The following is a 72,089-nucleotide window of genomic DNA, read 5'->3' on the forward strand; positions in this document are numbered from 1 at the left end:
AAAATAAAACATGATTTAAGACATTTGAATGCTACAGGAAACTATCAAACCAAAAGAATGAGAAGGAAACAAAGTATTTATAAACAAGTGAAAAATAATTAGCAAAATTGCAGAAGAAATTCCTTATCTATCAATGATTACCTTGAATATAAGTGGACTGAATTCTTCAAACATGAAAAAGATATAAAGTGATGGAAGGAATTTAAAAATATGACTTGTGTGATGCCTGCAAGCAATTCACTTCACTTTTAAGGGCACATGTACACCCAAGGGAAGGAATGAAAAACTATATTCCATGGAAATGCAAACTAAACAACAGCAGGGATAGCAATGCTTATTTAACATAAAAAGACTTTAAATTTAAAAGAATGTAAAAATAAAAGACAAAAAAATGACATTACATAGAGATAAAATGGGCAATTTTTCAAGAAGATATCATAATTATAAGCATCTGGCAGCAGAGAGAGAGAGAGAGAGAGAGAGAGAGAGAGAGAGAGAGAATGTGTGTGTGTGTGTGTGTATGTGTGTATATATATATATATATATATATATATATATATATATATATAGAGAGAGAGAGAGAGAGAGAGAGAGAGAGAGAGAGAGAGAGAGAGCAGGGAATCTGAACACACCACTTTCAATACCTGTCTGGATGACCTATCGCTGGACTGAAACAACTCCTCAGACCAAATGGACCTAACAAATGTGTACAGAAAACTCAATCCAACAGCAAAAGAATGCTCAGTCTCCTCACATGCGCTCAGGACATTCTCCAGGATACATCTATGGTCAGTTAGAAGAGAAGTATTAGCAAACTGAAGAAGATTGCAATCACATCAAGTTCCTTTCCTGAATCATATGGAAGTAGACATTGGTAAAAGGAGGGATTTCAGAAAATTCATATATACATGAAAATTAAACAGAATGCTACAGAACAACTAAAAGATCAATGGAAAATGAAAATGGCAATTTAAAGAACAATCTTGAAACAAAAGAAAATGGAAACAACATATCAAAACACATGGGATGTAGTAAAAGCAGTTCTGAGAGGAAAGTTTATAGCAATAAATGCCTATATTGCAACAAGCAACTTAGTACTATGTAATGGTTACTTAGTAATCACCAATAAGCAACTTAGTACTATATAATGGTTACTTAGTAATCAACAACAAGCAACTTAGTACTATATGATGGTTACTTAGTAATCAACAACAAGCAACTTAGTACTATGTAATGGTTACTTAGTAATCAACAACAAGCAACTTAGTACTATGTAATGGTTACTTAGTAATCAACAACAAGCAACTTAGTACTGTGCTTTCAGGATATATAAAGCAGTATAAACAAAACCCAATGATAGCAGAAGAAAAGAAATAGTGAAGATAAGGACATAACTAAATGATCAGCAAAATTTAGAGTTACTTATTTGAAAAGACGAACAAAACTGACAAAGCATTAGCCAGATTAACCAAGAGAAAAAGAGAAAAACTTCAAATAAAATCAGAAACAAAAAATGGAGACATTGTAACAGATAACAAGGAAATACAAAGAATTCCAATGGGCTGTTATGAATAATTAAGAGCTGAAAAGTTGGACAACCTAAAGGAAAAGGACACATTTTTAAATGCATACAATCTACCAAAACAGAATCACAAAGAGAGAGAAAAATTGGAACAAACTAATAAAGAGTGAAGAAATTAAATTAGTTATAAAAATATCTCTCATCAGAGCATCTGATGGTTTCATTATGAATTATTGAAAAGATTTAAAGAATAATTAGTAACAATTCTCCACAAATTTTTCCATAAACTTAAAAGAGGAAGAAATAATTCCAAACTCATTTTATGGCTAATATTACACTGTTATCAAAACGAATCAAGGATATCACAAACTATAGGTCAACATTATCAGTGGACATAGATGCAAGTATCCTCAAAAAGTAGTAGCAATTCAAATCCAACAAAACTTTAAATGCATCATTCATCATTACCAAGTGGGATTTATTCTTGGTATGTAAGTGGTTCAACATTTCAAATCATAAATGTGATACATATCATTAAAAGTGTCAAGAGTAAAAGTTATATGATCATCTCATTAGATGCAGTAAAAAACTTAAGTCAAGATAGAAGGTGAATGTACTGCAATATAATAAAGGCCACATATGATAAGCCCACAGGTAATATTATACTTAATAGGGGAAAATTGGAATACTTTCTTCTTTGGAACAAGATGATGCTCATCTCACCACTTCTATTAAATAGCACTGAAAGTCCTTACCAGAGCAATAAGGCAAGAGAAAGTAACAAACAGGATTCAGATAGAAATAAAGTAAGAACAAATTCCTACTTACATGTGAAATTGAAAACTATTGAATTTACTGGAGCAGAGAGTAGAATGCATAGTGATTATAAAGGCTGGGATAAAGAGGGATGGTGAGATGATGGTCAATGGGTATAAAGACTTGGTTAGATAGAAGGAAACTAATTATGTAAGATCCATTGTGCGAAACGGTAGATATAGCTAATAATTGGATCTGTACATTTCAATATTGTAAGAGAATAAATTTTAAATGTACTCATTGAAAAAAAATACAAAGTATTTGAGGTAACGAGTAAGTAAATTAACCTGATTCAATCAATCTACAATGTTTCAAAAACTATTAGCTGAGTGTGGTTGCACATGCCTGTAATCTCAGCGTCTTGGGAGGCTGAGGTAGGAGAATCTTGAGTTCAAAGCCAGCCTCAACAATTTAGTGAGGCCCTAACCAACTTAGCAAGATCTTACCTCAAAAAGGGTGGGGGATGTGGCTCAATGATTGAGCACCCCTGGGGTTCAATCCCCAATAGCTTGTGTGCATGAGAGAGAGAGAGAGAGAGAGAGAGAGAGAGAAACACATTTAGATATTTCACAGTGAAACAGCATAATATAAAAGCACATCAGAAAGAAACATCAGTTTACAAATATATCTTTGACAGATGACTTCTCATTGGCAATATATGATACCACAAGACTAGAGGTGAATATCTCCATTCCATCAACCTTGAATTCTATACCCAACTAAAATACTTCTCAATATGGAAAAAATTGTTTGTTTTTTTTTTTTTCAAAATTGAGAAATACAAAGACAGAGTCTACTATTTACAGATCTTTTTTAAAAATTTCCTAAGGATGCACTTCCCAGAAAGTAAAATTAATACGTGGAGAGGTAGGATGGAAAAAAAATGACAATAAAACTGATAATAGAATTGGCTGTAAATAAGAGCATCCTTTCGCCCTTAGTTTTCAAAGACAAAATTAAAACACTCTTCAATAACAATGATAAGAGAGCAGAGGGGTGGGTGAGAAAGAGAGGGAAAGAGCACAAAAGGAGTAAGTGGTTGATGTTCAGTGTGTCATCAGTCAGTATGATCCAAAGGCTTCTTTGTCTATTACGCAAGGAGACACCAAGTCACCCTCAATCTTACTGGAAACATTGAAGGTTAATATTCAGAGGTAAAGTTAAAAAAATGAATATGGAAAACATGATCAAACAACAGACCAGGGTTAAAGGTTAAAAAAATGCAAATAAAAGAATTGTAGGGCTGGGGCTGCAGTTCAGTGGCAGAGTGCTTCCACCACATAAAAAAAATAAAATAGAGGCATACTGTCCTTCTACAACTATCAAAAAAAATTTAAAAAAAATTTTAAAAAAGAATTGTGATAAAACTAATTCCAAATATATGAGTAATATTGATCAATAAATGTTTATGGTTTAAACCTTTTAGTATAGAATTAACATTAGCAAAGTGCATTTTTTAAAAGAAAGCTATCTTCTGCTTATATGTGAAACAAAATCACACAGAAGTACTGAAAGGAAAAGAACAGATATAGATATAATGAATTCCAAATGTTGATCCATCAACATTTAATGTGAGACAAAAAAAAAAAAAGAATCTATAGCAAAAGTAATTATAATGATTAAAGAGAGTAACTGTCTCATTTTAGTAATTAAAGAAACAAATTGTCCAGGTGAGCACATATGTGCTTTTAGAGTTTGGAATAACTGGCCTTGAAGATCAGAGGGTAGGGCTGTAATCCTCCCCACCAACCCATACATGCCCTACACCAAGACATTTTATGAGATTTAATAATTTCCTTCTGAAATCTCTACTTTTTTGATGTACAATTTCTATGAAATGAAGGAAGAAGTAATTCCCTTTCCAATTTTATGTTTTTTAGTATTGTTATAATTTGACTCTTCTCACTTAGTTGCACACACCATAGAGGAACTGATTAAAAGCCTGTCTAATGGAAATGAAAAATGAACAAAATGAAAAATATTTCCTGAGGCAAAAGAGAAGAATTCAAGTTAGAAGATAAGGCAACTTACTGCACAAGGCTCGTGGTATGCAGAAGCAGAACTGCCGTAGCTGAGACCCTTTGTTCCCTCGCTTGAACGGTTGAGAGTCCAACTGGAATGAAGGCGGGCAGCTAGTGTCCGTATCTGTTTTCCAGGACCACTGAAATTGAGGGAATGTTAGATAATTCTCTAGTGTCTTTGATGGAAAAGGATATCAAGTATAGATTTAAGTGTTTTCATTTTATAATCTTCAATGTTGATGTGAACTTACTAGAAAAGAGTCTGAAAAATCTTAACTAGAAAATTAGAAAAAATCTTTACCCATTGCAAGAAAAATGTGAACTCAAGTTCTTCTTAGGACTTCAGAGAATTCTGGTCTCGAAGCCAAAGAGACAGAGTTGAAAAATATTATAACAAAAAAAAAATTGTCACATGGATCTGACTTAGAAAGTATCTTCAAGTTTCAGTGCCTGTCAAATGCAATCAAGAACACTGCAAAAAATGTGCAGAAGACATTTATTAATTGTTGATATTTTAAATGGACACTTTCTCATCATAGCTCAAAAGTTACAGTATAGATCTCTTTGGACCACAGGAGCTTATGATCTTTTGCCAAGTTAGGAAGGAAGGGTTTGTCTTGGGTGTTTTGGTGCTGCTCTAATAAAATACCCAAGGTTGAGTAATTTATAAATTACAGAGGTTTATTTCTGTATGTTCTAGAGTCTGAGAAATCCTAGGCCAAAGAGATCACGGCTGGTGAGGTGCTTTTTGCTGCCTCATCTGGTGGTGGAAGGCAGAAAGGCAAGAATTATAATTCAACAATTATTTTTTTAAAAAGTGGGAGAGCAAGAGATTAAGCACACAACTTCCTAGTCGTTCCATAATCAGCACTGATTAATTCATGAGGGTGGAGTTATACATCGGGTTCCACCTCCCAACCTCAGTGCAGTGCTGCTAGGTTTCCAGGCCTTAGCAAGTTTCTGTGTATTCTACCCCTTCTGCCCCTGGGATTTACAAAGACTAACCGATGAAAATTAAACGTTCTCTAGTTCTGTTTGGAATTGTGGTTAAGTAAGAGGATAATAGTCAAGGAGGAGAATGATAAGGAGTTGACATTTACAATACTAGGTTTTACATAACTATTTAGAATCTTTCAAGGCCGATGAACATTTAGTTCTATTTGTGCTTCCTTCTCCTTCCCAAATTCCTTTCCAGATCCTTCCAGGAGAACCACAGCTACAGTTGATGTGTGCAGGTGAAGCAGCACTTGCAATGAAAGCCATCACCCCATGCAAACTCCATCCATGCATCCGTGAAGTCTGCAGGGACCACTGTCCTGAATGTGACTTCCTGAAGGCCAGGCAAGAATATTTACCATGACAACCCTCAGGACAGAGTAGAAAACCAAAGCCAAACTGGATTTCCTCTCTGCCATTTTATTTGAAATAGTCAGTTTCATATTCCTAGCAAGCCTAAAGTTATTTTTGACTGGGTCAGAAAATTGCCTTGCCACCCCACCAAAATATTTCTAAGATATAAAATCTTATTGCCTCCCACAGTAATTTTTTTTATTTATTGGTTCTTTTTAGTTATACCTGACAGCAGAATCCGTTTTGATTTAATTATGCAATCATGGGATATGTCTTACTCTAGTTAGAACCCCATTCCTGTGGAGGTACATGATGGAGAGATTCCCTGTGGTGTATTCATATATGTACATGGAAAAATTATGTCAGATTCATTCCAGTGTCTTTCTTTTTCCTATCTCCCCTCCCTTTTCTCTATTCCTCATTGTCTAATCCACTGAACTTCTAATAACCCATTTGGTTAACACAACTAATGCAGTTTATGGTAGTTTCTCTTTTGTGTGATAATTATAGAAATATATTTTGGAACTGCTCTTTTTTTTTTTTTTTTGAAAGAAGAGGAAGAAATTTACTCTTGCCTGGAAATAAATGAAGTGTGAAAATATCTGCTGTAAAATAAGTAAGTCTGATTCAAATGACTCCAATTTTAAGATGACTGTGAATTTAATATATATTTTTTAAAATCCTGAACTCAATGAAGAATTGTGTGGGATAGTTGAGGTGGGAAATGTATGTGGTAGTCAGCTTTTTCACTGCTTTTTATATCCCAAAAGCATGTCCCCAGGGACCCAACTCCTCCAGTCACACCCTACCCACCTTCAGGTACCACTCAGTTAATCTCATCAGGGGATTAATTTATTTATTGGATTAAAGCTTTCATAACCCAGTCATTTCTCCTCTAAACCTTCTTGCATTGTCTCACACAGGAGCTTTTGGGGAACACCTCACATCCAGATCATAACAGGCACATTTGTGTTTTGACCTTGTGGTAGTCAATTCCCAAACTTTGCCAGTTATTTTAATGTGTGTGTGTGTGTGTGTGTGTGTGTGTGTGTGTTTTAAGGCATCCTCTTCTAAAATATCTTTCGAACACTGAAATATCTATAAATAGGTTTGCAGCATTACACTAGGTGAGAGAGTCCAATAATCCATTGCATGAGCAATGCAGAATTTGGAATTTTGAATAAAAAGGAGTTTGAAAGGCATTTTGGTTTCAGTAGTGAAATTAAAAGCAAGAAGCAAATCACAGAAGAGAGACAAACAGATGTTTCTCTGATAGTTTGATTCCTTAGAAAATTGACTATAAATTTCATGAAGATAATTATTAACATTGGATTATATAATCAGCATGATTTGGCTGGTTATCTACAAAGTCATTAAAAAGTATAAAAAGAATCAAATGTATATTGTGTACCAGGCAGGAACGGCTGTCGGTCTTCACTGAAATCCCTTCTGCAAATCTTTTTGTAAAACTTAATTAGCAAAAGTTAAAATTAAGATGAGACTCCAGTGTGTTTAGATGAGACAATTTCTAGGAGAGGACACTTCATTAAAACATTTAATAATGCAGTAAACTCTTGGCTGTCAGGGAAATCTCTTAAAAAACTATTTTTGGCCAATTAATAAAATGATTCAATCTAAAATATTTATCCTGTCCAAGTAAAAATCCAAATAATGGTCCTACCATGGATACTCTGCCAGGTGCCTATAATAAGCTACCTTGTTACTTTCTAGTCTTTTTAATAATGCTTTCACACAAACGTATGTTTATTGAGAACCTACTAGGTTCCAGGCACCATCTAGATTCTGTGGGAACAGCAGTGAGTGAGATAAGGCTCAAGTTATAAGGAATATGGGCAATAAATAAGAAAAATAATTAATGGCACAGATATTTAGTGTATTCACAGAGTTGTGCAACCATCACCAGAATTGATTTTTGAGTATTTTTTTGTTACTCTGATTCACACACCATGGACATCACATGAAAGTAGAATTGTATAGTATGTGGTCTTCATAAATGATTCCTTTTATTAAGCATAGTGTTTTAAAGATTTCTCTGTATTATAGCATGTGTGTATACTTTTCCTCTTTATTGTTGAATAATAATACATGAAATGGATTTTGTTCATCCATTCTTCAGTTGCTGGATTGACATTTGGGTTTTTACACTTTTTTTCTATGATGAATAAAATTACTGAGAACTCTATGCACCTGTTTTTTTTTTCTTTTCATTTTCTTTGAGTATAGACCTACGACTGGAATTGCTGATTTTACATTGTTGCTCTATGTTTTATCTTATGTGGAATTGCCAGACTATTTTGCAAAGTTGCTGCCTCCGTTTACCTTCTCCGCAGCAGCGTATGAAGGTTCCAACTTTTCCCCATCCTTTTCAACACTCATTACTCTGTCATTTTTGTTGTAGGTATGCTGGTGGGTGTGAAGTGGTATCTTACTGTGATTTTGATTTGCATTTCCCTAATGACTAATGATGCTGTACATCTTTTATGTTCTTGTAGTGCACCTACATCTCCTTTTGGGAAATATCTATTCAAGATCCTTAGACTGTTTTTTAACTGGGTTATTTGTCCTTGTATTATGTAGCTGTAAGAATTCTTTATTCTATATGTATTCTAGATATAAATCTCTGATCAGATATATGTTTTGCAAGCATTTTCTCCTATTCCTTGTATATTCTATCTGCTTTCATGATAGTATCTTTTGAAACCCAAAGGTTTACAATTTTTTATGAAGTACAGTCTATCAATTTATTTATTCTTTGGTTTCTTCTAATTTTAGTCTCATATCTTAGAGTCCACGGTCAAATCAAAGATCACATGGTCTTAATAAAAAATATGTTAAAGTTAAATACGTCTTATGTTTAGGCTAGTTTCCTATTAAGCGTATATTTTAGACACCATAAAGGTTCATCTTTCCTGTGATATTTTCTACCTGTAATTTATGGTTCTGAGTGTGTACATTGGGTGTGTCAGCTTTAGCTATATTTCTGTACATTTACTGACTGAAATAAGAAAAAAAAATCCCTAGTCTCTTTCATTTTTTTAATGGAAGTGATTCTAAAGACCGGAAAGACATTTGACCCACAGCTCAGATGTCACACTCCACTGAAGCATGACCTGGATGGGAAGGCTGCTGGCTCTGCACTCTGTCCTAGCAGTCCGTTAATATCTCGGTTACAAACATTATCACACCTTGTTTTAGTCACATCCCTGCACGTGCATCTTTTTGTTTTATGGGTTGTTGACCCCAGTGCAATAAGTTTTGCCCACTCAGTGACCCCTGCGTCTTTATGGTTCCCATTGTGTGAAAGATGGTCAATAGACATGGAACGAATGGATGCATTCACCAGTCTGTAAATGCTTCCATACATACACAATTCATAATTTCCAAATTGCACACTATTTCTGAGTATCTTGACGAAACCTCAAGTCATTCTCTCTGTCCCCTCAGGAAGGAAATCATCCCCTTGTTCAGCATAAACCACACTGTGGACACTCCTGCCCGTTCACCACTTGGTTGCTGTCTCCGTTACCAGTCAACTAATGGGGTAAAGTGCTTTTGTTCAAGTAATCCTTATTTTACTTAATAATGACCCCAAACATAAGGATAGTGATGCTGGCAATTCAGATATTCAAAAGAGAACCAGAAATTGCTTTCTTTAGGTAAAAATGCAAAACTTTATCAAAGGTATACATGTATAGGAAAACACATAGTACAGGTAGGGGTGGCCTCTACTATTGATTTTAGATATCAAGGGGGATTCTTGGAACATATTCGCAGTAGATAAAGGGCAACTACTATACACACACACACACACACACACAAATTATATTCCTTTCTCCACGCTATTACAGATATTTCCCCAAAATATTCTGGCCCACGGGCTAAAGATAAAAAAACTGCTGCTCCCTCAAACATAAAAGGACCCCTGTTAGGGGCACATGTGGGTCTTTGTAGACAGCCCCCTATCTCCATAGTCAAGCCTCACCTCTGATGTCCAGTTGCTAGCCTTTGAAGAGTACCTCATCAGGACCTGAGAAAATGCATCTACCCAAGTATCTGCATGGGGAACGGGGCTAATAATAAAAATCCCACTGCTGTGAGATCTCTCCATCGCTTTGAGGGAACCAGGGAATTCTCCAGCAGCCATAGAGAAGGGTCACTTTAGCAATTGGTAACAATGATCGAGCAGAAAATTGTTGGCAGGGGACATCCAGACAGAAGGCAGCTTAAATTGATGGCTTCCGTGGAGGCCAAGGGAATTTGAAATAGAATTTGCTTGGGATTTTGCTTGGCCAAATCACCTTTAGGAAAGAACCCTGATACCCGAACAATGCCCATATTCCAGATCAGATTCAGAGAGCTAGAATCAGTAGTTCCTAAATAAATATATGTCATTCCGGAGCAATAAAATGACCAGCTTTTGGAATGCTTTCTTCAGTTAATTTGCCTCCATTTTTCTCTGTGAGGCATGATTTTCCAAGTCTCCAAGGAATTTATGACTTGGGGTTATCAGGGATTGATTAGCTTCAAACAATCTTACCTATGATTTCCCTGACTTGAACTTTATGTGTACAGATGTTTCTGACTTTTGATGAGGTTACATCCTGATCAATCCATTGTAGGCTGAAAATCTGGAAAATGGGCATGCATTCATACACTTAGCCCGGTGAATATCATCGCTTAGCAACACAGCACCTTGGCATCTCAGTAGTCCCCCCTTGTGATGGTTGACTGCTTGCTGCGGCTGCTTGCAGCCCAGCATGAGAGAATATCATGACAGCCCAGGAAAAGATCCATATTCAAAATTCGAGGTATGGTTCCTACTGAAAGTGGGTGCCTTTTACAGCATCATGAAGTTGAAAATTGTCAAACTGTCATAAGTTGGGACAGGTATATAACTGTAAATGACCTCTGTGGTCAGTCCTTTATTTGGCATGGACAGCAACTTAACAGTCCATGCCAAATAAGGGTGGGGTACTTTGATCTTGGTCCTGTACATATATCAGGATATTACAGAGACAATGTCACCAACATCTCTCACCACGGCCCCTCTCAACAGGCATCCTGTTCTCTTTGCCTCCTGCCTTCATAAACTAAGGCACTGCAGTGGCTCCCATCACCTGTGGGCTAAAAGCAGCATTCCTTGGTGAGCAGACCCTGGTTTGGCTCCACAGTCTCAAGTCCCACTCCTACACACACTCCTGCTCTCCTGAGCACTCCATCTACCAAGCTGCTTCCAGTTCTCCGAACAACTCAGTTGCTCTTTTACCCTCCAGTACACTGGTCCCTCTACCTTAGGAAACTTGGTTGCACTCCCTGGATCCTGAACCCTGCGTTTGGTTGAAGGTTGCCCTCTCTTCCCTCAGCACCGATGCCCTTCCTGAACACCAGTGTCTCTCCAGAAAGCCACAGCTTTCCACAGGTGCTTCCCCATGGCATGGTCAATCATAACCCCTGCTCTCCCCTTAGAGCACCCCACAGTATTGCAATAGCTTATTACTAGTACCTAGATTATTGCTTATCATTATTGCAAAGGCACAAAGCATATTTAATAATAGATGAGTTCCCAATAACCCCCCACTTCCACCAATATCTTGGTGCAAAAGAAAAACTTAAGTTGGATTTGTGTTAGAAATGCATGAACTTTAACTAGCCCCAATACCTGTTGCTCTTACACTTATAGATCCCTTCTATTCTAGCAGACTTACTTTGTACGTCTAGAAAGTAAGAGCAATAATTCTTTTCTTATAAGGAATCTGTGATTTCTAAAGGCTTAACCATGCTATGCAGTCCATAGTAGTAGAGTCTTTGGGAACAATGATTGGTAGAAATAAAATGACTTCTTATTTCAGGGATATATTGGATAAATGCTCACCTGGAATGCAGCTATTCCTTTGCCTGTACACAATCACCTCACACCTTTCCTCAGGCACCATGACAAGCTACAGACTTCTTACACCATCATTTCCTACACACTCTACCTGTACATGGACTGGTGAAGTCAGGGGAGAAGCATCGTGGATAACTCATATTCAAGCCCTCATGATGGACACTTCCAGGCGCAGTGGCCGGGAGAAGAGTCATTATGGTTTCTTTCTATGTGATACTGCATTATTAAATAAAGTAAAAATGTTTTCCAATTATGGCCCATGAAACAATGCATCAGAAAATAAGGAAGGGGGCAGAGGTGCGAGGTTTCTATGCTTGAGGAATGGTGCCTGCATGTCTCAGGTATTCTTCAACACCAGTTGAAAACAAGAATGGAAGGTAGTTTCTATAATCTCAGTATCATTTTCAAAATGGCATGTGCAATATTTGATTTTACTTATAAATGAATATTTTTGATTGATTGTGTATTCTCAACAAATATATGAAAAAAATCTTATCATCTCTAGCAGTCAGAGAAATGCAAATTAAAACTACTCTAAGATTCCATCTCACTCCAGTAAGAATGGCAACCATTATCAAAACAAACAACAAGTGCTGGCGAGGATGCGGCGGGGGGGGGGGGGCGGGAGGTACGCTCATACATTGCTGGTGGGACTGCAAATTGGTGCAGCCAATTTGGAAAGCAGTATGAAGATTCCTTGGAAAGCTGGGAATGGAACCACCATTTGACCCAGCTATTCCTCTTCTCAGACTACACCCAAAGGAGTTAAAAACAGCATACTACAGGGACACAGCCACATCAATATTTATAGCAGCACAATTCACAATAGCTAAACTGTGGAGCCAACTCAGATATCCTTCAGTGGATGAATGGATAAAAAAAATGTGGCATTTATATACAATGGAATATTACTCAGCATTAAAAAAGAATAAGATCATGGCATTTGCAGGGAAATGGATGGCATTGGAGAAGATTATGCTAAGTGAAGTTAGCCAATCCCCAAAAACCAAATGCTGAATGTCTTCTCTGATATAAGGGGGGTGACTCAAAATGGGGTTGGGAGGGAGAGCAAGGGAGGAAGATTACCTCTAGATAGGGAATAGGGGTGGGAGGGAAAGGGAGGGAGAAGTGGAATAGCATGGATGGTGAAAGGAGACCCTCATCACTGTACAAAATACATGTATGAAGATGTGAATTTGGTGTCAACATGCCTTATATATAATCAGAGATATGATAAATTATGATATAATGGTGTATTAAAAATTGTAATGCACAAACAAATAAATAAATTTTTAAAAAAGGAAAATGAATATTTTGGAATCTAAAGTTACTATCAGCTTTCATCTGTAATAATGATTATAACAACAATAAAAGTAATACCAGTGGAGGGTTTACCATGTGGTGGACACTGTGGTGAATGTGGTTTGTGTTCTACTAAATTTTGAATTTATAACCCAGTGATGTTTGAGGTTTTATTGTTAATGTGTTTTAGTTCATTCAAGCTGCTATGACACAACGCCATAAACCAGGTGGTTTATAAACAACAGGAATTTGTTCCTTATAGTTGTGGAGGCCGGACAATCCACACTCAGGGAGCTGGCACATTCAGGGTCTGGGGAGCGCCCACTTCCTGATTCAAAGATGGCGCCCTCTTGGTGTCCTCTCCTGGTGGGAGGGGTGAGACAGCTGTCTGGGGATTCTTCCACAGGGGAACTAATCCTGTTCATAAAGACTTTTTCCTCATGACCCTCTTTGTCCTCGAAAGGTCTCACCTTTTAAAAACTTCATGTGACGGGTAGAGAATTCAATATATGAATTTTGGAGGGACACAAACATTCAGACCATCAGGAAGAGGAAAAACATTCAGACCATCCAATCCTAGTTTAGCATAAAAAATGTAATTTTTTTGTTTTGCTTTTCTAGGATGAAAAAATACATGAGAAATGTTTCCATTTCCCTCTGTCCAGGGGCTTAATGTGAGCAGTGATTTGGGGAGAGCCAGCTGGGCATGCTGGGATCAACACCATATGCTCTCTTTGGGATCCAGCTGTTCTTGGCCATGGGAAACCTCATAGAAGCAGGCTGTGCCTATGTAGTCCCTTGACCCCTGGGATGGTCACACAAGGGGAAGGGTACACATCTAAACCACATTCTGAAAGTGGCCAAGTAGTTACATACACATAGTGGATATTTGGAGTTGGATTTCACCAAGAAAGGACTAATTTTTAATAAGACACCAAACCAGGAGAGGGACGGGAGGATTTTACTTGCCACTATAAATCCCCCAAACAAAATTTGAACTAGAAAATCAAGCACTGAATAATCAACTTCACATAGTAACACATTCAAGGAATCCAAAACTCGAATGTGAAGTACTTATCAATGAATGCCAATGATCTGTATCCAGAAGTCTAAAGGGACTTAAACTCATGGAGATTTGATCCTCAAAATATTCTTTAATCTGGATATGAATTGTTTTCCAAAGACCCTTGTGTTAAAGGTTTTATACTCAGCTTGGTGGTCTTGGAAGGTGATAGAACCTGAAAGAGGTGGGCAGAGTGGGCTGTTTTAGGTCATTTGGGGTATGACCCACTGTGGGATGTAGGTTTCTTGCTCTTTCTCTTTCACTTCCCAGTTACTGTGATAAATTTCACTTTGCTCTAGTGCACCCTCCCCTCTGTGAAGTGCTGCCTTACCACAGACTCAGTAGCAATGGGGCTGAATAATCATGGAAATCAAAACTGAGCCCAAACAAACCTTTCCTCTTTATGAGTTAATTATCTCAGGTATTTTGTTACAGCAAAAGAAGCTAACTAACACATTCTTTTTTTGAAGAGAGAAGAAAAAAAGGTTGATTTGAGGAATTTAGGCATTGCCAAAGCTTTGCATATCAGTTAAGATGTGCTTTGAGTTCATGCATACATAACGTGTCAACAATCATTACCTCTAAAACACACATCTTTCCAGATAGGGAGCAAAATATGAATGGTTGTTTCCATGATTCTACCACTTATTTCCTTAAAGAAATTCACTCTCTTATTTCCTTAAAGAAAAAAGAAAAGAAGAATTAAAAAAAAAGTGGGATGGGAAGCCAAATAAGAATCAAAATATGAGGTAATCAATTTATGTTTAGTTTCATAAGATGAATTAAAAATAAAAAAGGTAGATGCTTACACTTATAAGTTCTGTCTCCTAAATCCAGAGACTCCAAGCTTAGAATTGTCTATGGGACAGGGAGAAGATAAAGAAAGGAAACTGTTTGAAAGAGAAAGAGCATGGTGTGCAGAAAGGACCTGGGGTCTTTGCTGCAGCCCTGAGTAAGCTCTGGGTGAGGACATCATGATCAGGCTAGTGGACAGGTTGAGCTCTGGCACAGGGAAATGGGAATTTCCTTTAGGGTAGGAGTCTATTACTAGTAGACAAGCCACCCTGGCTTCTTTTGTCAGGTAGTAACTAGAAAGGTGGGAAGAGAAGGCCACACTCTGTTCTCAGGTACAGCTACCAGGAGGTGGCTTTAGGAAGCTTGTCTGCCAGTCCTCTCCTCTTCCTGGGAGTGGGCAGATTGAGCTGCATGCCAGATCTCACCGCACCTCCCTCACTTTTATTCCAGGACACCACCTCTTCCGGATGCCAATGACTTCTCCCTCCCAATCAGAATTTGAAATCTACTTGTTTGCAAAAAAAAAAAAAAAATAATATTCAGGTCACCTACATGTATAAATAAAGGAGAGAAATGTAAATATCGTCCAAATTATTTTTTTCTCAGTAATGCACCTGTCATTAACCATACCTGTGTCCTTCAGATATAGGTGTTTGATTTGTCTCGGTGACAAGCAGAAGAAACTCAGCTCTGTGTTTTGGAGGGTGGACATGAATATAAATGGAACCCTCCCCCGGCCCTGTGATGTATACACACTAATAAAGAGATGTCTTTTCATCTGTATGAACACATTTTTTTTAAAAAATCACACAAGTAAAATCATTTTGCAGGTTTATTTTCACATCTGTTCTTAGGAGGCAGCAGCACACTGATATTCCCAAATCTGGGACCCCCCAGTCACGGTGATGTCCCTCTTCTCCGTGAGTCATGTAGCTTTACTTAAGTCAGATCATAGAAAGCATTCACAATGGAGTGAGTCGGCCAGACCTGTACCTCCTGGTAATAAGATAGTGTGTACATCTACCCCCATCCATCCCTTTTCTCTGAGACTATAAAAGGAAGGTCAGATTAAGTGTGAGATCATGGGGGAAATTCCTGGGGAAGTAAACTTTTCTGTGTGATACGAAAGGTACTAGTCAGAGAAGTCAAAGAGATAGCCCTCTCACCCCAAAGTCAATAGGAAGTTCAAGTCCGTTGACATTGTCATGGGCAGAAGGAGCTCGTGGATGATTGACATAAATTGCTATCTGGGAAGAACTGCAAAGAAATGTCATTTCCAAAATTAAATAGCTTGAATCTCCGTGGCCAGGGAATGGGTGGTAGGTGGAGGACCACACACAGCAGGGAGTTTGCTTGGCATTTAGCTCAGTTACACTGAGACACTGAGGAGAAACGTTTGAAAAGGAAAAGAATGAAAAAGAAAGGGGAAGAGATTCCATTGCTTAGAGAGCTAAGACCTCCCTGCCCACGAGCCAGACAGAAGAAGGACAGGCCCTTTTTATAACTCGCCTTGCTTTATATCATATTTTCATCTCTAAAGAAAAGGAAGGAGGAGAGAGAGAGAGAGAGAGGGAAAAAAACCTTCAGTGAGCCATCTAATGTGATGGGAAAGAGAGGAGCTGTCTCCTGGCATCTGGGCTCAGGAATAATAACTACCTGGGCTTCCACGTTTTTTATGAGGGTGCAGAAAGTTAACTCACTAATGAGTTACATCTCAGCGTACAATTTGCCAACTTTTCATCCTGTCTTGCAAGGTCTCAGGAAGAAGTAAAGCAGCTCTCAGAGACAAGGTGGCAACCTGGGTCCGTGTTCTCCTTACTTAGCTATGAACTTGGCCCTTTGTTTGTATGCTGATTGAACTGTGTCAACAGAAGCAACTGCTGTTTCGGGAAAAATAAAATGATATTTAAGATTAAGATCATATCCTGAATCCACGTGTCTTTGAAGAACGCGAAATGCTGCAACAAATCGCTAACATTTAAATGCGTGGAAGGAAGTTTTAGAGATGAGATGGGTACTTAAATGATCTCGAAGTAAGCCTTGATTGTTCAAAGGAACAGAGTGTTCCGTGAAAATTATTTTTGAGGGCTGGTGGTGTAGCTAGAGTGGTAGTGCACTTGCTTAGCATGCATGATGTCTGGGGTTAGATCCCCAGCACTGCAAAAATGAATAAATAAAATAAATAAAATAAAATGTATTTTGGAATTTACAATTTGCTTGGGTTTTTGTTTGGTTTCAGATCTTTGGAATAATTTCATCGATATTAAGGGGAATAAAATATTTATGCAAATGCACACACACACACACACGCACACAGAGTCTCACCTTAGTAGTTGGTGTTCTGTATTGCTAGAGAAATTTATACCAGCTAGCTAGTCAGGGATTGCAAACACACTAACTTCAACATCTCTTTATCTTGCCTAGACTGACACTCTTCAGAACGCTTAGGTAAATTCTCCAGTTATCCATGGCTATTCAGCAAATCACTCTAAAATTCGGTTCTCATAAAAAAATCCATTTTACAAAGCAGACAGATTCTATGGGTTGGGAATTCAGAATGTATACCAGGGGGTGTTTTCCTTTACTCTATCTCGTCTAGGGCTTTAGCTAAGATGACTTGAAACTTTTTATTTTTGGTCGAAAGTCCTCATCACTTTAAAGAGGTTTTTCATATTTCAGGCAAAAGGAAATAATATCCATGTCGGCCCTTTCGTTTTCAAACTCAAAAGTAAGCTTTTTAAAGGAGCATAAAGTTTGAAGGATGGTCGATGGTAGAGATTTGCCAAGTTCTGGGCAACGTGATCGTTGACCATTGAAATGAACTGATCCTATCTTGGGAGTACACACGTGGAGAGACACGCAGAATCCCACCTGGAAACTGAGAACTGGGATGGTCACCGGTGGGAAGGGGAGAAAACTGTAGCTTTCTGCATTTGCACCCTGGACACATGGAAGCCTCCCTTCTCTCTGCATCCTGAGGACATCATGAGGACAATCTATTTATTTTTGAGAAGTGAAAAAGTCACCACAGGAAAAGGACATACAGCACATCATTCTAACTGCATGGCATTCTGGGAAAAGAAAGACTGTAGGGATAGAAACAGGATCAGTGGTGGCCAGTGGGGAGTGGGGAGGAAGAAATAGATACACAGACTGCAGAGGCTTTGTAGAGCACTGAAAGTATTCTGAGTGACCTCATAGTGACAGCTACGTATTGTGACAGAGTTGCCAAAACCCATGGCATACACAACCCCCGTGGACCCCAAGGTAAGCTCTGGACTCCGGGTGATGACCATGTGTCCATGGGATTCATCGATGTTAGAGAACGAGTCACTCAGGCTTCCACAGCCGTGGTGGGTGGGGGGCTGGCTCTGAGGGTGTTGGGGGTGGCCCGGGGATCCGGGGTCTCTCCACATCTTCTACTCAACTTTGCTATGAAGCTAAAACTGCTCTAAAAATGCTTTTATTTTTTTTTTTTGTTTTAAATAAAGACACATCAGGTGCCTTTCTTTAAGGTGGTTTTGGAACCCAAGAGTTTGAACATGAGGGCTGTATTTGAAGACACTTGAAGCTCTCCAAACAAGAGCTCGGGGAGTGACAAGATCCCATCCCTGTTTGTCCCTGTTGAGAAGAGTTGGAAGATTTCTCAGAGAAAAGGCAGTTTCTCTCCAGGTGGATGGATGGCTGCAGTTTAGGGCACAATAAAATGTCAGGAAAGAGAACCGTCTGCCAAGAGAAGCTGAGCTGTGGCATGGGGAGGTCAGGAGGTGCTCCCGGGGAAAACCAAGTGAGGCAGTTACTCAGCGACACTGGGACAGACAGGCTCTGTCGGGAGCCTGGGTTTGGGGGATCACAGACAGAAAAATTAGAGGGAGCTCAGAAGAGAGCGTCAGGAATGATAAAAGGTTTAGTGAATGTGACCCATGAGGAAAGGTTAAGAGACTGGACACATTCAATCTGCAGAAAAGAAGACCCCAGGGAGGCATAATAACTATTTTATTCCTACATAAAGGGACATTATAAAGAGGACAGGGACCAATTATGCTCATTAGCCAGTGGGGACAAAACAAGAAGAAACAGGCTTGCACTGCAGTAGAGCAGACTGAGGTTGGATATCCAGTATGAGCTTTAATACCTTCAGAAGTCGGGGGAGGTGGTGGATGGTGCGTAGGCGCTTCCTCCCCAGAGATTACCCAGGTTGGATGTAACAATTTTTTTTTTTTTTTGGTACCAAGGATTGAACTTAGAGGCACTGGACCACTGAGCCACACCCCAGCCCTGGTTTAATATTTTATTTAGGGACAGGGCCTCACTGAGTTGCTTAGTGTCTCGCCTTTGCTGAGGCTGGCTTTGAACTCGTGATCCTCATGCCTCAGCCTCCGGAGCTGCTGGGATGACAGGCTGTGCCACTGCGCCCTGCTGGATGTAACGCGTATTAATTGGGATTGGGCTGGAAGTTTTAAATCTCGTCCTCCTGAGTCAAGATGTGTGACTTAATCCTTTTACTGCACTGGCATTGATTGTGGGATCTATGTGAATGGGAGCTGATCTATACGGGTAAGGGTTCCCTATTGTACATCTTTACATTATAGTGTCAAGAGAAGGAATGCTGTTCTTAAATAGGCGTCAAAATACATTTATTACATCTGTTATTAGAGAGTGCCGCGTACTATTTCATAATTCGTGAAATGTACAACTTCCATCAACCTTTGAAATGTTTTACAGAAACATAACACTCAATAATGTCTAAACAAGCATGTGACAAGAACATTGAAGCACGTTTTCTATATGGAATAAATTTGTTTTACTGGTGGGTCTCCCTCTCTCCCCTTCTCTCTCTCTCTCTGATTTCCTGGTTTCAATCAGGTTTTAGAAAATCCTTCACACCTAAAACCAAGGAATGTCAACTCCCAAACACTCACCCCACCCCCACTGTGGCTTATTGGAATTTTATTTGCTTAAAGATTGGGCCAATTTTCCTCATTATTTCTCCAGTCTCTCATTGGCCACAAAGTTTGCAGCCCTTGACATATCTTTTCACGGAGCTACTAAGTAAACCGGTGGTAATGAGTGTGATCATAATGACTCACTTGGTTCCTTTCACCGGAAGGGATGCTTGTTACTTCAGCAACACTTCACCTACTCTGCTCAGGCAGCCAGCAGCCCGGTTATTCCCCTTATAGACACAGCTGGCTTCAAATCTCTGGTGTCACAAAATGTTCTTTCAGCTTCCTGTAATCTTGACTTTTAATCTATGCTCTAATTTATTTATTGAGAAAGCAGTGAAATGATTTCCGAGATCCCTGTGGTTTTCCTGCATTTATGTTTATCCCAAACTCTTGCAACTGCCAATTGTTCACTAAAATAAAATACACTGGAGCCATTCATAGGAAATAAAAGTACTTTCATGCCATACTACTTACCAGGATATCTTTGTGAAAATAGCATATTTCAAAATAATTTTGAATTTTCAAATAGATTATTGAATGAAAGCTTGCTGTTTTGACTAGTGATACTGCACAGCAATACATACTTCCATGTCAGCAATAAATTCTCACACAAGCACTTTGAAGTTGGTATTCATCATTTGGGATGCTGCATTTATATTCCACTCCCAAGATAGATTCCATAAATTCAAAAGATTCGAACTAATGCATGATTAGAATTAAATAATTTTCTGTAACAACCATAGGTCTGCAGTAAGATATTTTTGATATTTTAACACTCATACTGAGAAATATTTTTGTGATGTGATTTGAACCACAGTGTTAAAGAAAGAAAGTGGTGGGGGTGGGGAGAGAGAGAGAAAGAAATGAAGAAAGAAGGAGAAAGAGAGAGCCGGGTGCAGTGGTGTACACTTGTAATCCAGTGGCTCTGGAGGCTGAGGCAGGAGGATCATGAGTTCAGAGCCAGCTTCAGCAACTTACTGAGGCCCTGAGCAACACAGTGAGAGAGACCCTGTCTCCAAATAAAATATAACAAAGGGCTGGAGATGTAGCTCAGTGGTTAGGTGCCCTTGGGTTCAATCTCTAGTACCACCAAAAAAAAAAAAAGTGGATTTTATTTGCAAATTCTCAAACATACTTTTTTTTTTCAAGGAAATTGGTAGTTCAGAACTGTCTTGAAATATTATTGGGGGTAAGCTTACAAGGAAAACAAAAGTCTCAGGTCATAAGGAAGAAGTGATTGATAGATCTTTCCACTTATAAATTTATTGTCAGAGTGTCAGAGTTATAATGTACATAATCACCCTGTCCCCACAGAAGTTAACATGCTGTTTAATTGATGTCATTTACTTTCTTACTTTAAAATGTTCTTTCACAAATTGCACATGTATGTGGTGGTGTAGGATGGTGCCCTGGTCTGAATATCGTTTGTCCCCAGGACAGCGGCATTGCAAGGTAATGGTGCCTTTATTTTTGGTACTGGGGATTGAACACAGGGGCACTTGTCTACTGAGCCACAACCCCAGCCCTATTTTGTATTTTATTTAGAGACAGTGTCTCACTGAGTTGCTTAGTGCCTCACTTTTGCTGAGGCTGGCTTTGAACTCGCGATCTTCCTATCTCAGCCTCCCACGCCCCTGGGATTACAGGTATGCACCACCATGCCCCATGGGATAGGGCCTTTAAGAGTGGGAGGCCTTCATTGTTGTGAAGGGAATAACGCAGTTTCCACAAGAGTGAGTGAGTCATCTGGAAACTACATTGGAATAAAGTATCTAGCCTCCTTTGTCCCTGTCTTTCTTCCACAGGCATCCACTTGCTTTTTGTTTTCTTCTATGAGTTTAAGTAGCAGGAGGTCCTCAACACAGGGTGTTAAGAGGCTGACATCACACTCTGAGATTTCCCAGTCTTCAGAAACATGAGCCCAAAGAAACCTCTTTCCCTTATAAACTACCCAGCTTCGAGTATTCTGTTATAGCAACAGAAAACAGAACAATAAACATAACATAAAGAACAGTGTGCTAAGAGGTAGGAGACCTGGGTCTTTGAGGCCATTATTATGATTTGGATATCTTACATGTGAGATAATGCAAGAACATTCAGAGGGGAAATGACTAGATTATGAGAGCTGTAACCTAATAGTGGACGAATTCACTGACATGGATTTACTCTGTGGTATCTATAAGCAGGCAGGGTGTGGCTGGAGGAGGTGGGTCCCTGGGGGCATTTGGGGGGGTATATATTCTGTCTCTGTTGTGCAGAACTCTTTCTTGGTTTTCTGGTCCTCATCTTCTGAACTACTTTCCTCTGCCATGTTCTTGCACCAAGATGCTCTTCCTTACCTCAGGCCCGGAGCTATAGAGCCTGCTGACTATGGACTGAACCTCTGAACCCATGAGCCAAGATAAACTTTTCCTCTTCTAATACCACGAATTGGGCAACTCCCTCCAAAACAAACAAAGAAACAAAAAACCCTCTTGTCTTTCTATTCCTATCTGTCCCACATGGCCACACTGTCCCTGACAGTTTTTTCCCCTATAATAAAATGATTCTATTTTCATATGATTTTGGTAGCTCTAGTTTTTTTTTAAAAAATTTATTTATTCTGTATTTACATATGACAGCAGAATGCATTGCAATTCTTATTACACATATAGAGCACAATTTTTCATATCTCTGGTTGTATACATAGTATATTCACATCAATTCGTGTCTTCATACCTGTACTTTGGATAATAATGATCATCACATTCAACCATCATTAATAACCCCACGCCCCCTCCCTTCTCCACCCACCCCTCTGCCTTATCTAGAGTTCCTCTGTTCCTCCCATGCTCCCTCTCCCTATCCCACTATGAATCAGCCTCCTTATATCAGAGAAAACATTCGGCATTTGTTTTTTGGGGATTGGCTAACTTCACTTAGCATTATCTTCTCCAGCTCCATCCATTTACCTGCAAATGCCATGGTTTTATTCTCTTTTATTGCTGAGTAACATTCTATTGTGTATATATGCCACATTTTTTTTATTCATTCATCCACTGAAGGGCATCTAGGTTGGCTCCACAGTTTAGCTGTTGTGAATTGTGCTGCTATAAACACTGATGTGGCTGTGTCCCTGTAATATGCTGTTTTGAAGTTATTTGGGTATAGACTGAGGAGAGGGATTGCTGGGTCAAATAGTGGTTTAATGATAATTCACATCCTTTTTTGAAGATTTTTTAAATCTTTTGGGGCTCTTGTCCTAAATGTTTGCAAAGCAGCCAATCCAGTCAGCACCTACAGCTGTGATTTAAAGGTGTGGACACTATGGTGGCTCTAGGTCATTTGTGTCTGGGTCATTAGTGGGCAAAACTGAACTGTGTGATAGGACCCCAGGGAGTCTTGATGTCACCAGCTGGTGAACAAGAGATGTTTGCAAGGCACTTGATGCTGAGGCCTGGCCCAGGCTGCGTCCCCCGGGGTGACTAGCACACAGCTTGGCGTGGCCCCTGCCTGCTGATGTGTGCCGCGTGGAGACAGTGGAGGCAAGCCACACAGAGGAGGAGTCCGGCTTTAGGTGCAGCACCACGGTACCTTCAGTACAGATGTGCAGAGCCCTGGTGTTATCCAGCTTTGAAAGACACAAAGGCTATTGTGTACTTAGGGCTCATTTTCCTCTAAGAGAAAAACTTAGTAAGCATTTTCGACACATGGACTAAGTATGTCTGCGTAGCAGCTGGAATGACACAATGGACCCTAATAGCTTCTTCAGGTTTTTTTATACTATTTTTCACACTGCATTCCCCCCCACCCCCATCTTCCAGAAGATTTGCTTACAAACCACTACCCTGGTTCAAGTTTGGATTCGGATGTTTTATTAAATGAAATACGAGAGCCAGCCACCGCCGAGGACCCCTACTTTAAAGGAGATTCCTTGTCCTCCGCGTGGGATTGTTCCTCTAAAAGCCCAAGAGGGAGATCTCTTTTCAGTCTGGATGATGGAACCATTTAGGGTGCAGTGACGTCTGCCGTCTGTTTGTTCACCCAGTTCTGTTCACTGCCGGGTGACATCCCTACGTGGGTCACAAAGGTGGTGGGTGGCTCATGGCACATGGTGTGACTGGGTGTGAATGAACACATCAGAGTCATGAAACTCCCAGAAAACACATCTCCAGATGTGCAGGTGTGGCTTGCGAGTTTGTAAGTGGGACAGATAAAACAACGACCCTCTCCCTCATCTCCCCCCGGTTCGGCTGTTGGTTTCTTTGCCCTGCTTTGGATATAGGGATATGAAAGACAGGTAGGAATGTGTGGATAGATGTTTATCATTTATAAACAGAGTGTCAGTCTCATAGCTGTGCTATGATGCTTGATGTAAGAATGCATTTCCCCAAGAGTGAGTGTCTTTGTGGCTTTGTTTACATCGTCTTTTTGCTTTTAGTGATGGTCGGGGGATTCACGGGGGGATGCGAGGCGAAACTCCTTGTATGACATTAGAGAACTGCAGTGTACCAATGGAGTCTTTTTTCACTAGCAAATTCGAGTCACAAACCACAGGAACATTATTTTAAATAGATCCATAACAAAGAGTTAAAAGAAGAAAAAGAAAAAAAACACCCAACCATTAGCTCTTTTTGTTCTTTCTGTAGCAAAATAACAACTTCAGCTTGTATTTCAACATGCATATTTGTTCTGCGGGTCCCACGGACTTAAAAGTGAAGTTGAAATCAATCTCAGATGGATTATCTGTGTGATATAAACATGTGGGCATGAAATATATAGCGACTACATATGGCAGAGCCCATCGGATATAAACAAGTGGGACTGGGAAATACACATGTATGCCATGATGGATTTGTTAACTCTGTATGTAAATGGAGCTGGAAGCCCATTTTCAGGCATGACCTGTGATAAGCAAATGCATGTAAATACACAATAAACTGAGATAACACAAGAATAACATCAATTAAAACAATTATGACAACTTCTCGTCATCACGAACTATTGTTCCAGCTCCGTCTTAAAACAGGAAAAGCTCCCAATTGTTCTTAAATCTACTGGTAACTGATTCCCATTTGTGGAGGAGGGACACAAAAGGGTCTTTGTCCCTCCCTGGGACTCATCTGAGGACATGTGGGCTGGGAAGCCATCTATGGCCATCTTGTGGGCTGGGCAGGTTGAAGTGGAGCCTTTCAGGAAGACTCCTTTGATTTCATTAGTGAAAAATGCACACTTTATGTCTCCTTACTAAGCCAAAAAGGCAAAAGTCTTGGTACTCACATTTTTAACAACTGTCTTCAAGTCTCTGCCAGTTCAAGAAAGTGAGTCCCACGATTCAGACCTTACATCCAGTAACACTGTTGGGTGGTATGTGAACTGAACAGAATATACAGAAGTATATTTAAATTTATCAAGGGGAAGAATTACTAGAGATCCACACTCCTATGATATGAAATTGTTTTGTTCCTGTGTGCAGACACCTATTCAGCCTGAGGAAGTGGGTTTCATTACTTCATATGCAGAGTGTCAGTCCCCGCCATTCAAGGTGCCCGTATACATCTCCTCTGAATTAGCTGTGTCTTCACTGCCATCTAAGAGATGTGAAAACACCTACTCTCCTGGTCCCTTGCTTTCCCAGAGACAGTGGATGGCTTCCCTCCTATCTATCCCTCTGAAGTGGGCACCTCTGCTGTGGTCACTAGACCTTGTTAATCTCAGGGCATATAGTGGGGAAAGTTTCTTGTTTGGTCTCCCTCATGAGGCTGTGGACTTGGGGAAAGAAAAGCTCTTGTGTGTTTTATCAGACCTGTTTGTTTGTCTTTGCATCAGGATGGTATTCCCATAGAATTTTCACAGTTGCATGGCTTAAATCATTTTAGGATTTCAAATCTTTATTTAGACTCAGAATTTCAAGAATTTTTTTAAAGATATTGATAGATTATCACCACAGCGGAAATACGTCTGAGTTAGAAACTTCATCTCTCTCTGACTTGGCCCATCCAGTGAAACCTGACCTTTATGAGCCTGTTCCTGACCATCACTATTGGCCAGGGATGGCCTTTCTCTTCTGACACCCCCTACCCGGGTTCCATACTTCCTCCAACCACTTTCACTCAGACATGCCACTGTTTGCAGGTGGCTGTCTTCTTTTCTCCACTGGATTCTAAATACCTCCCAAGAAAAGAAAATGCGTTTATGGTTTTTTTTTTTTTGACTCAAATTCTCAGACTGGCTGTCTTGGATTCTCCATTGACTTTATTTATGAAGGTTTGATTGAATATCAAGGATGATGTACTCTTGGGTTTAAACCCTCTGGCTGAATCCCACTTGTGAAATGAGGAGAATTGTTAGTTAAACTGAGATTTTATAAGAGACATGATTAAATAATGTCTCTTTTAAAACTCAGGGGCCTACCAACACAAACAGGTAGGGAAAGATTCTGCCCATGAAAACGGTCCTGAGTCCCAGCGCAGAACAGCCATAACAGTGCTGAGTTTGGAGAATGATGACAGTAATCTCCTTTCTGCTGTTTTCAAAGGTTTCCTTTTTTTTAAGGACTCAATTTATGTTGTAAGGAAAAGAGAAACTTAAGGGGTTTGTCCTCATCTCTAAAGTCTCAGTTTCCTCTTCTGTCAGTCAAGCGCCTGGGGCACGGATGTCTGTATAAGTTCCCTTCCAACTCTAGCAGCCCAACCATGTCTACCTAGTGCCACCAAGTGGGTCACAGTCATCTGCAGCTCCTAACTGGGTGAGTGGAATTCACCTGTTAGGGTGGCATATTTCTTCTCTCGAGGAAAAATGTATGACTTAAAGGCAAAAATGTCCTGAGGCCCTTGACCAAAAAAAAAAAAAAATCTTTATTTAAAAAAGGCACAATCTACCCAGAGTTGACCAATTGTCATCAAACAGACTGACCCATTTTAAATGATACTCAGACTCACCTGGATGAATCCCATGCAAGAAGGCTGCTCCTGGCTCAATTCCCTGAGCAGGGGAATTGGATTTCCTATGAATTCTGGGGAAAAGACTAATTTCTTGTCTATGATTACAGCTGTGGATGGATTGACCTACAAAGAAATCTGTGACTGTGGGCAGAGGTGATGCCATGTTGTATTTGGGGAAACATGGTCCGTTTCACATAGGAGGGTAAGAGACAAAGGTAGGCATGCAGTGATGGAAACATGTTCTCCCAGAGCCTGTGTGTGTGTGTGTGTGTGTGTGTACGTGGTATGGCTCAGTGGTATGGCTCACTCCATCTTTGGTTACCATAGGATGTGTGGATAGACATACACTGCTGTCCACTTGGTCAACCGCCTGGACTTCCAAGTACCTGAGCTCAGAGGGTCTATACAAGGGGAAAATTGTGAAATAGAAACAGATACCAACGTTATAGCTCTCCAGTGAGGCTGGGCATTATTTTGTGCTGAGGCAATTTGGAAAGTCAAAGGGCTGAATGTTTCATTGTGCAAAAGCTGAGGAGGAAAAACATGTAATTGTTTCTTTGAAAACCTTTATCCAAACAAGATTCCTTTATATAGTGTTCAAAGCAGAGTCGAACTTCTTTGCAAACAATTTCCTTAGAATCCTGGAAAGTGTCTCTGACAGCCAAGAGAGAAATGAGATGCAAAAGTAAAAACAAAAGAATCTGGCTGGGATGATTCCCACCAGAGCCCATGAGCCCTGCTCATGTGGGATGCAAGCATGAACATCCTGGCTGGAGTCTTGGGGAGCAGATGGGAAAGCGAGGGTCTGTGTACAAAATGGTATCCAAAGGAGGGGCTCTTGGGAGGAACTGGTGATCAAATCAGGGGAGCAAGCAAAGAAGTTCCTGAGAGAGTCATGTTAGGTGGTCTCAGCTTCAGTTTGATCCCATAGGGAGGTAAGGAGGACCAGTGAAATCCAAGAGATGTACTTGGAGTAAGGGAGTTGGGGGTACCCTCTTAGAGCCCCAAGGTCAGTGCCCTGAAAGAGAGACCATGTTTAGGCATGGAGAGTAAGGCCTGCAGAGCAAGTGGTGGAGAACACAACATCATAAAGAGATCCAAAGGAATTTCACCTAAAAACTAGTCAAACTTTCCATAAAACCTGGGAGGTACAGTTTGGAGTTAGATGTACAAGGTGTTTTTGTTGTTGTTTTACATGTCTTTCATACTAGATCTATGAACTTGAACAAGGTCCTTAAATTTCCACAGATAAAAGAGCTCAGAGTATTAGTATTATAAAATAGGAATAATGGCATTATCTCCCTTGTGGAATTGTTGTGAGGTTTAAAGGATATGACATATGTATGATGCTCAACTCAGTGTCTGCACATAATCAATAATAAATGTTAGCCAAAAAAAATGAGTATTGAATTTCTTGTGGTTAAATAGTCATCATCGACCAAGTGTTTAATCAGAAAGCATGCAAATAATGTGGCTATGTGAAACTATAAATAAAATTCATTCTAATACTTGAGGAATTTTTGAATTTAGATACTCAGTTTACTTTGATCTCAATTATGCCGTGAATGAATGCAACTTTTTGCCTCAGTCTTATTTTGCTCGGAAAAAGCAAATGCCACTAACATTATGATTCTTTTATTATCCCCAAATCATAGAACTTCTCTGGGGCAAGTTTTTCATCTGTAAATAAGACAGTTTGACAAATGATCTTCAAGTTACCTTCCAGAGTTTACTACGGTTGTAAGATTTGGTGCATGCTATTCTAGAGTGACTTCATCATAGGAAAATAAACTTTCAATTACAATGATGACTGTAAACTCCTAACCTTTATGATTCAAAACATCACACTAAATCTATAACTTAGACTTCAGTGAGATGTCTCAAGAAATGAACATGAACTGTTTTGCTTAGGCGATTTTTAGATACATTATTAGTTTGCATTTGAAAGCATTACAAGGTATGAGAAGTCATGAGATTTATAAAAAGAGCTGCAATAATTAAAATCTTTTAAAGAAAACTTGTATCCAGTGGGAACATTTCTGACCCCCATGAAGTAAATGTTCAGAATAAAAAACTTTTTGCAACACTTACTATGCTGAAAGTCAACTAGAGCAGTCGTTCCTGAGATACAGGGCCCATGGCCTTTGTCAAATGTAAAGAGTCAAAACTAAGGATGTTGGTGCATTGTGAGGATCATTATTATCCAAAGTACAGGTATGAAGACATGAATTGGTGTGAATATACTTTGTATACAACCAGAGATATGAAAAATTGTGCTCTATATGTGTAATAAGAATTGTAATGCATCCTGCTGTCATATATAAATTTAAAAAATGTTAAGAATGTTCTCAAGTTATGTTAGCCTCTTAAAAGTACCTAGAAATTAATGGAAAATAGGGTTCTGAGATTCGATCATTTAAATGATTCTAGAGAAATTAGAGATTGTATAAAATTACATAATTAAATGATAATTGTGACGGTTTAAGAATATTATGAGATTTAATCACTTTAGGGTACTTCATTTTACCTTAAAAAATACTCTCCTGAAGGGATATGAGGCAAATAAGAATTTCCATATATATTTAAATATTAGGCTTAACAATCAATATGAAGCTGAATAAATTATGTACATTTAAGATTGAATTTATATTCTTTTTTTATATTCAACTTATACGTATATGGTTTTAAATAAGTTTTTTTTTCTCTTTTAAAAGTGAAGTGTATAATCACAGAAGAAGAAGATGATCATAAAAGTTTGTGCACAGAATTACATAGCATCAAATTATATAAGTAAATACTGTTGAAGAGAGGGGACAATCAACACATGTGAAAGATTCAGATACACTTTTATGAGTTCTTAACAGATCACAAGCAAATAAAATTAATGAGCATATAAGGTCTAAATCATGCAACTACATGAATGTAATATTACAGATACATAATTATGTGACACAGCTTAAGTTTCTGTGGACAGTGTAAATAAGGTTATATAAGGTACAAAGCAAACCTCAGTATTATCCACAAAACACTATCTCACCCATTTAACAACAGTGAAATAAAAACAAATGTTCACCAAAACAAAAGTGAACAGATACTTATAAATACTTATCTTTTTAAATAAATGAAATGGCAGTTGTGGAATATAATGAATAATTACAACAAAAACACACATTGAAATATACAGAATGTTGCCACAGTTCTATTAGACACAAATTTATAGTATAAAATGCTTTTTATACTAAAAAAGAGTTGAATAATAGAAGTTATTCATAACATGAAGGTTGGAAAAATAAGAGTACAATAAACTGTTAACTAAAGGAAGAAAACCTACTATATAATAAAAGGAGATTTGATAAATAAATCTGAGGAATTTTGTAAAACAAGAATGCTATTTTCAATGTCTGGCTAGTATCTTTAAGAAAATAAAAAGGAGTCAGGATATATATTAACAGATTCAAAGGAAATTTAATTTATAAAAAAATGTAGTGCACCATCCTCTTAAGCATCCTGAAATTTTAATCAAAATTTGTATATAAAATAATTTTTGTGTTTTATGTTTTATTTCTGAAGTGTTTTCCTATATCTTTAATCTGTCTGGCTAGTCTAGGGCCAGCATGACATTTTTTAATTATACCTAATTGATAGATAGGTCAAGTCCTCTTTCAATATTTTGCCATTTCTAAATGTTTTTTGGTCATTCATCTTCATTTCTCATTGTAAAATAATTTTGGCTAATTTGGTTCAATCATTTTATTGAAATCCAAGTAAATTATTTGATTTTGAAAGAATTGAACTTTTCGCAAATAGCCTTTTAATAAAAATCATAGCATTTCCCAATGCTTTCTTGAATCTCATTTTAAATCTATAAAGTTGTGAGAGTTTCCTTCAAAAAATATTCTTAGGATTTTTTATTATTTCTACTGTAAAATTTACATTTTCATTTAAATGTTTTACTGCAGAAAACTGTTTTCATGTTTATTTTATAGTAGTCACAAACCAATAAATGTTATCAATTCTCAAAAGTTTAATTTTTTTGTTTTTCTAGAAGTCAATAAAATAATTGAACAAAAGAATAAAAAGATGAACTTATTCCATTCCAGGTATAAACTTTCTCACTTGTTTTGTTGTCTTGTTGCTTTAGCTAGAATTTTCAAAAGAAGGTACATATCAATGTTAATAACAAGTATTCTTATAATGTCATGATTTCAAGGGGACACTTTTCATGTTTTGCTATTGTGTCTGATTTAAATTTTTCAACAGTATTACTTACTATGTTAGAAGAGCAGCTTTTTCGATTTTGTTTTATTTAGATGTGTTTTTAAAACTGAACTTTAGTAAAGCAAGCTCTAAGAAAACTATACAGAGACATATTCTCAAAAACATTATAAACAGATCAGAATGGAATCAATGAAAAAAAAGTGTATATTTGACAGGAATACAGAAAAAGAGAATAAGAGGAACAAAGAACAGAGAAAATAAACAGAAAACAAAGTATAAAACTTCAGATGCACGGTCTATCACATCAATAGTTATCTTAAAAAGAAATGGTCTAAATAGATTAACTAAAGATAAATATTTGCAGAGTAGATTAGAAATGATCTAACCATATATTGTTTGCAAGAAACTCCGTTCAAATATAACAACATATGTAAGTTAAAAGCTTAGGATGGAAAAAGATATATCATGCAAGAATTAAGTATCCTAAGTGTGTATGCACCAGTAACTGATACTAGTAAATTTTACAGTAGAAATAATAAAAAATCCTAAGAATATTAATTTTTGAAGGAAACCCTCACAAATTCATAGATTTAAAATGAGATTCGAGAAAGCATTGGGAAATGCTATGATTTTGATTAAAAGGCTATTTGTGAAAAGTTCAATTCTTCTCAAAATCAAAATACCCAAAGCAAAACTCACAGAGCTACAAAAGAAAATAGACAAATCCACAATTAAAGTTGCAGACTGCAGCAGTCTTTTCTTAGTAATTGATAGAACTACAAGGTGAAAAATCAGTCAGGGTACAGAAGAAATGAATAACACAATAAATTTAAAGGAACATATATCAAGAGTCCACAGAATATTTAATAAGGTAGACCACGTTCTAAACCATACAACAAATCTAAGCTAGCTTTTTAAAGAAATGAAATCGTGAAGAAAGCTATGAATCTCTATAATCCTTTCAACACTTGGAAACTAAATGACACACTTCTATATAAACTGTGGGTAAAAGAAAAAGTATCAAAGGAAATCAAGGAAAACAGAAAAAAAAAGAAAGAAAGATACAATGTATCAATATGTGTGATGTAGGTAAAGTAGCACTGAGAGAAAAATTCATAGCATAAATGCTGACACTTGGAAAGAAGAAAGATCTCAAATTAATAATTTAAGTTCCTACATCAAGAAACTGGAAAAAGAAGACAAAATACATAGAAAATAAGCAGAAAAAAAGAGAGAATAAAAAACATTAATAGCCCAGGCCAATAAAATTAAAAAATAAAAGGATATGGGGAAAAAAGTGGGTTTTTTTGGAAGGTGGGGGATAAATCTCTAAAAAACTAATAAAGATGAAAAGAGAGAAGACATGATCCATGTCAGGAATGAGACATGGGATATTATTACATAATCCCCAGTCATAGGAAGTAAAGAGACACTCTGTAATACTTTATACTCACATTTTCAACAACCTAAAAGAAAAGAACTAACTCCCTCAAACCAAAAACTACCCCCAACTTAACCAACTCAGAATGGACTATCTGAATAGTAATAAAACATTAAATAAACTGAATTTATTGAGAAAAATCTCTCATAAAAAGAAATCTCTGAAACAGATGGTTTCATTAGAAAATCTTACATAAATAATATCCATTCTATGCAAAGAATTTTGAAGATAGAATAGGAGGAAATACCAACTTACTTTACGGAGTTTCTAACAATACCTCTTATCAGTAATAGACAAAAAGGGGCCAAAAATTATAGGCCTATATCTCTGATGAATGGAGTCATTAAAATCCTCAACAAAATATTAGCATATCAAATTCAGAATTGTATAAAAAGATTTATATACCATGACCAAATGAGATGCCTTCCAGATGTGCTAGGCTGGTTCAACATTCAAAACTCATCAATGTAATCCAACACATCAACAAGCTAAAAGAAAAATAATAGGGTTATATCAACTAATGCAGAGAAAACATTTGACAAATTCTGATACTACTCATGATCAAAACTCTCAGAAAAAAATAACATGGGAACAGAGAGGAATTTCTTCAATTTGATAGAAAACATTTCCAAACAACCTACAGCTATCATCATACTTAATGGTGAAGGATTGAAATCTTCCCCCTAAGATCAGGAACAGGGAAAGATGTCTTCTTTCATCACTCTTAGTTGACATAGTGGTGGAAATTCTACCAGTACATTAAGAAATAAAAGGTATGCATATAAAAAAGGAAAAAAGTTCCTATTTTTAGTTGACATTATTTTCTATGCAGAAAATCTGAAGAATTTCAACAATATCTCACAGAACTTATACACAATTTCAGCAAATATTCTGTACACAATATCAGTATAGAAAAATCAGTCATATTTTTATAAATGCATAACAAATGAGTGGAAACCAATGTTAAAAGCACAAAATTATATATAACTGCTAAAAACAAAATGAAATATTTATAAATCAATTATATATATATATATATATATATATATATATATATGATATAAATGTTGAAAATTTTGACAGCTGATGATTGAAATCAAAGACCCAACTACAGATATGTAAAGTGTTCATGGATTGGATGATTTGACCTACCAAAGATATTAACTATCCTCAAATTGTTCCCTGGGTTTAAAGCAATTCTTATCAAACTACAACCATGGATTCTCTCAATACAGAAAAAATTTATATGGGAAAGTTTATATGAAAAATCCCATACCCTGAAATAACTAAAGACAATTCTTTTAGAAGAATAAAGTGGAAGAATATTGAGTCTTATAATGTGATATTGGTGGAGAGATAGATACATAAAAGTAGTTTAGAACAGAGAACCCAGAAATAGTCCCATGCCTATATGCCCAAATGACTTTTGAGAAAGTTGCATAAGCAGATCATTAGACAAAGGGAAGGCTTCTTAATAAATGGTGTTTGAGAAATGGGGCTTCTATATGCAAAGCAATGAACCTCTATCTACAGCTTTGACCTAACACAAAATGAACTCAAAATGAATGAGAAAGCTTAAAGGTAGTGAAATATAAACATTTATTTAAAAGCACAGGAGAAAACCTTCAAAGCTAGGCCTAAGCAAAGAGTTCCTTGAAATTGAAATTGAAGGGGAGAAATTGATAAATTAGGCTTCCTAAAAATATAAAATTTTGCTCTGCAATAACCTTGTTAAGAAGATTGATAAGCAAGCTACAAGACTGGTAGGTAACAGTTGCAAACAAAAAAAATCCAATTAGAAAATGGGCAAAAGACATGGATGGATATTCCACTGAAAAAAGATACACAGATGGCAAGTGCACACACGAAGAGATGTCCAATGTCATTAGCCATCAAGGAAACGCAAGTGAAAACTGCAAGGGGAGGTTACCACACACCTAGAAGAATGGCTAAAGCTAGAAAAATAGTTATATCACTAAATGCCAGTAGGGAGGTAGAGAAACGGAGACAGTCATATACTAGAGGGAATATAAAATGAAAACGAGTATGGTCGTTGATTACAAAATTAAACATATGAAAACTTTAAGAGCCGTGAGTTGCATTAAAAAAAAACAAAACATTTAAACAGTAAACATTCATGTTCACAGAAAAATCTGCACCTAAATTTCACAGCAACTTTATTTGTAGTTGCCCCAAACTACGGAGTTAAAAAATGTTTCGGTTAAATAAAACAAAATAAAACAAATGAACAAAAAAAACTGTGGCATATCCATGCTAGGAAATACTACTTATCATTAAAAAAAGAAAGAAAATTTGATACAAGCAAAAATTTACATGGATCTCAAAGGAATTTTGGTGAGTGGGAAAAAAATCCGATCTCAAAAAGGTTACATACATTATAATTTTATTTACATGAAAATGAAATGACAAAATCATAGAAATGGGGCTGGAGATATAACTTGGTTGGTAGAGTACTTGCTTCACATGCACAAGGTCCTGGGTTCAATCCCCAGCACCATAAAAAAGAAAAATCATAGAAATGGAAAATAGATTCATGTCTGTGGCTAGGACAGTATGTAAGAGACACTATAGGAGAATTGTTTTGCATGTTAAATGTGGGCATAGGCATGCAAATCTATACTTATTACAAAATGCATATAACCAAACACTCACAAGTCAATTTATATAAATATGAATAAGGGAGATAGATTTTTCCCCCTGATATACATTTCCTGCTTGTGCTATAGTTATGCACAGTGTTACACTGTAAAAGAGAGGATATGTTTCCATATTATTGTTGTGTATTATTTCTTATAGTTAGGTGTGAATCTAGAGTGATCTTAAAATTTTACAATTTCAAGCATTAAGTCTTTGGGGAACTTTTGTGTTTACCACATGGCTTTTCTCTATTGATTCAATATTAATGGATTACCCATAATACACTGATCATCACATTCTAGAATAAAGTCATGTTGGGTCTAACACATTAATTTTCTGTGTATTGTTAGTTTTAATTAATTCCATTTTCCAATTCATTTAGGATTATTTATATCCATATGCTAAATTGAGTTTAACCTATTTTGTGTGTGTGTGTGTGTGCGTGTGTGTGTGTGTGTGAGAGAGAGAGAGAGAGAGAGAGAGAGAGAGAGAGAGAGAGAGAGAGAGTTTGTTTTACTAGCTTTGCAAAAACAACTGGGAAAATTTCCATAATTTCTCATGCTGTGCGTCCGTTTATATTCTGTGGAATTTCTTTGAAGTTTTTGAAAGATTTTACCCATACTGCTCTTTGAACCCATAGCATCTCATAGAGGAAATTCCTTGAAAAATTTCCAATTTCTTCATTATTTATTTTATATTCACTTTTCCAACTTCTTTACCCAATTTTGTCCTTTTATATTTTCTTAGATTCTTTCACTATTTCCAAATGTAGTAGCATGGAATTTATATCTGGTATTTGATTCTAATATTTATATTTCCTTGCATATGTGGCAATATCTCATGTCTCATTTCCATCCCACCTGAACCAGAACTTATCTGTTCTTGTTTTTACAATTTCATTATTCCATGTAACTTTTAAAATCAACTGAAACCTTTTGATGTGTGGAATCTTTTAGAGTTCTTAAATATTAACCAATGATACACACATATATCTATGTGATCTCTCTATATATCTATACATACATATTGCTGTTTACCACAATAAATTTTAATTAGATTAAAACAGGAATTAAAGAAAAGAGATGAAAAAATTAAAAGGTCTTTGGAGAAAATGTCATTTACTTGATTTCTGGTTGCAGAAGTTTTTTCTAAGCACACAAACAAAAGAAGAAACAAAAGAATTGTTTTACTGAGCTAAAGTTATTTTAAAAATATTTATTTCTCACAACAATGTAGGTATTTCAACAAATGGCACTGAAACACCCAGATGTCCATATCTCACAAAATGAACTTTGATCCACATATCTCACTGTTGGAAAAATTATCTCAAAATGTACTTAGCGTAAAACCTAAAACTAGGTAAATTTTAGAAGAAAACACAAAGGCAAAAAATATTGTGTCTGCCTTAAGCTAAGATTTTGTAGCTACAATGGCAAAACCATTTTCCACAAAAGAAATCTGAAAGCTTGGATGTCATCAATATTAAAAACATTATCATGCCCCCGCCAAGAAATGATACTGTTAGTGGAAAGGATAAACCACGGATTGGAAGAACATAATTTTAAAGTATATTTATTTCTGTGAAAAGTTTAAATGCTCAATAGTTCAAAAATTTTTTTTAATATTTATTTTTTAGTTTTTAGGTGGACACAATATCTTTATTTTATTTGTATGTGGTGCTGAGGATCTAACCCAGTGCCTCGCGCATACCAGGATAGTGTGTTACCACTTGAGCCACATCCCCAGCCCTCCAAAAGTTGTTTTAAGAATGTGTTCTGAATAGACACTTTGTGATGGAGGTATATGGATGGAAGTCAGCATATGACAAGCTGCTCAGCATTATTAATAATTAGTGGACATAAACTAAAAAGACGCTGAGATACACAGTAGCATGGCTAAGATTAAAAAAAAAAAAACAATCTGTCCAAATGCTGATGAGATGGTAATGGAATCAGGGCTCTCATACTCTGTGGATAGCAAAGTAAAATAATATCATTATTTGGAAAATATTTGTCATTTCCTTTAAAAAGTGGTAACAAATACCTGTTTCATGATTCTGCCATCTTACTGCTGGGTATCTTTCCATAGGTAAGTCACAGCTCTGGATCTTAGGGATAGAAAGTGGAATAAACTGAAGACTTAATGCTGTACAGGGACCAAAAAGCCTGGACAGCATTGGAATCTGGGACCTGGGAAGACCACAGGCTTAGGAGGAATTTGTTTTTTGGGTTGGGGATTGAGTTAGTGGTGCTCAACTACTGAGCTAAGTCCCCAGTACTTTTCATGTTTTTTTTTTTTTTTTTTTTTTTGAGACAGTATCTCTCTAAGTTTACTTAGGGACTCCCTAAGTTGCTAAGGCTGGCCTGGAACTTGCCATCCTCCTGCCTCAGCCTCCCCATTCACTGGGATTGCAGGCATTTCAGTCACAATCTGAGATTCCAGTCCTGAAATATTCCACTTCTTCACTTTCCAATGATGTAGATAGTCAAATCAATACCAATGACCAAATATCCAGAGATTGTTTCATAAGTAGAATATAAAAATAAATGTGGAAATAAAAACACTTGTCCAAAAAGTTTTGTTGAAAAGAGAAGTGAATCAAAAATAGGGTGAAAAAGGACTCCCTTAAATTTTCGAAAATTCCACCATTGCGTTCATTGTGTTCTCCACAGTATGGCAGGGGCTGAGATGCTGAGGGCATCCTGAGATTTCCGGTGCTGGTAATATGGTGGATGAAATAACACGAACGCTGTCTTGGCACCGATACCAAAAAGCGACATGCAATTTAATGAAGATTCTTTTAAACACGTAGTTGAGCTCTAGAGTGGAAACTCCTCAGGTACCAGAAATACAGAGGACAATGGAATAATACCTTAAGTGGGCCAGGAGAACACAGCTAAGCCATCAATGCAGAATTTCACAGACTGATAAATAATCACTTGACACCAAGATTGAAATGCAGACATTTTTCAGACAAAGATTCGGGTCGTTTACCATTCACAAGCAGCATTGAGGAAGGGTGACTCCAGGAATAAAAATTTGAACCCTAAAGAAAGCAGAGAAATGCAAACGGGAATTAAGCACCATGCCGACAAAAGCAATATATCCATAAAAGAATAATAACGGGAGGAGGAAAACAGATAGCAAAGCTTCTTACAAAGCAATAGTGACAAAATCATTGTGGTTTACAGGAGAGGTTAAACAAACAGATCAGTGAAGTAGCATCAGGAAATGGGAACTTTCCTGGAGTGTTTTTATTTTTTCTGGAGACAGACGAATCAATCTTTTAGGCAGTATGGTCCCCCCACCCCCCCACCCCCCTGTGTTTTCATTTTAAAAATTCTTCTGAAGCTCAATGTCAAAAAATGCGTTCTCTTACATTTTCTTCTAAAATGTTGAATTTTTGATTTTTCCTATTTCAAGCGCTTCTCTAACTGGGTTAGACTATATATTTTGCAAATAGTCTGAGTTGGAGATCTAACTTCACCTTTTTGGTCTCTTTTTCTCCCAGATGTTCTGGGCACCATTTGTTGACAAGTCTGTCATTTCTTTCTTGATTTAGCATCAAGGCTTAGATATAGTTGTTGTACGCCCAGCTCCTCTGAGTGTGTGTTTGTATATGTGTGTGTGTGTTTGTGTGTGTGTGTGTAGACTGTGTTTCTCACCAGTAACAAAAATCAATCCAAAATGGATTAAAGACTTAAATGTTAGACCTGGAACTATGAAACTACAAGAAGAAAATGGAAAATTTTCAGGATATTGGAATGAGCTAGGATTTTTTGGACAAGACCCCCAAAGATCAGGAAACAAGAGAAAAAAAAATAGACACATGGGATTATCTCAAATTGAAATTTTTCAATTTTCAAATAGAAAAGCATCTGCTCAATAGAGGAATCCCTCAACAGAGTGAATACACAACCTATAGAATGAGGGGAAATATAGCAAACTGTACTACTGACAAGAGGTAAATATCCAAGATATGTAAAAAACTCAAAAGCTTCAATAACAAAAATAAAAAAAACAAATTGAAATGAGAACAAGACCCAATTTAAAAAATACAAAAACAAACAAAAAAAAGCCAACAACAATAACAACAACAACCACTCAACTGAAAATTGTCAATATCCAATCATAGTGGTGCATGACTGTAATTTCAGCCATTCAGAGGCTGAGGAAGGAAAAAGCCAGCCTCAGCAACTTAGTGAGGCCCTAAAATAAAATAAAATAAATAAAAAACTGGGGATGTGGCTCAGTAGTTAAGTGCCCCTGGGTTTAATCCCTGGTAACACACACACACACACACACACACAGTCAATATACTTAAATAGACTTTTCTCAAGGGAAGACATACAAATAGTCAACAGGTATGTGAAAGAATGTTCAACATCACTAATCATTAGGGAAATGCAATTCAAAAACACGAGGAAATACCACCTCACCCCAGTAAGAATAGCTATTATCAAAAAGAAAAGATAACAAGTACTAGTGAGGACATGTAGATAAGGGATCTCTTGCGTACTGTTGGTAGAAAGGCAAATTGGTACAGCCATTATGGTAAACAGTATGGTGTTTTCTCAAGAAATTAAAAATAGCACTGTCATTTGATCCCACAATCCCATTACTGGGTGTATAACCAAAGGAAATGAATTCAATATGTTGAAATGACACCTACCCTCCATTGTGTATTGCAGGATTCGTCACAAGAGCCAAGAAATGGAAACAATCTAAGTGTCCGTCAATGGAAAAATGAATAAAGAAAATGTGGTACATGTATGCAATGGAATATTATTCAGTCACAAACAAAATATAAGCCAGTCATTTGTGACAACAAAAGCAGAACTGGGGATCATTGTGTTAAATGACATAATCCAGACACAGAAAGAGAAGTACCATGTGGTCTCACTCAGAGGGGAAATACTAAAAAGTGGGCTTAGGAGGTGAGAGTGGAATGAGGGTTACCATAAGCTGTGGTGAGTGGAGAGAGGGAAGAAGGAATGAGAAGTTCATTGATGAATATTCACCTCTAGTTAGGAGTAAATGTGGTGTGCTATTGTGCAAGTGAGATGACTGCAGATAATGTAGTCTATATGCATTTTGAAAAGCTTTAAGGAAGGAGTTTGAATGTTTTTCATCATAGAGAAAATATAAATGTCTGAGGAGATATATATATATATATATATATATATATATATATATATATATATAATTCAATTTAAGCATTACACATTTGTGTTGAAATATTCCATTGGAACCTATGAGGATGTATGCTTTTTATGTTTTTTTGTTGTTGTTGTTGTTTTTGTTAGTAGTTAAAAAACTAAACTTTCTCTTGGTAGTTAAAAAATAAACTTAAAAATGTAGAAGTGTGTAAAACAAATTTAAACAACATTCCCTAGACTCACTAAAGACTTAGCATCTTAGCATCCATAATATATGGAGAATATCTTCAAGTGAAAAACATAAGCTTTAAAATTAAGTGGGTATGTGAAGAAAATTCATTGACAAGGCTAAATTAAGATGGTGGTGTAGTTGAATGGTGAGAACATGGGCTCTAGGGTCAGGCAGACTTGGAATCACACCCTGTTAACTGCATCACCAAACCGTGATGAGATGGGCTTCTCAGCTTGAAGTGTTCCATCAGACAAAATGGAGAATGCAGTATTTACTTCATCAAATCATCGTGAATAATCCTTCACTGATGTTTTATTCAGTAAACAACACCCAGTGACATGAGTACTGTTACTGCTCTCTAGTTTAGAGATGAAGAAACCAAGACACAGAGAAGCTGAGAAACTTATCCAAGTTATCTGAGTTCACAAAACTAGTCAATGGCAGAGCTCGAACTCAAGTCAAGAATGCTGATTCAGGCTTGAGAGTCTGTGCTTCTCACCTACTATCAATTAAAATAAATATTTATTTATGTATGTGGTCGTCCCTTCTCATCCATGGGTTTGCTTTCGACAGTTTCAGTTACCCACAGGCAATCACAATCTGAAATATTATGTGGAGAATTCCAGTAATAAACAACAGATAAGTCTTCAATTCAGTGCTCTTTTGAGAAGCATCATGAAATCTTATGCCATCCAGTTCCATCCTGCCAGGGATATCAATCATCCCTTTGTCCAGTGTATCCACACAGTATATGCTACTCATTAGTTGTTTAATTGCTATCTTTCTTACCAGATTGACTATAATAGTGTGACAGTGTTTGTGTTAAATAATCCTTGTTTTAATTAATAATTATCCCGAGGTACAAAACTAATGATGCCAAAATTTTTTTGGCTCCATATTGGTATAACTTTCTATTTTATCATTAGTTATTGTTGTTAATCTTTTACCATGCCTAATTTATAAATTAAACTTTATCATAGCTATGCCTGTATAGGAAAAACAGAATAAATATGTGTGTGTATGTGAGTGTGTGTGTGTATGTATATATATATATATATATATATATATATATAGAGAGAGAGAGAGAGAGAGAGAGAGACTTAGTTCCATAATATCCATGAACCAAAACATCCACTGAGGGTCTTGGAATGGATCCTTGAAGGATAAATTGGGACTACTATATATGTGTATATATAATATGGATATTATATATGTATATACACTATTGAATTTATATATCGATTATTGTAATTTTATGTAGTTACACATATATATACTACTGTAATTTTTGCAGATCAGTAGAATAATTTGAATTTTTTAAAAAAAATAGATGATTTTGGATATTTGCCGTTAGAAAATAGGCAAATAGGTAAATGACCCTTTTAAAGAAACTTTGGAGTTTTGTTTTGACAGTCTAAACATTTCTTTCAAGAAAGTTTAAAAAAAATTTTTTTTGAAAATATTGTTATCAAATAGGAAATCAATAAGAGTTCAGTCTTCAAGAGCTGATTTCTGTCCCTCCTAAAACAATGAAGTTGGCAAGTTACCTTAATAGTGAAATGGGAAAAGAACCTCTTGCTCCTTTGACATCAGAGAACATACTTCCAGTGTGTTCCTTATCAGCTTTAATAAAGGAGTTTGTGTGGACAATGACACTCTTGTGGAGAGCACATAAAGCCAATGTACACAGAGTGGAGGTGATTTTCAGCCTGTCTCTCCCACCCCTTGGTACCACCATCTCTCTGGCCTTTCCCCGCAGGTGACAAACGTTTCATTGATCTCTGATTCCCCTTCTTCTCCCCTTCTTCAACCTGGGAAACAGCTGTGGGTCCTTGCTCAGACCTGAAGCACAACACGTGGTTCTGCTGTTGAGGCTCATAGATATTTGACTTGCAATGCATCGACTACAACTTGTAGAATGAACCTCCTTTTATTTTTTTATTTTGGGGGGTCAAAGAATTTTAGGCAATTTTAAGTTGAAGCTTCCTCAGTATGGGGACCAACATATGTCTCTGAGACAAGATTGAAATGTCCTTTGTTCAGTGTTTGTGTGTATGTGTGTGTGTATGTGTGTGTGTGTGTGTGTGTGTGTGTGTGTAGGGAGGTGGCAAGGCTGTCTTTGGAAGTTATAGAATATATCGAGGACAGCTCCTTCCCCTACTGTAAACAAAATTCCTCTCCTTTATGTCCAAGATGCCCAGATGCCAAGGACTTGGTGCCTAGGCCCTGGAAGTCACATACCTCCTGCATCTCCTCAGCACCAGTGCTAAGCAAGCTAGACTGTGTCCCTACACACACTCACACACACACACACACACACACACACACAGCCTCTCCTCTGCAGATTAGATGGGAGTAAGGCAGAGAGCCACTAACGCTAAGTTGGAAGTGTTGGGAGAAAAGTAGGAAGACCAACCAAGTCTCTATTTAGAGCCCCTTCCATTCTTCCTAATTACCTTGCAGCCCCACAATGAGCGTATATACTGTGCCGTCCAGCAAGTCTGTTTAGCAGTCTGGGTGTGTTCTTTTGTCTAAACAGGCGTGAGGATACAGGCAATCATTGTGTGTGTGTGTGTGTGTGTGTGTATTTTGGGTCATTCACCACTCCACAGTACCCCAGGGTGAGGCAACAGAGGTAAAAATTGTGAGAGAGCAGAGTGGTTACAAACACATGTTCTGAGTCAGAAAGACCGAGTTTGCATCCTATTTCATCTCTCAGGGTGTGACATTGCAGACTTATGTAACCAAGCTTTAGTTTTCTCATCTTCCAAGTAAGGGTAATAGTAGGTACCTTCAAACATTGTTGGGAGATGAGTTGGGACACTTCAGGCCAGGTGTCTGGTGGATATCAGTGCACAATAATGATAGATACGATCAGCAAACTGATCACAAGAATTTCTCTTTCCATCATCCTCTGAGTCATCCAAAGAAGCCATTCCCTTATTCAGTGGTATAGTCTGATGTCTTCAAATGTCATGTTATTAAAGTAGAACATCATATGATTAAATAAATTTTGGTCAGCCTGTAGGGGTCAAAACCAGCAAATATATTAAATTGTTAAAATTTAAATACAGCTATTTGGTTGAAGTTACCTAAAGAAGGTAGCAATGGAGGCATGAAAAACTTTGATCTGTGCAAAGAAAATACTCATTCTTAATTTAAGTCCATGTTAACATTATGATCAGTAATAATTATGTTTTCTGAGCATATTCTGCCATTTTTTTCTAGCCTCATAAAAGATGGGATTTATAAATTATAGAAGGAGTGTCCATTAGGAAGGAAACAGTAGAGATAGTCACCTACTGGTCTGGCCAGTTAGTTACATTCACAAATACAGTGCCCATGCTTAGAGGGCATCCCTTATTCAAGGGTTAATTTGTTGAGCACAGACTGGACACTGCAGTTTCCCATGTGAAGTATAGTAGCTTTCCTCCTCCCTAAAAATCATGCAGCAAAAGGAAGGCATGGGGGGACAGGTAAAGGTGAAGTCGACGTTCCACTAATATTTTCCCTCTTTGTTTTAAAAGTAAAAAGAACAGAGATTTCAGTAGCTTGTTTGAAAAGCCAGAACTTGCAGCCAGCTCTCTGCCATCAGCCACAGCTGAAAGTGACAAGGGCTGACATCTCCCCTGCTTTCCCTGCTCCCATTTTCTATGAAAATACTGGAGACGCTGGATCAGGAAAGACAGAGGAGCCCTCCAATAATCACTCTTTCAATTTGCCCCGTGTTAGTTTCCACAGGAAACAAAAGTGGGAACTGTAGCCGGCAGCTAGCAACTGTCTTGTTAGAACCTCCCTTGTCGATCAGCTGAGGCTGAGGCTGAAATCTGAAAGTGGCGCTTTTTCAAAAGGCCCTTTGGCTTCTGAGTCTACGGAGTTTTCACTCTGGAAAGCAATAAAAATGAATGGGAAAAAAGTGAAAATTACTTCCAACACCAAGTGTGCATATACCTTCGGAGGCGATTTTTCATGCAAAGAACTTTTCATTTCTCTACCTAGTAGTTTATGGATGAGAACTGAAACCCATTTTTATAAAAGCGAAAAGATACATCAAAAAATGAAACTGTGCATCTTTGGAAGGTTAAATCCCGGATCTTGGGTGCCTGCTTTGCAGCAAACCTTATCGTGTGAAATTGCCTGAATCCACATTCCATTGGGGAGGTAGCTCAGTTTCCATCGGAAAAAAAATACTCTTGATTATTTCATATTTTACACATTCCAGGTTACAAACGCTGGACAAGCCTCCACAGAGGAGAGGTGGAGGATTTATGGAACACACAGGCAGCTAGGGGATTTAAATGATTTTAAAACATATTCACTTGGGAAAGAATATTATCTAAAACTTTACTGTTGGACAGGACTTCAAGCACTGTTTCTTATACACATTTTAAAATAAGAAAGTCTCCAAATCAGCTTTGTGGTGAGGAGTGGAGGGGGGTGGTGGTTCAATGGGGGAAAAGGGTTTTGCAAACATCCACCGTTACGTAAGTGGAGTATTAATACCGTCTTAGATAAAAGTATCATCAAAAATCAGTGATTGAAAACAATCACACAGAAGTGACTCTAATTGATATGCCCTGAGTTCCCGGCTGTTGTCATCAAATCTATTACACTTGCCTTTCAGAGATGGGAAAACCTGCTTAACTGTAAAAGGGAGAAGAGAAGAAAAAATATATATATATAAGGAGGAAGAGATGTACTGTACATATTTACACAATTTAAGTGGAGAGTAATCCATCAGATACACACATAAGCCAAAGAGCAATCCATCAAATACACTTAAGTATGTTATCTAACACATCAGCGATGCTCTGTGTACTTTCTTTTTCTTTCTGATTTGTCACCTGCAACATACAGAATAAGAACCCCAGCAAAAGGATGTCGCTGATTTTTTCCAACTCTGACATAAAAGCACATTATAATTTTCACATTTAATTTTTTTAACTTTTGAATATTTATACCTAAAATTAATGCTCTTTAACTTATTTCCTACTCCTATCACCTGGGGGCATTAGCGTTCACATATCTTGTTTTTTTTTTTTAAATCAAAAAAGAGACCACTTTTGATACACATATATCTATTTCTCTATTAGATTTAAATTTTTGAGGGGGTTGTTATTTTTTTTTAATATATAAGGCTTGATGTTAGAGCAAAACTAAACCTCAGGATTGGCATGGGAGGAAGATCTTGCAAACTGAAGTTTCAGATTTAAAAAGAGCAGAGAATTCTGAAGGAAAATGACTCTGCTTAAATATCAGGAGTCTGGTGTTCCTTTCAAGTGGTTGCTAAACGATTTGTGCGTAAGTAGGATTGCAATAATGGACACACTGTTCGGCTTGCCTACTCTTCCTTCATAGCTCATTAATGCTTTGCCATGGGTTCTTTATGGGGCATCCATTAGGAGTGTACACTAATAATAGTTTAATCCCACTACACCCAATTATATATCCCCCTTAACCAGTGTCTGCCTCCCTTTCTCTCTCCCTCTGAATTACGTCTAATAAAATAGAATATGCTAACAGAGAGGATTAGAAAGACAACAAACCTCTCCCTTCCCAACATTAAAAATTACAAACAGTAACTACGGTGCAACAGCAATAGGCAGAGTGGGCAGAAGTGGATAATGAGGTGCAGAGGGGAGCACAGGCCCATCACCCCACCTGCTATCATTAATAACACTACACCTGACCAATATACTGCTCTCTCAAACAAATTGACATAAACACCCAATATTTTATTAAATAACCCATTTTAGAATTTAAGTCATTAAACTGCATCTCCATAGGTTCTTCAGAGGGACTGAGGGGGAAAAAAAAAGGATTGTCTGCAAACTTTTATCTTAGCTATATTTATTGCCTCTAGAGTTGTGCTCTTTAATTATTAAAATGTGGTATTAATGAAACATGCAATCCTGGAAAGAAGATGACTTTTATCATTGCACATGAAAGGCAAAAATTTAATATACTGAGTATACTGTATACACATTACAAATGTATTTGCATCCACCTTCCAAATAGCAAGCACCCCCAACTTCCCCCTCCCCTCCTTACAGCTGCTCAATCTGCAAGAATGTGCAGAAGTAATTTATCTGAAATGGCCACTATTGTTCTTGATTCTGATTTGATTCCAAAAAAGCCAAATAATAGAAAGCATTTTGAACATCTATTCCGTGCACCTGTTGTGCGGCATTATGACACTCTGCGATTTCCATTTACGTCAGATCTCTTGACAGGCCTTTCATGCACCGTGCTGCTTGGCTCAACAAAAAATCCAGGATGCTAGAAACCAAGGCTGCCCTTATTTTATTAACAAAATGGCAATGGCAAATGCTATTGAATGATGGCTGTGGATGGAAATAGGGGTATGGGGGCTTAACCACTAGCCCGGGGGTCATCTAATTGATGTTAAGTATACTTAATAATTTGCATTTCAATATTATGACTCCAACAGACACTTTCAAATACCTCCTTGGCAAATTGTCTTACCTTAGTTTCTTTGTGTAATGACTCCACAATTCAATGAAGACTCATACTGGCCCCAAAGTGTTGCTTTGTGATTTCTTTTTGCCAAGGATATCTCTATCTCTGCACAGCATCAGTGAGCACATGAGTTTTGAAGCAATCCGGTTTGCAAGCTCTTTCAGAGCAACATCACACAGATCCTCCTAATTCCCACATGGGAATATATTCACCTTTACTTCTGTCCAGGGACCTTTGATGCCAAGGTTTCATGGCACGGAGACTTTGTCCTCTTCCTTTAAGGTCAAAGTGTGAAGAACTCTGGCGGTTTTCTTCAGTGGTGTTAATCCATGGCATAGTGATTAAAAAAATCCGAATGTAATAAAACTGGTCTGATTCATGGAGCCTCAGCACGAGGCTGAGGTCTCCTCGTCGTACATGGACCCACTCCTCTTTCACCACCCATGAGAGATGGTCTTTGCAGGTCTTGACAAACCCCTGCCTCACAGAGCAGTCTGCTCAAATGACCTGATTGCTACTTTTCCTAGACCTTCAGCTGAAACCTGATCCTTGAGGCAGAACTACAAAAGGTTCAGAGAAGGTAATGCCACCTGCTTCATGGGGTGGGGCCCAAGTGACAGGTGGCGCTCATGCAGTCATATGGAGCCCCGTGATTGTTTAACGCCTTGCCCTGAAGTCCTCCATCTTTGTGGAATGAGGGCCACATGTTGACTTTGTACTGGCCCCACAAATTTTCCAGCTAATCCCGATTCCAGTTATGATTTGTGGTGAGGGAATGATAAGAAAATCTTACACATTGTGCTCTTTTTAGGGCTTCTGATGTTATTTTGTCGCATGTATGTGTATATCTTGTCATCAAAATTGCATAATCTTTTTTCTACTTATTTCCAAGCAATTTTTAACTTGTGGATTTTATCTACTTTCCTGTGCTTGCTCCCTCACAGCTGCCCTCAGTTCACCTCACCCACTGGGGTGGGAGGATGGAATAGGACTGCAAAACTTGCCTGACCTTTAGCATTATTAAGCCGCAATCTCCTTTGCTTTTGAAATACTGAGTCCTCTTTTGTTAATCCAAAGCAGAAGGACATGTTTTAACGGAGCTAACCAGAGTCAAAGCCAACCAGATGCATGATGTTGAAACACTGGGTTTGAATGCTGATGCATGCTTCTTATTGGCTCAGGACATTTGGGCTTGACATTTACCTGGAATACCTGCCTGGCCTCATTTGTAAAATGGGGATATTCGCACCTGGCCTACCTCACAGCGCCTCAGCAGAGTTTGACTGAGAAGGCAGGAATGTGGAGTCAGCCCTGGGGCTTTGGTGACCTTCCTTGCAGGACCTCTGAGGGTCAGCCTGGACCTGTCTCTCCCATCCTACCTGCTTTCTGAGTCCACAAAGAAGCACTCCAATTCCATGGACACTTGGATGGAGGAGGCCTTGAACTCTCTCTTTCTTTGCCCTGCAGTGGCTCTCCAGGTGCTGTGCATTATTTCACAGTCATGATCAAGAAGACCTACTGCCAACTCTTCAAGGAGGAGCCAAGCCAATGGAGACTTCACACGGGGACCCACGTATGGTTCTTCGATGAGTCCTTTAAACCTTTGAGAGTTAACTTTGGGGGAAATGGTCAGGTCAAGCACAAACCCAGGCTTTCTCCAGTGCCACCAAATGTGGAGGGGGTCGTGGCTCACACTTGGTTTGGTGGGAGAAGCCAGAACGACACTAGCTGGACTAGATCTCATGTCCTGAAAGAGAGAATGGAACCACTCTGCTGGGCCACAAGACAAACAGTACTGGGATATTTTCCAATCTCTGGTCCCAAAGAGAACATCTTTAAAACTTTATAGGACATGAATTTTCTGCCATCTTTTTTTTTGTTTTGTTGTTGTTGTTGTTGTTATCTTTCTATCTATTTATTTATTTATTTTTGTTACTAGGGATTGAACCCTGGGTGCTTAACCACTGAGCCACATCTTCAGTCCTTTTTTTTATATTTTATTGCTTTTATTTTAAATTTTTTTATATTTATATTATATTATTAGAAAGGGTCTCACTGAGTTGCTAAGGGCCTTGTAAAATTGCTGAGACTGGCTTTGAACTCTCGATCCTCCTGCCTCAGGCTCCTGAGCCACGGGGATCACAGGCCTGCACCACCACACCTAGCTTCTCTGCTACCATTTTAAAGCCTACGTCAGCAACCATGAGGGAAAATATATTAAGTGGTCCTGACTTTTAAAAAACCTATTATTGTGATTAAGTTCTGCCCATTGCAGGACAAACCCTTGCCTCACAGCGCAGTCTGCTCTAACTACCTGATTGCTATCTGAGTTTTACTGATGTTTAGCTTCAGTGCATTTCTTTTTATCAGTTGGTTAGTAAAACTATGTAAACTATAATAAAAGCGCTAATAAAATTAACTTGTACTTTGGTAATGAAAACTAACCATCTCTTGAAAGACAAAATGAAATAACATCCATGAATGTGCTTTGAAATTAAGTTTATCTATAAAGCATTATTATTTTAAAAGTCAATATCGCTGGGTATGGTGGTGCATACCTATAATCTCAGTGGCTCAGGAGGCTGAGGCAGGAGGATCGTGAGTTCAAAGCCAGCCTCAGCAAAAGCAAGGTGCTAAACAACTCACTGAGACCCTGCATCTAAATAAAATACCAAATAGGGTTGGGGATGTGGCTCAGTGGTTGAAAGCCCCCGAGTTCAATCCCTTATACCCCACCCCAAAACAAAGTAAATACCAATGTTCAGATTCAGAGAGGGAGAAAACTTCCCTTTAAATTTAACATAAGAAGTAGAAATCTGGAAATTTTAAACTGTATATTTTCAATTTTCAAAGGTACATCTGAAGGACTTTGAAAAAGTTTCATAAGTTCCTTTTTCTCTTCAGTGAAACTATTTGTTTTTCATTACAGATGAATGACCTTGCTCAGAGCCTGTGTTTTTACTTTAAGATACTCTGGTGATCTGGGAATTTCTCAGGATGTGCGTGCACGCTGATCATTTGTAAAGGGCAACTCTTGACCAAAAGTGATCACTTCAAACAAAGCAAATCTCTCGCTTCCTGATCTAGAAAATGTGGTACGCCAACTGGCCGGGTCTCCTGTCAGCTCCGCCAGTAATGGAGGAAAGAAAATGGGGACGCTGTTTTGACACAGGCCCTCCAATGTGGTCGATATCTTTGGCTTGTGATGTAGATAGAAGCTGAGCAGGGCCAAGTTAGCTCTCTGGATGTTGGGGACAGCCTGATGACCAGGACCCTTCGCCAATGGCTGAACCTTATGAGCTCACAGCAGAGGCGATGGATCATCTGAAAACACCATTCCTGATAAAGAAGTAGCAGGTGGACCTCTTTAAAAGCAGCAAATTTAAGCAATAAGTTACACATAAGTGTTTGAACTCTCAGACCTACATTTCCTTGTGTACAACCATGAGTTTCTGAGACATTTTTCCCCACCAGGGAACAAAAAAAAAGATAATTTTTTTTTCTGGAAAATATTCATTTCATGTGTGAAACCAGTTTGTAGGAGTGAGATATTTTTATTGACTAACTTAGAGTACAGAGATGTTGTAATCAAGAGAAACATTAAACTCATAAAAACTCAAAGAAGTCATCACAAGGAAGAAATGGAAAACGAGAATAGCACACGTAATCCATGAGACACAATTTTAATCTCTTCCCTTATCTCTCCCTCTTCATGCACATCTCTTTTCAGAAGAGAAATCGAAACCCTACATTATATTTATCTCCTCTTGCCTCAAATTACTGTCTCTGTAGACTAAGGGTTATGTTTATAACTACTGGCTTCCAGAAAGGAAGAGTGGGGCTGTTGGCATTATCCTTGTTTGAGAAGGCGAGTTTTACCTGATATAGACTTTCAGAACACACCTGTGGCTATGCTCACTTCCACATGATATTCAGAATTTTCTGAATGACCTCCAGGAAGCAGACCTGAGGGCTGGGTACCCAATTTTTAACCACTTACATCTCTGGCTCCCACAATCCCCTCTGTTCAACATTTAGTATATAGGTAGGACTTAGTCCATGTTTCATTGCTATAATGGAATACCCAAGACTGAGTAACTGATAAAGAGAAAAGGTTGACTTGGTTCATGGTTCTGGTTGCTGGAAAGTCAAGGAGCCTGGTATTGACAAGGGTCTTGTGTAGCTTCAAGACATGCCAGAACATGGAAGGGCCAGCAGGTACACACAGACAAGAAAAATCAAGGGTCTGCCTCACTTTATAAGAATCTACTCACACAGTAGTAATCCAGTTCTGCAAGAGCAAGAATTTACTCTTAAAGACATAATCGCCTCTGAGAGGTCTCACCGCTCAACACTGCCACAGAAACTGTTAAATTTTAACACAGCAAGGAATATATATTAGATCATGCTGTACTTCCTCTGGCTTTAATGAGTCTGGGTATATTTATTTAACACCGAATGGGGACATGTGCTAAAAGTGACTAGGACCATGTGAACTCTCATATTTTTTTTTCCTATTTAATTATGACAGACAGAACCTTATTAAAGAGCACAAAATAATATGTCATTAAAATCAGTAGATATAGTAAGTAACTGCCTCCTCTCCGACGTATTAATTTCTGGACATATTCCCAATAAAGAAACGATCTTTTCCTGAAATTGACTTCCAGGGGGTCAGGATGGTCCCCAGGGAACAAAAGTAAATACTGATTTTTCTTGCAATCATGTGTATCTACTTTCTCTGGCCCCTGGATCATGACAGAATGCTTATCAATGACTAATCATACCAGTCTAGTATTTCCATTCCAAACTCAATCTTATCTCCCATTCCTTCCATCTGTTTGTCCTTTAGGAAGAAGAGAACATCTACCCCCACAAATGCCTCGATAGCCATGTTATTAAAATGTCACTTGCCTGGTGGCTCTAATTTTTCCTTTTCTGAAAAGCAGAGTGCCTCGTGGCCCAAGATATTCGTTTCTATAAGTCTCAGAAAGATGTCAGTTTCCCAGTTGGAACACGTATGTCTTAGGAAGGTCTCCCCACTCCAAACAGAACCGTCTCTATTGGGTTTCTATCAGGGAGCTGCTCCAGATGACAAGGGGAGGAAATAAATGAAAATTATTTCCCAGTGGCTTGGGCAAAGCGAGAGCCATGTGGGGCAGACGAGGGTGGCTTTCCTTCTCTCTCCCCAGGTGAAACAGGAGTGTGAGCCTATAAAGCCAACCAAGGTGAACTCGCTCGTTCCACACAGCGGGGTACACGGCTCACGGTGGGGTGCCCTTGATAGTGCTCTGTCCACTCTAAAGTTAGACATCTAAGCAATGGGAGTCCCTCCACTTCCCTTGGAAGATTGCCCCACAGTCTAATAGACCTCGACATTAAGAAGATTTTCAATTGGTAATTGGTAATCAACCTAAATTTCCTTTCTCTTAATTTCATCCCATTACTCCAAACCCTATCCCCTTGTTCCACCCAGTTCCTCACCCTCATTAGTGTTTACACTCTCCCAATACTAATAGACAGCTGGTAAAAAAAGAAAAAAAGAAAAGAAACAACTGTCAGTCATTGCTGAGCTAGACCACAGACAGTCATTTCTTTGAAAAACAAGTCCATTCCTACATATGCTGTTTTTCCTTAAAATCCTTCTTTAATATTAAAAGATTCAAATATTTTTCTTAATAAGCCAAAAAGAAAGTCTATAAATGGAAAGCACAGCAGTCTATAATGGACTAGAGGGGAATAAATACATCTTAATGTGAGTGGGTGATAATGGTATAGCTAGATTCACCTTCTTTCGCCCTTTAGACACAGAACAAACCCCTGAAAAAACTGGATGAAAATGTTTCTCCCAAAGTGGTCTATTTTATACTCCTTCTTCTATTATATATATATATACAGGTGTGTCTGAATATATAGGTATAAGTATAGCTAGTTCATAATAAATATTTTTAATTGTATATAATATTGTAATAATAGTAAAATGATATACATGAATCATTACTATATATTATATCTATATCATGTTTATATACACAGACACGTACGTGTGTGAGTGTGTGTGTGTGTGTGTGTGTCCTCACTAGCAGTGCGTGTCACTGCATAGTTACCTAAAGTATTATAACGTGCTCTTAGAGGCAAAGACCAAGTCTTACTTCTTGCTTCACTTATGACCCTAGTCTTTCATGTTGAGACCCTCTCACTGATTTGATTTTATGGTAAAGTCAAAAGACTAGCGTGTACTAGTCAACCTTCCAAGTGATGTTTTTAAAAATTGAGATTTCTATTTGTTTTCCTTTGGTATTTTGCAATGCCTTCCCTGGCTTCCCTTGAGGACCTGTTTCGATCCCTACTTCAGCTAGATCCCTAGAGGAGTGATTTGCTTCTGCTTTTCCTTGGATGCTGTGATTCTTCTTGACTCTCAGGCTTTCCGTGAATAAACAAGCCAGGAGGAACAGAGGAAACATGGCCTAACTTTTGGACAACATGCCGGGAACACTTGGTTCTATAGGATGGGACCCTTGTGCCATGATCCATTGGCATTCCTGATGACATTCATGTGTCTTTCTAGAAAACCTCTGGCTGAAGTCTTTAACATGGGCGACTGTTACCAGATTCAACAATGCTTGCATTTTGGTGTGTGAGCCACCAGTGTTCACCGCCTGTCCTTACTCCCTTGGATGACATGGAAGGTCTAGAATGTCACATTGATTGCCAAGAATTTTTTTTTTGTTTGCATATTTTTGACAGTAACAAAATGTTCTTTTAAGTTGAAAACAACAGAAATAAATTAGAGTGAAGAAAGATGGGAGTTAATTACTGAAAGAAAACTCTGGTATTTCAAGAAACTCAGCGTGAGTTGACCAACCAGATCTAAGAAAAGGAAAGAAGTTGTCTGCATTCTAGTTTTCTGGAATGAGGTCTAAAAATTGTGTCCTCTGCCATTGCAGTGCACCTAGTTCCAACATCTTCCAGTAAATGGACTTCTGGGTTTTAATTCTAAATTCCTGAGAAAAAGAGACTGATTCTGTTTGGGCCCCCATTCAGCCTGGTCCACAAACAAATCCAGAAATTTAGACTATGGACATTGGTAGCATAACTGGGACCCATACTTGTGCATCAAATGTTCCTTTCAGAGACGGAGAAATTGATATGACAAATCTCTTCACCAGAAACACCTAATTCTCTGGAGTTGAAGTTATATTGCATGCAAGTATTGAAGAGGATTATTTTGACGTATGCAATCAATCTTATTCAATGTTACCCCCTCCCCCTCCTACCCCCAGTTTCTGAGGTTGGCCTATGAAGTCTCTAGCATTTTCTTGGGTCGTTGAGGGTAGATATTTGTGTGAAAATCTAGGCTCTTTCAAGTGTAGCTGGGCTGCAAAATTTCAGCTACCATTTAACTTTTATTTAAAGTGAAAATAAAATTTATTTTCTTTATTTTAGTTGGAGCCCATTTGGGCTTCTTCCCAAACCCTCAATCAGTGGTGGGTGAGGGTAGGGGACAGAAATTAATTAAATGTCAGGTCAAGTTGAGAGCTGTCAGACCAAATCATTTAAGCTGTCTTTCTCTGTTGGTGTTCATTCTTCCATTTGGATAAAATACCCAATTTCTTGTGTTTTCTTCTCCTACCCCCACTTGTTCCCCTGAGATGATATACTGGCATGTGGGGAAAACTGAGTGTAATGTGTAGATCCTCGTGTCCTTGGGAATAATTAGGAGTTCTCAGATTCACAGGGTGACCTTGTGTTTCCTTTGACCTTCTCATTGCTAAACCCAGGGTCCCTGATCTCTAGATGCATGCTTGCAATCCTGAGAACAGGCAGAAGTCGGTGAGCCAGTAGTACTTGGGGAGAACCATGAGGAACCTGTATGCAACTCCCCCCATGGACCTGACCTCAGCTCCTCTCTCTCCATCTACAGAACCCTGAGTCCCCACCACGTGCTCAGTCCAGCTCACTGCCTATCTGTCCATTTGAAGTCACTGAAGAGGGGATGCTTTGCCTGGTAACAGCAGTAGCCACACCTTACATAATTAAAGGTGTCCAGTGAAGCTCAGCCCAAGGGCTTCCCTCCCGGTCAAGGACAATGGCCATGTTGATAAGGGCTTTGCTAAGAAAGTTTGAATCAATTCTGGGTTTTTTTGGAGAACAATAATTATGTGGAGAATATCTATGTATCTCCAGAGCCTCTCTATTCCAGGCTTTAAAATTTGCTGGACACTTTCATAAGATAAAATATTGAGGCCAAAGGGAATTTCGATGTGCAGCAATACCACGACTTACAGAATCTCTCTGGCTTCAGTACGTTAGATATGATAGATCAAGTAGAATTCTTCTTTCTACCAGTCAAATTGGATTTGAAAATCTTCAAGGACTAACCTCACCTGGATTTCTGTCCTAATCTGCTGAATGATGGGGATTTTCCAAGGTTGCCCAAGTGCAAACAGAAAAACCCGAATGTTTACAGTTCTCGATGTGGTTTTTAGAGTTACAGGGTCCTTTGTTACTACTACATACATCGAAATAGCGGGGTATTTCCTTTCAGATTAAAACAAGCATGATAATTGACCTTTCTATCAAATCTATTTGTATTAAAGCAATGTAAGTAGTTTTACTTCAAGTCTGGTGCAACTGCTTTGAGAAATAACTCCAAAGATGTTTTTTTTCCAGTGGTACCTCACCAGAGCTCAGGACCTGGATTTGGACTAACATTCTCTTTATTGTTTTTTTGTTTTTAACTGCCTCACCTAGAGAAATGTAAAACGAACTTTCCATATAACTGTTTTTTTTTTTTTAAGGCACTTTTTCTCTTCAGTCTCTGTAAGTTTTACGCCTCCTTAGTAACTAGGAAGGAGAAGTAGTTGCAGAGTATAAATCAACTGAACCTCTTTTTAATACCGCACTGACCTTTCTAGAGGAAGTTCTGAAAGCCCTTTTGCTGCCCTTAAGACTCTTCTCTGGCTAGATCTGACCTTCTTAGAACTCATGGATCCTTATGATTCGGGGGTCCTATGTAGACCATGGGAGCATATCGTGTAAATTATTTCCTGGGGAAAATGCATAGAGGTTTTCAGTGGGATCACAAGCCTGGGTGGTTTCTGCGGTCCCCACGTGTGAATCTGTGGCTTTCAGATCCCTTTCCTTCCTCCCCTGGGGGGTGTGGAGACAGGCTCCATTGAGTGCAGCTGCCTCGCCCCAATAGTTTCACCCATTCACCTGTTCCCCATCCCTGCCACAAAGGATCCTAGAGCATCCTCACCCTTCCCAGGACCAAGGAGGGGATGACAGGAAACAGAATTAACTGTCTTTGGCCAGAATCTACACTTAACTCCATTCAGATTTCTCTCTCTGGTGTTCAGAGAAACGCAGATAATACAACGTATGAGATCCTATGACGGTCATCCCATTAGCTAATAAAATGTATAGAAACTAAACTCACATGCCAAGAGCCACCATGAAAGTCATTACCTTCAATATTTGTATCAACAGCTATATTTAGTGCTTAAAGACACTGGAGCTGTTGTTTTGGGCAGCACACAAACTAAAACTGGTAGGTCAACATGCTTCGTGTGTGGCAGACACACAAAAGGCAGGGTTGCATAGCCCTAAGCCAAGGCAAACATCTGTTCTTTATTTAGGTCCTTTTCTCCAAATCTCATGATCAGTTAAACCATATAATAATTTGCCTCATGGAGATGGAATCCAAGTTGAACTCATCAATTAATAAAAATAAGATATTGCTTAATGTTAAATTTTGGTATATATTGCATGTATATGATAAACTAAATCTTAGTTTAGAATTCTGTTTGGTAGATATTTTATTGATTTTGCTCCTGAAGCTAAGCTTTGTGATTCACTTTAATAGAATTATTGATTCTGTCTCACTCTTTACATATGTATTGTACATTCATTATTTACGTGTATATTTATTTATACATAAATACACAGTCAAATGGAAATATATCTGCCTATGTGTTTTCATGGATAAACAAACACTCTTAAATACCTTGCGCTTGTATTCTAATTTAAAAAAATTATATTCTTTCTTGATACCTATATTGAAATACAGCTTCTATAAAAATGTCGATTTTACTTCTTAAAACATTCATTTAGCTACCAAGAGTCCCTAAAATTCCAATAAATGGTGCCAATACGCACGTGGACAAAACCCAAATTTGCGCTTTTGTTGTTGTTGTTGTTGTTGTTATCATCAACAAACAACTATGAAATAACCCACAGGACTTTCATAGTCAGGCTACAGTGAAGAAACTCACTCTTGGGTCATATGAGAAATCACATGACTGGTGATCCAAACCCACCCGTAGGGCCCAGCTCTGCCATTTTCCTACTCCTTATGTAAGACGGTGGCATCTTCACCCAATGACATTTTGGGTTGTGTGCCTGCGGTGTCTTTAACTTCTTCATTAGCTAAGTTTCGTTTTGTCCTTCAATTTGTTATACAGAATAAATTAGGAGCCTATCAAGAAATCACTAAAGCTTCTGATGAGTCTCCTCCCCCAAGGCTCTTGACGAACAGGTACACAACAGTGAACTTTGGAGCTTCTCTGGTAGAGGCATACTTTATTGTAATGGCAAACAGCTGGCTTACTGAATTCCAGCAAGGGCCACGAGTGCCCTGGAGGGTCACTCACCTCAAGATACTGGGAAGGCTTCAACATTATGGATTTATAAAAGTTCATTTCTGACCCTGTACAAAGTTATGTGACATGCCTTATTTTGTGTTTGTCTTGGGGGTGGAGGTGAAGTCCCTGTGAAGCTAATTAGTATTTTTATCTGTTAATCTGTATCCCAGGTGGAATTACTTATGCAGAACCCCTGAATCAGAATGAAGTTACTCTCTGCTCTTAGACGATTTATTTTTCATTGACTCTATATCCATCTTCCCTCGTTTGCTATCATCTAATTTAGATTAATGATATGCTGATAGGTAAGCCAGGGAAAACACCTCTTTTCCTTCTGGCACCTGAGGAATTGGTCAAGGGCAATGACAGTTGCGAGGAGAGATTTGGGCTTCAGAACCGAGTTCCCATGATTGTCAATCCCCTGGCATTTTGCCCTTGTATCCTAGCAGGTTGTCCCCTTGATCACCAATGCCTTCTCCAAAAGGTGGGACAAGTGTAAGAAGAGCATTTGACACAAGCCAGCCTCTCTCATGAGATGACTCCCAATGAAGGTCATTGTCTAACAGAGAGCCACATCTCGCAGCAATGCAGGCAAACATCACAATGCGTCTTATAAACATACCAAGGTGGCACCACCATTCAGTCCCATCGGAAGAGAGTCTTTATGTTTTCCCTCCTTCTCTAAAATGGGCGATTGCTTTTTTTCCTGCCAAAGTGGCTGAAGTCCTTCAAAGCTGTCAAAGGCATCTTCAAATTTACAATAAAATTCAGCATGACAAATCTTCCAGCAAAATCTCTGGAGCGTCAGAGCAGCACTTAACACAATTCTCCTTTCAGTTAGCATTTTAGTATTCAACACCTTGAGAAGCACGGAAAGCCGATGTGGGCAAGGGAACAAAACACAAACCGAAATAGGGGAGGGAAAAAAGAGAAGAAAAATAAAAAGCCCCACAACAACAAAGACAGTGAAAAACAATGCAAACAGCCACACGAGCTATTAAACATATGCCAAAGTCAACAATCATGGGTGCGGTGCGTGTTCGCCCCGGCTCTGCCCTGCAGGTAGAAGGCACGCAGCGCCAGAGCAAATGGAAGGCAAAGAGAAAGACGAGCAGGAAGTGGAAGAAGGGCTGGGAGCCCGAGCAGAGCTGCCTGGTCCTGAGGCTCAAGACACGCCACCAGCCATGCAAAACAGGACATACCTTTCTGGCTTGCTGGTTCTGTCGGCTGAGACAAAGCAGTCCCATTCACAGCGGGAGGCCAAATCAAAATGAAATTTTATTTAGTCTGCACTGTCCCCAGATTGGGTTTCAGAATGACTGCTTTAGGAGATAGCATGGATGTGGCTGATGCATGCTTTGCATATGAAACTGCAGTAGGAAAAGAAATCTACATAATCAAAAAAATCTGTGCTGTGTGTGTGTGTGTGTGTGTGTGTGACAGAAACACTGGACTCCAGCGAGGGTGCTGCTGCTGGGTAGGCTTCAGGCAGGCCCCTTTGGAGGGGAAATATATTTAAAAAAAAAAAAAAATTCTGAAACACTATTATCAACAAATACTAATCAATCTATAAGACTCCAGTTTATGAACATATGTGCTGCTTCCTGGTTACAATTCTGCCACACGGAAATAATTGCGATTCCTGTATAGTTATGGGTGTCTAAAAAAATTTGTGGCAGAAATCAAATTGAATTTTAAAACACAGGCAGGTTATTGGGTGGGGTGGAGGCATTGTTCTGGCAATTTCTAAGCCCTCTGAGCCTGGATAAAAATAAATTAAAAGCTGAAGTTTTAAGCAAGACTGAAATAAACACGAGAACCCCTTTGACTTTCTTTGGGAAGATAAGTCATTCATATTTAGAGACTGCTTTTAAAAATAGGAAGTCTTTCAAAATGTTCTTTAGACGTTAGAAATTATATTTTAAAATTAAGAAAGGGGACTGTAAAATGTGTCTGGAGCACATGGCATGGAATCTTTGAGTATACGTGTGTGTATGTACACGTGTGTGTGTGTGTGTGTGTATGTGTGTCTTCCCACATGCACACACAACGCACGCTGGCCATGTGTTTACCACAGGGTTTCTGCCTGCATAGGCCACAGATAGGAAGTGGTAAGCAAGGTTCTGTGAAACCAGGGGGCAGAATAGAGCCTGTTGGTAAATATATATTATTTCTCAGAGAAACACTTATCCCAGTTTGTTTTTGATAGATCCGTCCCTCCAGGTTGAGTGCTGCCAATCATCTTTTAAAGAGGAAATGAAAAGGAAAGGTGGGGTATGTGTGTGTGTGTGTGTGCGGGGGGAGAATCCAAAGAAAACTTACCTGTATCAAATGGAAGCCAAAGAAAAGAAAATAAAAAAGGAACAGGCTAGACAGCCTCTCCCAAGCACAGCGCTCTGGGAAACATGGGCAGTCATCCTTCTGTTTCATGAAATATTCCCAAGGAGGAGAGGAATAGGAAATTATTTAAGCTCTACCGAGGTATTCTCCCAGCCACAACCCGCAGCAGCATAAAAACTTCTCACAACAATGAGATACAAACAGCTTAAACCATGTGCTTCACACACACAGCCCCAGCAGAGATCACCAGCAGAGGAACCCTGGACCCTTAGAGGAAACACTCAAGACTAATTCTGTGATTCATGTTTGGACGTCGTTTTCTCAGAACAGCTTTTCCGTGTTCCAACTTGGATTGGCAACCAGTCAATAATAATATTTACCAAGGTAAAGGTCTCCTGAAATTGATAATTTCGCATTAGGTAGCATGGCATTGTGTTGGGCTGTGCACGCCACCAGAATAATTAAAGCCTAAAATCCAAAAGAGCAAATGGAATCTGTTTCCTTTATGCCCCAGAATCACTGCATCCAGGACTCCCTACGATGAGGGACCCCTTCCCAAGACCCTCTTTTGCTTCGCCCTTCCGTTGTAATTATTCAGATATTCATTAAGCAGGAGTTTTCCCTGCGTATTATTTTTAGCGACAGGACAGCCCTTTTCTGAGTAACGGAGAGATGTGACTTCTTAACAAATCCGCTATCCCCCCAAATTCAGTGCACCTGGCATTCACTTTCTACCTAATAAGCATCCGTGAATATGCAAATGTTCAGTGTCTCAGTAACCTCATTAATTTATTCCTCAGGCAATCATAGAATGTGAACCAGTCCTGTGCCACTAGTACTAGGACTGGTGCCGATCAGGGCTCGGAGAATCTGCTGAAAGCTCAGGCTGCATGTTGAAATACTGTTTCATCTTTATTCTGTCCTTTGGCACTCTAATTCAAACAAAGACCCTTACCTTCCCCACTTAGCTGACAGCCCAAAGCAAAACCGACAAAGAAAAAGAAAAATCTGAATGCCTAGGGTTAATAATAAAGATCTTCCCTCCACCGCCAAGGCAGAGGTGATTCATGGTTTGAACAAAATCTCCACAGCAAAACAGTTTTCAAAGTGCCCAAGTTGTCTGATTTTGTTATTTATTGGGGGCTGGGTGGGGGGGTGGCGCAGAGGGCGACCTGCTTTCCATATTGCAATGCAGTTGAATAATCTTTCTCTTTGCCCACGTTAAAAGCCCTGAATAATGTTTATAAAATGTTAGGGAATCCCGGTAGGTTTCCTATTTAACAAGCCATGTATGACAAATCACAGTGTAATGTACTACGTTCTTAATCTTTAATTAGAATGTGAATATCTGCTAGAAAACGCAGTTAACTTTGACACGTTAAATCTTCTGGTTAAAGTGCCTTACAGGAAGAGCAAAGATGAAACACTGTAACAATCTCTCCTTCTCTCCATTCACCCAGACAGTTGGGGAAGGATGATAACATCTTGTAATACCTGCTCTGTAGTAATTAATCGCTGTGGTATTTAGGACCATTCAAGTAGACAAATATGACAGAGACAGGGACAATTAGAAACCTTGTTCAAGCTACATTAACTTTTCTAGCTATTACAACACAGCAGCTCAAGTTTGCTTGTAAAAGCTGCAGAGGGATTGCTATGCATTAGCCGTGCGATTATTAATGAAAGAAAAGGAGAATTGTGTTTATTGTAGTTTGAAAATTGCAAATAAATTTCAATTATCTGCTATGTCATTTTGTTAAACATGCTCTCTGGAAATGCCTTTGTACTCTAAATCATGAGCTACTTAGAGCAAACTAATACCAGAAACCCTGAGGGAGATAGGAAGTCAATATTTTTTGTTGAACTGGACTTTTTTTTCTTTCTTTTCTTTTTTTTTTTTTTTTGGCAAGTGAAATTGGAGATGGGCAAAACCACCTGAATGGGCTATTCAGGTATGGAGCTCTGTGGCATTCTGGCATGTACTCCTCGGTCATGTGTCCCCATAGACATTGAGTCAGCTGTCACCGGCAGACATCAGAGCAATCAGAACCACACTGGTTAAAGGGAACCAAAGAATCTCTCTCTCTCCTTTGGGGACAACCTCAAAACAATTATAAGAAATCAATTATGATAAATAAATAATGTCTGCCATCTCTGCTCCTTCCAATAACAAAGCTAGTTTTGGGGAAAAACAAAACAAAACAACAAAAAAAGAAAACCTATGGGAGGTTCTAGTCAGCTGCAGAGGTGACTGAGAGTCAATGTTTCTGGCGATGGCTCCTGTCTACTGTCTTTCAGGAGAAAAACTGCCAATCACTTTGAATGGCAAACTTGATCTTGAAACGTGCACACACAAGAAGCAGGAATCCACACACCCGTTTCTCTGCTGCCTTTTGTGAAATTATCCATTTTTGAGGGTGTTCACACATTCCCACCCAGTACCAAACCTCCCCTCGGTGCCTGTCACCAAAACCACACCATGAAGCCTCTTTCAAGAGGCAAAGGAGAGGTACACCCCACCACACAGAAAAAGCCCCACATCCAAACTTTCCACCCACCCGGCTGTCTCTCCATCCAGGCCCACCCCATGCCCTGCTTCCTCCCAGTTTATTATTTGATGTTATCCCTCATCAGGAATGGAACATTAAAATAAATAAATAAATAAATAACTCTGGTGCACCCTGGAGCTGGGGACCTGATCCAATTGTCTTCTGTAAATCAAAGAAAGACCAGCTTAGCATGGCACAAATCTGCATCCCCACCCCAGAATCTGTTGTCACACACACACAAAAACCCCGCTCAGTGCTCAGGAACAATCTCCCCTCTCAGCCGAGCTGCGATGATGTCAGCTTTCTGATTACAAACTGCTTATTTATGCTTCAACAGCTGCCAAGAGCAGCGAATAAGTGGCTAAAAGAGTGTCTAGACCAGGCTTTCAGGCCTCTATTGTCTAGGGGTTGTTACCTGGTTGACAGCGATGGGTCCAGCTGCCTGGTGTGAAAGGGAGCAGCGATGGCGAGGCCGTGATTGACAGGAGGGCCCTCCGGGTCAGCCCGATGGCCCCACGTCTTTATATTCCCGGCTCCAAAGGGAAAGCTAGGGCCCTGCCTAGAGGTTGGAGGTGAAAGGAAATGTTGGAGGGTAATGAAAAAATCTTTTGGCCAAATTTGTGATCATGAACGCTTACCCCAGGGAATCAAAGCCAGTCCAAGTGGCCAAGGAGGGGCCAGAAATGCGCACCTGGAGCCGAGGGAGCCAGGCATTTCTGATAAGCCTCTCTGGGGTCTCTGGAGGGGTGGGTGTGGTGGGGGGGGGGTGCATAGGCACAAATAATTCACTTTCTTTTTCTTTTCCAGTGTGTTCTCTGTGGTGAGATAGCCAACCTCGAGCAAATGTCTTTGTGACCACCTTTAAAGTCACCATCCTCAGAGTCCCAGGAGAGTTTCAGAAACCTTCCGTTTTAGAGCTCTCAATGGAAGCCTGACAGGATCTGAAACACTCCAACATTTGGGGAAAAATGGGAGCTTTGCAAGCTGACGTAAATGTCTAATTAGAATTTTCCACCACCACCACTTGCAACCTTTGAATGTCCCTGTCTCATTCGTCCTCAGTCCCAATCTCCATTTTAACACTTTTCAGGGTAGATTTGAATGTACCAAATCGCTGCCTTCATCCCGGTGTCTTACAATTCACAGCAGTTGATTGACACCAAACATTTGTGGCTTCGGTCTGGCTCCTCCCCTCACCCCTATTTTGTGGTTTGGGGTTCTTGAGAAGAATACTGCTCCATACTGATCATCTGCATATGCTAACAAATGAAATCACTTCCTCCATGGAGACCATCCCCTGGACATTGCTGCTCCAACACTTTGCTCCTTCTCGGGAAATGCAGCGTGAGTCTTTAGGGACAATTAATGAAGTACTGCTCCCAGGGGGGCAGCAAGGAAAGCTTGTACTTTTGCATTCTTCATCTTACTTATTATTATTATTATTATTATTATTTGTCTAGGCACCACAAAGGTCATTCACTCCAAATGCTAACTGTAATCTCAGATACAAATCATGTAAATCTGATGAGTCTGTAGCCTTAAAGCTGGTTGCACTTTAAAATAATAATAACAAAGATGAAGAGTAAGCCCTCTGCTGCGTGAAAGATAACATCCACTTGAAATCATGGTCATCCCCACAAACTGCCAGACTTGAATGAAATGCACCAGAACACCTGAGGACCCAAAGCTTAATCCGTGTATACAGTTGGCTTTCTCCATAATATCGGATTCAGACTCTGTAACGAAAATGAAATCACGTTAAATTAACTGTAAAAAATAAGTTGATTTAATTAAGCACAGAAAGACTTAATAGATATAATAAAATGTTAAAAAGTCAAATGATGTGCAGTTACATTTCAGTTAACACTGCTCGACAAATGTACTAAATTTATTCCTTTCAATAATGATGTGTTTTGAGCATTTAATTAGATAAATAATGTCTAATCACTTCAGCAAATCTGAACTGGAAGAATCCCTTGTCATCAAAGGTGACTCGAGCTTGTTACAGCTACCTTGCCAGGCGAGGTAAAGCCCATGAACTTCGGCTCTTTTCAAGGAGATGAGCAGAAACCAAGGTAAAGTCTGTCTTTCAAGCCTCATTAAAATTCAGGGTTTACTAAACAAACTATTATTTACAGTAAGAAGAGTGTTACTGGGAATAGACTTCTACTTGTTTGCCTTTTTTTAAGCAGCAGAAACTATAAGCAGCTGATAAGAAAAGGTATTCAATGTTAGATGTCCTATAATTCATCATAATACTGTTTCCTTTAATAACTACTTTGCTCAAGTGATTGGCATGATTACAAGAAAATTACTTCAAATTATTCATCTCTTATCTTTCCTCTAAGATGTCCTAAGTTGGATGATAGTTAGCATAATGGGGCCCTATTAATTACTAATGTGGAAAGTCCTTCACAATTTGGATAGAGTTTGTAGCCCAAATAAAGAAAATAGTGCCAAATGCAAACTCACATCATCTGTTCCTTAAGATGGTGCCACCCACTGTCTATTAAATGGAATGTCAAGGACATTTATTTCTTCGTTTAGAATTTGCTAAGATGAACCTAGCCTGTGTATGAAATGTAGACCGATAATTAATCCACACATTCATATATACACACACATATACACACACGCAAATACACAACACACACACACACACACAAGAGCACATATCCCATACACAAAAGTATTGATGCACTTTGAAATGTAGATGATTAACATAAAATTACCATTTCAAGCTTATGGTGTTAATTCACCCACATCTTTCTGGAGAAAAGAATTCTTGATAGAGAATCTTTCCATTTCTAATATTGCCTTGAATAATTTATTTTGGGAAATATACCTATAAATCTATTTAGTTCATTCCAAGCCATAATGTGGTATGAAATTCTGTTAAATTTTGAGTCTTGAATTTACAGATAGATCAGTGTTAAAAACATCTTTCATTTCTTCCTTTACTTTTAGGGAGAATAGATGGAAAAATAAAACCCAAATATACAAACTCAAAATTTTCTTTCATATTCATTCTGAATAGTTCATCCTGTCAAAAGTCATTTTTATTTCTATACAATGCTTTGGAGAATGTTTGTATTTTTGCACTATTTAGTTTCTATGTTTTAAAACTGTTTTTTCCCCCTGTGATTATATGATTTTTATAAACCAACTCTGAGAATCCAGAATCGTGTAAAGTGAAACCTAACAAGTTAGCAATGGAAATCTAAAGGTTGCTTTGTATGTAAATAATAACACAGCTATTTGAGAGTCATTTATCTTCTTGTTGCAATGTTTGCAACTTTAAGAGTCCTTGAAACTTTTACCATTTTACTGTTTAGTTAAATGTCCAAAGTTGTTTTCATTGAGATTTGTAATACATTCACAAGCATACCCACACGCTGCTGCAGAGTTTAACCTAAAAATCCCAAACTCCAACACGACCAATATCTACTGAAAACTAGACAGCAAAACTACCCTATGGTGGGTTCTATTTATTGCATGTAAGTTCAATCTGACTTCTTCATTGAAGTCAGAGCACTCTAGCCAGCTTCAAACCCTGTTTACACCTGCCGACCCAGGACCTTCGACAATGATCCCACCATCCTTCTTCTATGCCGGGGGGACCCTCCTCTTTCGTCCCGTGTTTCTCTTTGCTCACTTGACTGGACCTCTGGTTTATGGACCTTTGCTATTTCTATTGATTTTTACTTAATTTTTTCCTTTTTTGTTTTAGATTGCTGTAACCATCTAACAATCACTAGGATTTTAATCTATGAGGCCCCTTCTTGAGGACCCCCCCAGGTATTCTGTGCTGGAAAAATGTGGCCCATATTTGACCTGGCAATACAATGTTATGGAGTGAAAAAAAATATAAACCAGCATGCATATCATGAACAAATATACCACATAGCAAAACATTTGGGACACTGTAATGTAAAATGAAAACATAAACTCCGATTATGATTGATTTTTGAAGACTTGTCATTTAGGAAACATTTTCTAAGGATCATAAGTGAGCCAGGACAGTCTTTTTTTAATAATTTAACTTACGACACACAAAAGAATATATTCACAATTATATATTGATTATATGTTGGTAATGCAGACTAGGAACCGTATACACAGAAGCATTTCATTATCTCACGCTATGCACAAAGCATCCTCCAATGCAATATTGATATTGTAAACAGGTGAGGCTTTTTGTTCTCATTCAATACACCACTTCTTTCTTATTTGTCCATCTGTGCTCCTTTATTATAGGATTTTGCACAGTAAAACTTGAAATTTTGTGCTTACTTGCAAGCAATTTAAGTCTTCTATTTAAAATTCAGGAAAGTAGTCTTGTTTGGGTTGCTTTTTTATGTGTAAGTTGCATAGTCTGGAACTTGGCCCTTCTCGGGAATAAATTAAGTTCCAAAGTCCAAGTGAGCTTGTGCTTAGTCATGAAGGTCTCTGAGTGAATGGCTTGCTTTCCCTCTTCCTCAGTTTCTTCATTTATAAATGGTGTTCCTAATCCATCTTTTTTAGCAAAACTATTTTTAAAACTTATACTTTATGAAAGGCACTTATGTGAGTTGGGAAAAAAAGATAGTGCGCAACGCTGGTGTGTATGACCATTTTGGAACACAAAAACAAAAAGAAAAAAGAAAGTCGAAGGGAAGAAAAGAAGTGGGTTTTCTTTAATCTTTGAATGGGCGAATTTAAACTCCTTAGAGCTCTATACATATGCTCCATAAATTAAAACACCAACAATAAAATAGGATGGGAACTGGAAATGATTCAGGAGAAAAATACTGAGCTGAGAATCAAAAGCCTGAAGGTGCTGTTGTGACAGGTGGGGTGGTGTCACCCTTGGGTAAGTCCCTGTACTTCAGAGAAGACTTCATCCTCCCTCTGTGAATTCGGCTCCAGGACAAATAGACATAAAGTTCAAATTGAAGACAAAAAACAAAGATAATGAAGAGGTACAGAACTTCTGAACTTCCTTCAAAAAGAATGAGATGAGTTAAGTATCATTATTCTCATTGCACAAAAGGACAAACAAAAGGATCCACACAGGAAAAAAAAATCGTGCTTTCCATATCAATAATATGGAAAGTAGAATAAACACAGAATAGTCATGATTCTTACAGAAGCTGCCAAGAGTTCTTTGAAATAACTGTTGTGAGGTTCTTGGCTTGAAAAGGACAATCTTAATGGAAGACTGTGGTCATTTCACACTGGAGAATCCGACTAAGTGTTGTGGACCATGGCTGCAACTCCCAGCTCTGATCCTGCTAATGCCTGCCTTTAGGTAGAAGAGCACCCAGTGAGATATGGAGCCCTCCAAAACAAAGAATTCCTGGCACATTCCTCCCAGTAGAGAGCCCCCAGCACCTCCTACACTCGCCAAAGACACCAGTAGAATGGAGATGGGCATGGATAGAAGACACGGAGAAAGTTTTAAATTACAAAATCCCCAAAGGGCTGTACAATCAACACAGATTCAATTACTCCATGCTATTTCTTCAAGCAAGAAAACAGACTTCCTCAAATCCTTTCCCAGGAATTCTGTAACACCACCATATTTTGGTCCATTTGTTTCATTTCCAAGAGGAAAAAAAAAAAAAAAAACCAAAACTTAGGCAGTTAAAATATTTATCATACTTATCATTTTTAAATGCAGGTATTTTATTATCAAGGTTCTATCTTCCATTAGTTTATTGATTAACTCTCTCTCATGTAGATCTGCTTTTTGAGATATAGCACTGTCATTCAAGCTATTAATGAAGCCAGGAGAGGACAGAGGAGGGGGCCCTTGGAGACTAGTAGAGAAAGCACCTGAGTTTTTAAGTCAGAGAAGGCAGTATCCTGGTGGTCATGGGATAAATGGGCACTGCAGTAGATGTCAGGTTCACAGAGTTTGGCCTAAGAAAGCCGTCTCCAATGTCCAAGGCATTTGTCTTCAGATCATCATCCTGGTTAAGAAACACATGCAAAAGTTTGGGTCCAGTCAAAGGTCTGGGGATTGAAGGATAAGATTGAAGGATAAGAGGGTTAAGGCAATAAGGAGCTAAATTGGGGGCAAAAAGAATAGGCCACGAATGTGGAGGTGCTAGGGAAAAATGCAGTCTGGTATTGGAGTAGAGAACTTTGTGAACCATGTATATGCTCTGAGAGTATCAGGGCCTCGTCCCAAGAAGGCCTCACCCCATGGATGCTCTGCCTGTACGTATTTGGTGGAGCTTGTTTATGTCTAGGTTGCTAGCTGGAATCCAGCCCAGAATCCTACAGTGTTGGCCAAAATGGATCTTGCTTCAATGTAGAGATGAACTCATAAACTGAAATGTTTCCTGCTCTCTCCTCCCCCATACTAGGGTAAACAGGGGTTTTTGTCTTGAGAGACTCGGCTATGTCAGCCCCATAGGGTGGGTATCCCACTCACACACAGTCAGCCCTGTATCCCTCTGTGACATTAAATTGTGGATACCCACCAACTGAGACCTCTGTCAATGGCTCTCTATCCATCCTGCCACCATCCACCACACCTGTTTCTTTTCTTCTCTATGAATAATCATGAAGAAAGCAGGGAAGGAAAATTCCCTGAAGATCAGTTGGGCAGGAAGTGTGAAGACAAAGGGGAGATTTAACTGGAGGAGACTGTTTGTGGACAGAGAAAAGACTTCAGCCATCAGTTACTCCTGCTGAGGGATAACTATCAGGAAGACCCTGGCCCTAAGATGTTGAAAAACTGGTGCAAATCTGAAGGCCAGGTGCAGCCTCATCTAGCTGCCCGTGTTGCACGTGGCCAAGGTCCTTGTGACACCCAAGGTTGAGCCTGCACTGCACTGTAGTTGTGTCTCTGTGGCAGAGATTCTCCTTTTTTGAGTGCTTCACCCACTGTCTTAAGAGTGTCACAAGCTTGGGAACTGGGTGGAAGAGACATTTTTGACAGCATAATGACTTTGAAGGTAGCAATACAGTGCAAAAGGGAACAGGTAAAGCAGATAATAAGGTGTGATAATAAGGATGGGTAGAGATTCATTGACATAGGTCTCAATAGGTGGGTATCCATAATTTAATGTCACAGAGGAGATGTCTTCATCTCCTTTAGGCCATTTGGTCATGGTGAAGCTATTGTGTGTCCAACCAAATGGGAAAGAAAGGAGTCTTACCCTGGTTCATATGTATGGAATGAAATGTCAAGTCTCTGGTCCTATTCGTCATTAACCTGGGTTGTTAATGTGACCACAGCATGTCATCAGCAAGACATGCCTCCCATGAAAAATATAAAGAGCAATTTCAGTAACAGTACTTTGCAAATTCCTTGAAATCATGAGACATTTCAAAATATCCGCTATTTTTGCTGTGAGTTTTAAAAACAGCTATTAAAACTAAAACAAATGGAGAAAAAGAGACAAATGGATCATAGCAAGCTGCACATTGGGTCCTTACAAAATGCTTTGGAATAAAATATTTTTTTTTCCTGTTGAAATTCAATTCTTTACTCTAAAAATGGCCAATATCATTTGTGTGTGTGTGTGTGTGTATTTTCATTCATTCTGGGGGGTGGGGGGGAGAAAGTATTAGCAAAAAGAGAAAAATATTTTATTTCTTATAATTTTGCTTCTATTGGCCTATATTACATTAATGAAAATAATTCAATGTAACATGCTTACAAGAAAAAGTCAAGGGCATAGAGAATATGGCATTAAGCATAAAATGTGCACCTGCGAACTGAAGGCACAAGCTCTGAAACTGAACAAGTGGACAGAACTTCTTTTTTTTTAAGTTATCTTTTTTGTTGGTTTATTTTTGTTTCTTGGTAGTTCCAAACGGTTGTCCTTGACATGAACTTGAAAAGGAAGAATAAATTTCTTATTTATTTATTGGCTATTTTTAATTCTATATGACAATAGAATCCATTTGGATACAAGTATACAAGCATGAAATATGTCTTAGTCTAGTTAGGACCCCATTCTTGTGGATGTACATGATGGTGGGATTCACTATGGTGTATCATATATGTACATGGGAAAACCATGTCAGAATCATTCTACTGTCTTTCCTTTTCCTGTATCCCCTCCCTTCCCTTCATTCACCAATGTCTAATCTACTGCACTTCTACTCTCCCCTTCCTTTACTGTGGGTTAGCTTCCACACATCAGGGAAAACATTTGACAGTTGTCTTTTTGGAATTGGCTTATTTCACGTATGCATGATAGTCTCCAGATCCATCCATTGACTGGCAAATGTCATACAGTCATTCAAAAAGAATAAATTTAATCTTAACCCTGTTTGCGGAGTAGAGCTCTGGTGTCCTTCAAGACTTAGAATAAGAGTGATCAATAAATTGGCCAGCCGGAAAGACCTTCCAGGGAACTCTAAAAGGCTCTGGTATATGCTTGTTGGACGTGTCTTATTGGGCAACAGAAACAAAAGCAACTGAGATGTGGGGAAACTTTTGCAGATCTTCTCCCAGCTTTTATGTTCCTGTTTCTCAGCTCCTACAATTTGTGATAAAGGTGCATGTTTGGGTTGGGATCAAGATGGTTTGTAGAATGTGTAGCTGAGTCAGACATATTGTGTCCCTTGAGTCCTCACTAATGTTCATTTGCAGAGCTACTTAATGGGCAAGAAGGCAGGTCTTTGATAAAACCTATTCCACTGCTCTCTTCCCTTAGAATTAACAAAAACCATTTTTAACGATGATTTTTTTCCTTTCCAGCTCTCCTTTGCATTGTGCCTGCATCTGACCTGTGTATAGGCGGATTGGAAATTTTCTCTACCATTCACATTATACCAAAACTTGTTTTGCAGTCTTATGCAATGTCCTCTGATACCTCAGCCCACTCTCTTTCCCCAGCCTCCAAAACTAATTTGGTCTCTAGGCCAGGAATGGAAATCCTGCCCTTTTCCATTTTCTAAGTTAACGGTAGCCCCAAGCCTGGCTCTAACTCAGGAGGAAGATCTGTGGGAACTCTCCTAACTTAAGCAGAGGCTCTCTATTGGCTCCTGATGGTCTCTATCTAGGTTTTTCAAACTTCAGCCTAGGACCAATGGGGGTCTGAAAATTTTCTTTCTATAGGATATAAAGTAACAGAATGTTTCACAGATGATAAAGGTGTATTGCTTTATGAAACTTCTCTATCAGCTATGATTCCACAGGCATGTCCTGACATGCTACAGAAAATGTACTTCTGTAAGTCATGATCAAAACTGTTGGAAAGCCATCGTGTCTATCGTGCTAGTCACCCACAGATGAATAACAATAAACTTTGGTAGTGATTTAGCAATAATATCTTCCAGAATATTTCTAAGAATGTACCCATGGATGTACTTGGCCCTCAGGATCTTGAGAAGTTTATTGGGAATTATTACCCTTAGTATTTGTTATATGGGAAAAATGGGTCTCCGATGGGTATGATGGTTTGCTGATATATTTCTTCACCAGATCTAGGACTCCAATCAATAAGAAAGGGAAATGGAATTGTCTACTCTAAAATTTGACATTTTATTTGTAAGCAGTCATAGATTATTTTTTGAAGTTTTAATCGGAGGTTCACTTTGCCTTCGTCTGGTAAGACGTGGCTCTGGTGTTTTCCTAAGAGGAGGTGAGGCTGACAGATGTCTTCTGGGGTACATCAGGGCCAGTACAGATGGCTGAGTATACCCTTTAGCTGGGAGCCTGCTGGTGCCCATGAGCCATGAGGAGTGGACCCATAGGTATGAAAAAAATTT

At 38.5% G+C, this 72,089-nt stretch overlaps 1 long non-coding RNA gene across 1 annotated transcript; it reads right to left on the reverse strand.

Moving 5' to 3' along the window:
• Positions 1-33,393: 33,393 nt before the first annotated feature.
• Positions 33,394-58,953, reverse strand: LOC131423352 (uncharacterized). The gene is made up of 3 exons (XR_009224787.1): positions 58,686-58,953; positions 43,149-43,379; positions 33,394-38,012 (listed from the first exon to the last, which is right to left on the reverse strand). It is a non-coding gene; the product is annotated as an uncharacterized LOC131423352 (long non-coding RNA).
• Between the last annotated feature and the right edge of the window lie 13,136 nt (positions 58,954-72,089).

The sequence above is a fragment of the Marmota monax genome, unplaced genomic scaffold (assembly GCF_021218885.2).
Source record: "Marmota monax isolate L192 unplaced genomic scaffold, Marmota_monax_Labrador192_F-V1.1 WCK01_AAM20220418_F8-fsc00271, whole genome shotgun sequence".
Taxonomy (NCBI): Eukaryota; Metazoa; Chordata; class Mammalia; order Rodentia; family Sciuridae; genus Marmota; species Marmota monax.